At 42.5% G+C, this 72,089-nt stretch overlaps 3 protein-coding genes and 1 pseudogene across 3 annotated transcripts; all 4 read left to right on the top strand.

The window, feature by feature from the left end:
• Nucleotides 1–273: 273 nt before the first annotated feature.
• LOC135530454 (zinc finger protein OZF-like) lies at nt 274–5,298 on the top strand. Its single transcript, XM_064958773.1, has 2 exons — nt 274–826; nt 3,250–5,298. The coding sequence occupies exons 1-2, from the start codon at nt 448–450 to the stop codon at nt 4,128–4,130; spliced, it is 1,260 nt and encodes a 419-aa protein (XP_064814845.1). The 5' UTR covers nt 274–447; the 3' UTR covers nt 4,131–5,298.
• A 1,551-nt stretch (nt 5,299–6,849) lies between these two features.
• LOC135530465 (gastrula zinc finger protein XlCGF17.1-like) lies at nt 6,850–17,430 on the top strand. Its single transcript, XM_064958784.1, has 2 exons — nt 6,850–7,384; nt 14,824–17,430. The coding sequence occupies exons 1-2, from the start codon at nt 7,084–7,086 to the stop codon at nt 15,573–15,575; spliced, it is 1,053 nt and encodes a 350-aa protein (XP_064814856.1). The 5' UTR covers nt 6,850–7,083; the 3' UTR covers nt 15,576–17,430.
• A 2,295-nt stretch (nt 17,431–19,725) lies between these two features.
• On the top strand, nt 19,726–29,250 carry LOC135530445 (gastrula zinc finger protein XlCGF57.1-like; annotated as a pseudogene).
• A 16,168-nt stretch (nt 29,251–45,418) lies between these two features.
• On the top strand, nt 45,419–62,104 carry LOC135530434 (zinc finger protein 883-like). Its single transcript, XM_064958762.1, has 2 exons — nt 45,419–46,018; nt 60,248–62,104. Exons 1-2 carry the CDS (start codon nt 45,658–45,660, stop codon nt 61,729–61,731), a joined length of 1,845 nt encoding a protein of 614 aa, XP_064814834.1. The 5' UTR covers nt 45,419–45,657; the 3' UTR covers nt 61,732–62,104.
• Nucleotides 62,105–72,089: the final 9,985 nt, after the last annotated feature.

The raw sequence follows: 72,089 nt of genomic DNA, 5'->3' as shown, positions 1-72,089 counted from the left end.
ATCACTTTGTATTTGCATTAATCAATGCATGGTTCCCTTTATATACGTTTCATATAATGTTATAATATTATCATTTAAATATATAGATATATTTTTTAAACAAATCGTTAAAAGGTATTCACTTTTTGCATCTAAATAAAATAAAATGTTTCCCTCAACTGCATTACCCACTCCAGTCAGCAGATGGCTGCTGACTGTGACGTGTTATTTAGTGGACGGAACTCTTCTTTTTTTTACGCAACAACAGCTAGTCAGCCATCTCGAAACCAAAAATAGCTGAAACATTAAAGCCCTCTTGACGCTTTCTGGTATATTAGCCACGGTGTTTGGACACATTTATGTCATCTAGTTCGTTGTCACAATTAATGTAATATTTACGTTGTTGTTTTTGGTCAGCTAGCTGGCTGGTTAAGTTAGCACTAGCATAGCTAGCTAACATCTCCGACCATGAGGTCACTAAACTACTCTTCTGTTAAAGAAGTGAAAGAGGAGGAGGAAGAGGAGGCTGTTACAGTGAAACAAGAAGAGGAAGACGTTTCAGTGAAAGAAGAGGAAGACGCGTTCAGAGTGAAAGAGGAGGAGGATGTTAGTGTAAAAGAAGAGGAAGAAGAGAAAGAGGAGGATGATGTTAGTGTAAAAGAAGAGGAAGAAGAGATGGACATTTCAGTGAAAGAAGAGGAAGAAGCGTTCCGAGTGAAAATGGAGGAGGATGTTAAGGTGGAGGAGGAAGAGAAAGAGGAGGATACCGTTTTTGTAATGAAGGAGGAAGGAGAGATAACTGTCATATTGGAGGAGGAAGAGGAGATTGGAGAACTGATTAACACCAGTAAGTATTGTCCTAACAGTAGCGCACACTATGAATGCCTCATGAGCTTTAGTTCAACTGTCATAACCCATCAGAAACCCCAAATAGAAGCTTTGTTTACTCTGTAAACTAATTAAATGTAAACGAACACTGTATTGCCTCAACATAGTTAAAGCTATAATGTTGATATCATGGATGGTTTGCATCCATAGGTCTGTCTATGAATTTGAGAGCGGTTACTTAAGTGATAATGCCCACGAAGCTGGTGTTTGTTGTATATTGGCACGGGTGTTGTTCGTATGGGCCAGGCAAACCGTGCCAATATATCCAACAAAACACCGGCTTCAATTGGAATTATCAGGTTTATACAACGCGTTACCAACATATTCAAATAATGATTGACATATTTTCATTAAAAACGTAATTTTGATTAATTTATTCATACTATTTCATCCTTCCACAATTATAAGGTCCAGATACAAATCTAGGGTTGCTAGCTATTTTTGTTCTATATCGATAGACGCGAACCAGTCGTTCGTTCTTCTTGTTCTATATAGACGCGACTCAGTCGTTCGTTCTAAATGTTCCATTGCCATACTGACTGGTAACGTTCTTATCCCTCGCTTGCTATCAATCCAACTGCGGCTAATTTACAGTCACGTCAAACAGTACAGCTATGCAGAATCACAGCAAAGTAGCTGCATTTGTTTAAGCTGTTTTCTAGTAACATTTATTTGGATAAATCCATAACAATGAGATGAGGCACGATTTCGCCTGGAATAGAAATATTACGGAAATGTAAATTGAAAAAGGTCAAACGAAACGAAGTGCATTTTGTTTGCAGTCTTTCCAGCTTCAGTTAGCCATAGTTGACCATGCTATATATGATGCCAGCTGATTCATGATTTCGACTGGATGAGAAACGCTACCTGACTCTCTCTCTCGTCCAGACCCCTACACAAACAATGTTGCAAATGTCAGAGAGACAGACAGCAAGGTTTATACAAATCTCCATTGTTGAAAACTAAATGTTAGTCTAAAAGACGTGAGATAATGTCTAGATGCTTTTTATAGTGGAGATAAAGGTTATAAATTGCCTGGCTGGGCTGATGAGACAGTGGATTGTGCAGTCAGATGAAACAAAGTACATTTTCATTTTAATGTTGTAGATTTAGCCGGTGGTAGCTTGTGGAATAGACACCAGCTGGAATGCGGTTTTAACCAATCAGCATTCAGGATTAGACTCACCTGTTGTATACATTTCTCCACCCCCATTCTTCAGTTTATTAGCAAGACGCTTTATCGTTTCAGCTGCAGATTCCTATCCAAGATTTAATCAGCAACAGAATGACCACTCTGATGCAAGGAATGTCCAGAATATTTTGGTGTCTCGTTCCCTATGCTGGTGAAGACACTTATGTCGTGCTCCATGTTGGATCTAATATCTCTAGTAATAAGACGGTTATCCTTCATGTTGGATCTAATATCTTTAGCAATAAGACACTTATCCTCCATGTTGGATCTAATATCTCTAGTAATAAGACAGTTATCCTCCATGTTGGATCTAATATCTCTAGTAATAAGACGGTTATCCTTCATGTTGGATCTAATATCTTTAGCAATAAGACAGTTATCCTCCATGTTGGATCTAATATCTCTAGTAGTAAGACACTTATCCTCCATGTTGGATCTAATATCTTTAGCAATAAGACAGTTATCCTCCATGCTGGATCTAATATCCCTAGTAGTAAGACACTTATCCTCCATGTTGGATCTAATATCTCTAGTAGTAAGGCACTTATCCTCCATGTTGGATCTAATATATCTAGTAGTAAGGCACTTATCCTCCATGTTGGATCTAATATCTTTAGCAATAAGACACTTATCCTCCATGTTGGATCTAATATCTCTAGTAGTAAGACAGTTATCCTCCATGTTGGATCTAATATATCTAGTAGTAAGGCACTTATCCTCCATGTTGGATCTAATATCTTTAGCAATAAGTCAGTTATCCTCCATGTTGGATCTAATATCTTTAGTAATTAGACACTTATCCTCCATGTTGGATCTAATATCCCTAGTAGTAAGACAGTTATCCTCCATGTTGGATCTAATATATCTAGTAGTAAGACAGTTATCCTCCATGTTGGATCTAATATATCTAGTAGTAAGACACTTATCCTCCATGTTGGATCTAATATCTTTAGCAATAAGTCAGTTATCCTCTATGTTGGATCTAATATCTTTAGTAATTAGACACTTATCCTCCATGTTGGATCTAATATCCCTAGTAGTAAGACACTTATCCTCCATGTTGGATCTAATATCTTTAGCAATAAGACAGTTATGCTACTGTACGACTGGAGTTTAACAGCGGTGCCTAAAGACTCTTTCATGTTTTTTGAAGGTCACGAGTTAACCGTCTGACTCTGTCGTTCACACAGGAGAGACGCGTGACAACCGTGGATCCTCTGGGGAGCCTCAACAACAACATCATGATGCTGACGAGGCAGAGGAGAGTCTCTCCGCATCAGCACACCTCAAGAAACACCAGCAGAGACCCAAAACGAAAACTCACTGCTGCTCTGACTGTGGGAAAGGTTACAAATATTCATCAGCTCTTAAAAAACACCAGAGGTTCCACACCGGAGAGAAAGTATACCACTGCTCAGACTGTGGGAGGAGGTTTACTTCCTCAGTCGGAATGCAATTACACCAGAGAACCCACACTGGAGAGAAACCGTACCACTGCTCAGATTGCGGGATGGGTTTTACTACCTCATGTAGACTGATATCACATCAGAGAATCCACACTGGAGAGAAACCATACATCTGCTCTGACTGTGGGATGAGTTTTACAACCTCAGGTGGAATGATATCACACCAGAGAGTACACACTGAGAAGACTTTTGCTGCCCGGACAGCCCTGGCTACTCACAAACGAATCCACACTAGGGAGAAACCATTTCACTGCTCCGACTGTGGAATGAGCTATATTACCTTCAGCGGCCTGAAAACACACCAGTCTAAACATACCGGAGAGAAACCGTATAGCTGTGATGTATGTGGGGATAGTTTTTCTCTCTCCACAACCCTATCTATTCATAAACGAATACACACAGGTGAGAAACCTTACCACTGCCTTGACTGTGGAATTAGCTTTTCTGCCTCAAGTGGCCTGAGAAGACACCAGAGAAAACATACAGGAGAGAAGCCTTATAGCTGTGATCAGTGTGGGAAGGGTTTTCTTCGATCAGACTCCCTGGCAAAACACAAGGCAAGAGCCACAGAGTGTAGAATGATCTCCAACACCAGACCTGGGTAGTAGAACAGAGAGTGTAGAATGATCTCCAATACTAGACCTGGGTAGTAGAACAGAGTGTGGAATGATCTATTTGTGATAACTTTTGATGTGGTAGTGTGTGAGTGTGTGTGTGTTCAACTTGTATTTAAAAATCCTACCACTTTTGATTGATCTAATGTCAAATGATCACAATTTTAATTTTGTAAATGGTGGAACATTTATAGAAAATGTTATAGATGGAGCATCAGGACAATACATGTGATGTTTTGGTGTAGTTGGAGACCCTAGAAGTTTTCACATTCCAGATATTGCTGCATATAAACAGAAAAATGTATTTTTTAATATCATGTAGCCTCGACTCCAGGTTTCATTGACGTTGCTCTCCAAAAGCCTGAGCAAGTTCATTTTGGAAAAGTAGGTATGAAAGCATCCTGATTACCTGTGGCTGCTGGCTGATTGGCTGATTGGCTGATTGGCTGATTGGCTGAGAGTATACTCCATTTTTCCAAATCAACCATCATTTCCATCCCTCTTCAGAAACAGAGTAAGCTAAGAAAACTCATTTCAGTCTTCTATAAACCCTGGGACCCTGACCCTCGGACCCTAACCCTGGAACTCTGACCCTGGGACTCTAACCCTGGGACCCTGAACCCTTTCGCTGGGACCCTAACCTTGGGACCCTAACCCCTTTCCCTGACCCTGGGACTCTGACCCTGGGACCCTAACCCCTTTCCCTGGGACTCTGACCCTGGAACCCTGATCCTGGGACCCTAACCCTGGAAACCCTGACCCTGGGACCCTAACCCCTTTCCCTGGGTAAACTTGGAACATTGTTATACACGTAAGTAAATAAAGGAGTGGATGAGAGACTGGGTTTGTATGTCAGAGGTTAATGGTTCTCTGTAGAAAGACAGATGCTAGCCTAGCTGAGTAATGGCTGTGGAATGTGTTGGATGGACTGGAGGAGATCACAGGATTGCTATAGGGTAAGCGGATGGACATCTGTGGATTAGGCGAAAGAGGGGTTGAGGTCAGGAGGTCAGGTCAGATCCCCTGAAGGGGATAAGATGTAAGGATTGGAGAGGAGTGTCCCAAGTGGTGTGTATATACTGGTGATGGTGGAAACATGTTGTTGTCTGAATTACAGCTGTAACGACCCTTTGGGAAGAATTAAATTTGCTTAAGCTTCTCTAGTGTCCGTGAGTTATTTACTCTGAGAAATTAGAACCTAACAGATGGTAAGCCATCTATTCCATCAATGATTCCCAATCAAAACTGAGCTTCAGCAATTGTCACAAAAAAACAATGAATATATGAGTTGTGCAAGGTTGGTAGAGTCTTATTCAAAACCCAACCAACCAAATAAAAGAGACCCAGAAAACCTAAGCTTAGATTATTTTTCCCTTCACAACAAAACAGAAGATTCGTAACATTGGTTAGCTTGCTAGCCTAGCTGGGTAAATTAGCTAGCTAGCCTGGCTGGGTAAGTTAGCTAGCTAGCCTGGCTGGGTAAGTTAGCTTGCTAGCCTGGCTGGGTAAGTTAGCTTGCTAGCCTGGCTGGGTAAGTTAGCTTGCTAGCCTGGCTGGGTAAGTTAGCTTGCTAGCCTGGCTGGGTAAGTTAGCTTGCTAGCCTGGCTGGGTAAGTTAGCTTGCTAGACTGGCTGGGTAAGTTAGCTTGCTAGCCTGGCTGGGTAAGTTAGCTTGCTAGCCTGGCTGGGTAAGTTAGCTTGCTAGCCTGGCTGGTTCTGTATTAAACTCTGATTGTTAAATCAATTTCACTTACGCCACGGTACTGGTAGTCACTGCTAGACTGGTAGCTACCTTCAGCAGAGTAAACATGTTTGTTCATTCTATCTTCGACTGACCTTAGCTAACGTAAGCTAGCTACTGTTAGCCATCTATTCCACCCTCGTCTGGAAAACACTCCGTTACTAAAAATATAATTGTATAGCTACCTCACACTGTGTGTTGGTAGTGATGGGTTCTGACTTGAAAACTTGAAACATCTTTCATCATGTCACATGGTCGTCCCTACTGCCTCTGATCTGACAGACTCACTAAACACAAATGCTTTGTTTGTAAATTATGTCTGAGTGTTGGAGTGTGCCCCTGGCTAGCCGCCTGGCTATCGTTAATTAAAATGAAGATGGGGCCATCTGGTTTGTTTAATATAAGGAATTTTAAATGATTTATATTTTTTACTTTTGATTCTTAAGTATATTTAAAACCAAATACTAGACTTTATACTAGACTTTTACTCAAGTTAGTATTTTACTGGGTGACTTTCACTTTTACTAGTCATTTTCTAGTACTTTTTCCACCACTGTCCACTTCCAGTGGAACACAAACAACATTGTAAATACCACGTATATTTATTTGTTTATTTATTTACATACTATTCGTACTACAACTATTTGCACATTGCTAAAACACTGGTAATATAACACTTGAAATGTATTTGAGATGTTTCCATGTGTTGTTTGGGTTGTTTTGTCATCTCAATTTGTTTCCATGGCAATACAGCCAATTTGAAATTAATTCCCTTTATGTACCTTTCATATAATGCTATAATGATTGAAATCAAATAAAAACAATCGTTAAAAAGTGATTCACTTTTTGCATCAAATTTTAAATATACATTTTACTCAACTGCGTTACCACTCCAGTCAGCAGATGGCGGTCTGGGAATTTAAGGCGATGCTGCTGGTGTGACGTATAATGTAGTGGACGGAACGCTTCTTTCAACAGCAGCAACAGTTAGTCAGACACCTCGGTAGCTTGCAGGACAAAATAGACGAACCAATAAAGCTCTTTAGACGCTTTGGTGTATATTAGCCATTGTGTTTTAAACACACTTCTGTCGTCTAGTTAGTTATCTGATTTAATTTCATATTTACATTGTTATTGGACAGCTAGCTGACTGGTTAAGTTAGCTTTAGCCTAGCTAGCTAACTATTAGCTAACATCACCGACCATGAGCTCCCTGCGCTACTCTCCTCCTGTTGGAGACGAGGAGGTCTGCTGGACAGAGAAAGAGGGTCGGTGGCTGAACATTGTAGTGAAAGAGGAGGAGGAAGAGGAGGATGTCACAGTAACAAAAGTGGAGGATGTTACAGTAAAACAAGAAGTAGAGGGTGAGGATGTTGCAGTGAAAGAAGAGGAAGACGCGTTCAGAGTGAAAGAGGAGGATGTTACAGTAAAAGAAGAGGAAGGAGAGATAACTGTCATATTGGAAGAAGAAGAAGAAGAAGAGGTTGGGGAACTGATTAAAACCAGTAAGTAACGTCTTAATAACAGAAGCACACACTATGGCTGCCTCATGCTCCTGGTACCTACTACAATGCCCCGTTTGAAGGCACTTAAATCTTCACCCACCCTCTGAATAGGCACACATACACAATCCATGTCTCAGTGGTCTCGAGGCTTAAAAAGCAAACATTTATTTTAACCTGTCTCTTCCTTTTCATCGACACTGATTTTGAAGTGGATTTTAACAAGTGACATCAATGAGTGTCATGGTAAGAGACGGTGTTTCCTGATGTTTTGTAAACTCTGTGTATATGAGGCGTTTATCAGTTATATTCTTCAAGAATCAGTCGCGGAACTTTCTATAACGACGAGTTCCAGCGAGGATTTCCTGTGGTGGACATCTTGTTACAGCTGTTTAATAAGTAATTAATAATTATGTCCCATTTTGTCATGTCGTTATAATAAGATATAAAGTACAATATTATTAACTAAAAATGTCAACATCAGTATCGGCCCAATGTCTAGTTTAAAACTGATCAGTATGTACATGGAAAGCTGACGTGTAACGAAGGTTACATGACGTAATGACGCCGCGTAAAATGTACACGGTCAACACAGCATTCCTAAACTAGCCCACAATGTCTGCTGTGTGGATCTAGCGGTCATTTGAAAGAGTAAGCACATTTCAGCGAGACAACTCAAAGGCGAAATACATTAACGCCAAGATAATGGAATTCATTTCCCTTGACAATCAACCATTCTCCGTCGTGGAGGATGTTGGCTTTCGCCAACTGGTCGAGCACCGGTACACACAGATGTAAATTCCCTACCGGAGTTACACAGTATTTGCGTCACTGCTTCACAACATACTATGGAACACCGTTTGGGTCTTTGCGTCTCAAAAAAGATACGCGTCAAATAACACTATTTGACGTGTTTAATAAGCTTTTAATTTGACACGTCAAATAAGCTTCTATTCTCTCGCCCTTTATTTCATGTTTAAAAATCGGTATTCGAAAATACAGATTACCGATTTGTTATGAAAACTTGAAATCGGCCCTAATTAATTGGCCAATCGGTAGATCTCTACTCCAGTATCCCTGTCCCCTTATCCCTATACATATCTACCTCCATCACTCCAGTATTCCTGTCCCCTTACCCCTATACATATCTACCTCCATCACTCCAGTATCCCTGTCCCCTTATCCCTATACATATCTACCTCCATCACTCCAGTATCCCTGTCCCCTATACATATCTACCTCCATCACTCCAGTATCCCTGTCCCCTTCCCCCTATACATATCTACCTCCATCACTCCAGTATCCCTGTCCCCTATACATATCTACCTCCATCACTCCAGTATACCTGTACATTGTTAATATGGTACTGACCCTGTATATAGTCACCTTACCCCTATACATATCTACCTCCATCACTCCAGTATCCCTGTCACCTTCCCCCTATACATATCTACCTCCATCACTCCAGTATCCCTGTCCCCTTATCCCTATACATATCTACCTCCATCACTCCAGTATCCCTGTCACCTTCCCCCTATACATATCTACCTCCATCACTCCAGTATCCCTGTCACCTTCCCCCTATACATATCTACCTCCATCACTCCAGTATCCCTGTCCCCTTATCCCTATACATATCTACCTCCATCACTCCAGTATCCCTGTCCCCTTCCCCCTATACATATCTACCTCCATCACTCCAGTATTCCTGTACATTGTTAATATGGTACTGACCCTATATATAGTCACCTTACCCCTATACATATCTACCTCCATCACTCCAGTATCCCTGTCCCCTTATCCCTATACATATCTACCTCCATCACTCCAGTATTCCTGTACATTGTTAATATGGTACTGACCCTATATATAGTCACCTTACCCCTATACATATCTACCTCCATCACTCCAGTATCCCTGTCACCTTCCCCCTATACATATCTACCTCCATCACTCCAGTATCCCTGTCCCCTTATCCCTATACATATCTACCTCCATCACTCCAGTATTCCTGTCCCCTTCCCCCTATACATATCTACCTCCATCACTCCAGTATCCCTGTCACCTTCCCCCTATACATATCTACCTCCATCACTCCAGTATCCCTGTCCCCTTATCCCTATACATATCTACCTCCATCACTCCAGTATCCCTGTCCCCTTCCCCCTATACATATCTACCTCCATCACTCCAGTATTCCTGTACATTGTTAATATGGTACTGACCCTATATATAGTCACCTTACCCCTATACATATCTACCTCCATCACTCCAGTATCCCTGTCCCCTTATCCCTATACATATCTACCTCCATCACTCCAGTATTCCTGTCCCCTTCCCCCTATACATATCTACCTCCATCACTCCAGTATCCCTGTCCCCTTCTCCCTATACATATCTACCTCCATCACTCCAGTATTCCTGTCCCCTTCCCCCTATACATATCTACCTCCATCACTCCAGTATCCCTGTCACCTTCCCCCTATACATATCTACCTCCATCACTCCAGTATCCCTGTCCCCTTATCCCTATACATATCTATCTCCATCACTCCAGTATCCCTGTCCCCTTCCCCCTATACATATCTACCTCCATCACTCCAGTATTCCTGTACATTGTTAATATGGTACTGACCCTATATATAGTCACCTTACCCCTATACATATCTACCTCCATCACTCCAGTATCCCTGTCCCCTTATCCCTATACATATCTACCTCCATCACTCCAGTATTCCTGTCCCCTTCCCCCTATACATATCTACCTCCATCACTCCAGTATTCCTGTACATTGTTAATATGGTACTGACCCTATATATAGTCACCTTACCCCTATACATATCTACCTCCATCACTCCAGTATCCCTGTCCCCTTATCCCTATACATATCTACCTCCATCACTCCAGTATTCCTGTCCCCTTCCCCCTATACATATCTACCTCCATCACTCCAGTATCCCTGTCCCCTTCTCCCTATACATATCTACCTCCATCACCCCAGTATCCCTGTACATTGTTAATATGGTATTGACCCTGTATATAGTCACCTTCCCCCTCTACATATCTACCTCCATTACTCCAGTATACCTGTACATTGTTAATATGGTACTGACCCTGTATATAGTCACCTTACCCCTATACATATCTACCTCCATCACTCCAGTATCCCTGTCTCCTTCCCCCTATACATATCTACCTCCATCACTCCAGTATCCCTGTCTCCGTACCCCTATACATATCTACCTCCATCACTCCAGTATCCCTGTCTCCTTGCCCCTATACATATCTACCTCCATCACTCCAGTATCCCTGTCACCTTATCCCTATACATATCTACCTCCATCACTCCTACCACCTTCCCCCTATACATATCTACCTCCATCACTCCAGTATTCCTGTCACCTTCCCCCTATACATATCTACCTCCATCACTCCAGTATCCCTGTCACCTTCCCCCTATACATATCTACCTCCATCACTCCAGTATCCCTGTATATAGTCACCTTAACCCTCTACATATCTACCTCCATCACTCCAGTATCCCTGTCCCCTTCCCCCTCTACATATCTACCTCCATCACTCCAGTATCCCTGTCCCCTATACATATCTACCTCCATCACTCCAGTATCCCTGTCTCATTACCCCGATATATATCTACCTCCATCACTCCAGTATCACTGTCACCTTCCCCCTATACATATCTACCTCCATCACCCCAGTATCCCTGTACATTGTTAATATGGTACTGACCCTGTATATAGTCACCTTACCCTCTACATATCTACCTCCATCACTCCAGTATCCCTGTCTCCGTACCCCTATACATATCTACCTCCATCACTCCAGTATCACTGTCACCTTCCCCCTATACATATCTACCTCCATCACCCCAGTATCCCTGTACATTGTTAATATGGTATTGACCCCGTATATAGTCACCTTACCCTCTACATAACTACCTCCATCACCCCAGTATCCCTGTACATTGTTAACGGAGCTGTGAGGGGAACGGCACCGCAGTACCTCCAGGCTCTGATCAGGCCCTACACCCAAACAAGGGCACTGCGTTCATCCACCTCTGGCCTGCTCGCCTCCCTACCACTGAGGAAGTACAGTTCCCGCTCAGCCCAGTCAAAACTGTTCGCTGCTCTGGCCCCCCAATGGTGGAACAAACTCCCTCACGACGCCAGGACAGCGGAGTCAATCACCACCTTCCGGAGACACCTGAAACCCCACCTCTTTAAGGAATACCTAGGATAGGATAAAGTAATCCTTCTCACCCCCCCCTTAAATGATTTAGATGCACTATTGTAAAGTGGCTGTTCCACTGGATGTCATAAGGTGAATTCACCAATTTGTAAGTCGCTCTGGATAAGAGCGTCTGCCAAATGACTTAAATGTAAATGTAAATATGGTACTGACCCTGTATATAGTCACCTTACCCTCTACATATCTACCTCCATCACTCCAGTATCCCTGTATATAGTCACCTTACCCCTCTACATATCTACCTCCATCACTCCAGTATCCCTGTATATAGTCACCTTACCCCTCTACATATCTACCTCCATCACTCCAGTATCCCTGTATATAGTCACCTTACCCCTCTACATATCTACCTCCATCACTCCAGTATCCCTGTATATAGTCACCTTACCCCTCTACATATCTACCTCCATCACTCCAGTATCCCTGTCCCCTATACATATCTACCTCCATCACTCCAGTATCCCTGTACATTGTTAATATGGTACTGACCCTGTTTTGTTCTGTATTGTTATTGATTACATTATTGATTATTACATTGTTATTGATTATTACCCCTCTACATATCTACCTCCATCACTCCAGTATCCCTGTCCCCTATACATATCTACCTCCATCACTCCAGTATCCCTGTACATTGTTAATATGGTACTGACCCTGTTTTGTTCTGTATTGTTATTGATTACATTATTGATTATTACATTGTTATTGATTATTGTTATTGATTATTGCATTGTTATTGATTATTACATTGTTATTGATTATTGCTATTGATTATTACGTTGTTATTTATTATTGTTATTGATTATTACATTGTTGTTGATTATTACATTGTTGTTGAATATTGTTATTGATTATTGCATTGTTATTGATTATTGTTATTGATTATTGCATTGCTATTGATTATTGCATTGCTATTGATTATTGTTATTGATTACTACATTGTTGTTGATTATGCATTGATTTGCAACGATGACACAAACATTATATTAAGCAGGACATTCAAATAAGCCTTACAATTGGTGCGGCAGGTAGCCTCGTGGTTAGAGTGTTGGTCCAGTGACCGAAAGGTTGCTAGATCGAAATCCCCAAGCTGACAAGGTAAAAAAAATCTGTCGTTCTGCCTCTGAACAAGGCAGTTAACTCACTGTTCCCTGGTAGGCCGTCATTGTAAATAAGAATTTGTTGTTAACGGACTTGCCTAGTAAAATAAAGGTTAAATAAATACATCAAATATTATCCAAAAGTAATGTGAAATGCACTCATAAGCAACCTGTAAATGGAGGCTATTTTTGCTGTCAGCCTATGAGAACTCCCCTGAGTTTTCCCCCACGGTGGTGAATTAGTGAATAGACACAGAGCTTAATGTGAGTTTCCTTCAGTAGCATCCTGATCTTGCGCTGTAATATTCAGAATACATTGTGAATAAGTAGATAATGCACTGTGAATTAGCAGATAATGCACTGTGAATTAGCAGATAATGCACTGTGAATTAGCAGATAATGCACTGTGGATTAGCAGATAATGCACTGTGGATTAGCAGATAATGCACTGTGAATTAGCAGATAATACACTGTGAATTAGTAGATAATGCACTGTGAATTAATAGATAATGCACTGTGAATGAGCAGACGATGTACTGTGAATTAGTAGACAATGCACTGTGAATTAGCAGATAATGCACTGTGAATTAGCAGATAATGCACTGTGAATTAGCATGGAATGGCCCTAGCCCTCACCCTCCGATCCAACAGGTCCCAGGTGTGCTCAATGGGATTGCGATCCGGGCTCTTCGCTGGCCATGGCAGAACATTGACATTTCTGTCTTGCAGGAATTCACGCACAGAACAAGCAGTATGGCTGGCGGCATTGTCATGCTGGAGGGTCATGTCAGGATGAGCCTGCAGGAAGGATACCACATGAGGGAGGAGGATGTCTTCCCTGTAACGCACAGCGTTGAGATTGCCTGCAATAACAACAAGCTCAGTCCAATAATGCTGTGACACACCGCCCCAGACCATGACGGACCCTCTACCTCCAAATTGATCTTGCTCCAGAGTACAGGCCTCATTCCTTCGACAATAAACGCGACTCGTCACTGGCAAAAAGTGGGTGTGTTTGTGCCCATAGGTCGATGTCGTTGCCGGTGATGTCTGGCGAGGACCTGCCTTACAACAGGCCTACAAGACCTCAGTCCAGCCTCTCTCAGACTATTACGGACAGTCTGAGCACCGATGGAGGGATTGTGTGTTCCTGGTGTAACTCGGGCAGTTGTTGTTGCCATCCTGTACCTGTCCCGCAGGTGTGATGTTCGGATGTACCGATCCTGTGCAGGTGTTGTTACACATGGTCTGCCACTGCGAGGACGATCAGCTGTCCGTCCTGTCTCCCTGTAGTGCTGTCTTAGGCTACGGACATTGCAATTTATTGCCTTGGCCACATCTGCAGTCCTCATGCCCCCTTGCAGCATGCCTAAGGCACAATCATGCAGATGAGCAGGGACCCTGGGAATCTTTCTTTTGGTGTTTTTTAGAGTCAGTAGAAAGGCCTCTTTGGTGTCCTAAGTTTTCATAACTGTGATCTTACTTGCCTGCTGTTAGTGTCTTAATTAATGACCGTTCCACAGGTGCATGTTCATTTATTGTTTATGGTTCATTGAACAAGCATGGGAAACGGTGTTTAAACCCTTTACAATGAAGATCTGTGAAGTTATTTCTTATCTTTGAAAGACGGTGTCCTGAAAAAGGGACGTTTCTTTTTTTTTTGCTGCGTTTACTACATCCGTAACTAGCGGTTACCTTCGGGGAGGGAGGAGTTTCTATAACGGAATTGTACATCGTGACGCAATTTTAGCTTAACACAGAAAGGAGCCTACATTGGTGACCAAAAGTCATCTGGCACACTGCTTAGGATTTCAACAACTTTAATAACTTTTTTCTCAATTTCTAGTCACCACTAACTACAATCATCAACTTTACTACGAAGCGGTATTTTTTTCTAAAAAATATATATATTATTGCTCGACTCATATTAAGATAACTGTCAAATAAGTTTGTAAAAGCATTTAAACATTATTTTCAGATAATGCTCTGGGCATAAACTTTTACCTCAAATAAACAGTGGATTTCTGCTGTTGTGGGCCATTAACCATCTGTCTGACTTTGTTGTTCACACAGGAGAGAGACAAGACTATCGTGGATCCTCTGGGGAGCCTCAACAACATCATGATGCTGACGAGGCAGAGAAGAGTCTCTCCAGAGCAGAAAACTTCAAGAAACCCCAGCAGAGACCCACAGGGAAGAAATATCACCACTGCCCGGACTGTGGGAAGAGTTACTCAAGATCAGATTCACTAAAAGTACACTTGAGAATTCACACAGGAGAGAAACCTCACTGCTGCTCTGACTGTGGGAAGAGATTTACCTCTTCAGCAGACCTGAAAAGACATGAGAGAATCCATACAGGTGAAAAACCTTATAGCTGTAATCAATGTGGGAAGAGTTTCACAACATCTAGCCAGCTGACTATACACCAGAGAACACACACAGGAGAGAAGCCTTACCACTGCTCTGACTGTGGAAAGCGTTTTCTTAAGTCAGGACATTTAAAATCACACCAGAGAACACACACAGTAGAGAAACCTTATAGCTGTGATCAATGTGGGAAGAGTTTTACTCACTCAAGCTGCCTGATAGTACACCAGAGAACACACACAGGAGAGAAACCTTATAGCTGTGATCAGTGTGAGAAGAGTTTTGTTACTTCGAGCCGTCTGACTATACACCGGAGAACACACACAGGAGAGAAACCTTATGGCTGTGTTCAATGTGGGAAGAATTTTGTTACATCTAGCAGTTTGATTACACACCAGCGGACACACAGGAGAGAAATCAATGTGGCAAGAGATACTCTGATAAAAAATCTCTGATTTAACTATCAGAAAATACAGCCTTCCCGAGTGGCGCAGTGGTCTAAGGCATCGTAGTGCGAGCTGTGCCACTAGAGATCCTGGTTCAAGGCTCTGGGCTGATGGATTCCCAGTTTGGAAAGAGGGTTCAGTCAGTTTGGGAACCTAATTGTGGAAAGACATTTTCTTGGACACAGGACCTAAAATAAGACAATATAGATGCTGTGTTCTAACAAGTTTTTGGCTGAGAATGTTGTTGATGCCTGAAAACACATGAGAGGGAACACACAGTAGAAAAGCCTTTCCAATGTTCCACTATGTTGTTGATGCCATGTGATGTCATGTTTGTATGAAAATCTTACAAACTAAAAAAAAATAGGCCGAGTTGAGTTTTTTCCTCTCGAGACATGATCATGTCTGAAATCAGATTAATATTTTAAAAATGTGTATTTTATTTTATCTTGATTATGGATTTGATTGAATACAAGTATGAACACTTTAGATGTTAATGATATGATTTGGAAAGTTGTAGATTTTATTAAATAGATTTAATAAAATGTGTATTTCTTGATACACCCCCAAAGGGCCATGTCGTGACAGTGTACTCGTCACGATATACACCCCAAAGGGCCACGTCGTTACAGTGCACTCGTCTTCAAACTAAAGGTGTATGAAAATGTGATGACGTTGTTCTGATAACATTGATAAGAGTTGTTGACATGAAGAACATATTAATAAGAGTTGATAAGAGTTGTTGACATGAAGAACATATTAATGACGTTGATAAGAGTTGTTGACATGAAGTACATATTAATAAGAGTTGATAAGAGTTGTTGACATGAAGAACATATTAATAAGAGTTGATAAGAGTTGTTGACATGAAGTACATATTGATAAGAGTTGTTGACATGAAGTACATATTGATAAGAGTTGTTGACATGAAGAACATATTAATAAGAGTTGATAAGAGTTGTTGACATGAAGAACATATTAATAAGAGTTGATAAGAGTTGTTGACATCAAGAACATATTAATGACGTTGATAAGAGTTGTTGACATGAAGAACATATTAATGACGTTGATAAGAGTTGTTGACATGAAGAACATATTAATGACGTTGATAAGAGTTGTTGACATGAAGAACATACAATGCCTTGCGAAAGTTTTCGGCCCCCTTGAACTTTGCGACCTTTTGCCACATTTCAGTTGCAAAATTATTCAGCCCCTTTACTTTCATTGCAGCAAACTCTCTCCAGAAGTTCAGTGAGGATCTCTGAATGATCCAATGTTGACCTAAATGACTAATGGTGATAAATACAATCCACCTGTGTGTAATCAAGTCTCCGTATAAATGCACCTGCACTGTGATAGTCTCAGAGGTCCGTTAAAAGCGCAGAGAGCATCATGAAGAACAAGGAACACACCAGGCAGGTCCGAGATACTGTTGTGAAGAAGTTTAAAGCCGGGTTTGGATACAAAAAGATTTCCCAAGCTTTAAACATCCCAAGGAGCACTGTGCAAGCGATAATATTGAAATGGAAGGAGTATCAGACCACTGCAAATCTACCAAGACCTGGCCGGCCCTCTAAACTTTCAGCTCATACAAGGAGAAGACTGGTCAGAGATGCAGCCAAGAGGCCCATGATCACTCTGGATGAACTGCAGAGATCTACAGCTGAGGTGGGAGACTCTGTCCATGGGACAACAATCAGTCATATATTGCACAAATCTGGCCTTTATGGAAGTGGCAAAAAGAAAGCCATTTCTTAAAGATATCCATAAATAGTGTCGTTTAAAGTTTGCCACAAGCCACCTGGGAGACACACCAAACATGTGGAAGAAGGTGCTCTGGTCAGATGAAACCAAAATTGAACTTTTTGGCAACAATGCAAAACGTTATGTTTGGCGTAAAAGCAACACAGCCCATCACCCTGAACACACCATACCCACTGTCAAACATGGTGGTGGCAGCATCATGGTTTGGGCCTGCTTTTCTTCAGCAGGGACAGGGAAGATGGTTAAAATTGATGGGAAGATGGATGGAGCCAAATACAGGACCATTCTGGAAGAAAACCTGATGGAGTCTGCAAAAGACCTGAGACTGGGACGGAGATTTGTCTTCCAACAAGACAATGATCCAAAACATAAAGCAAAATCTACAATGGAATGTTTCAAAAATAAACATATCCAGTTGTTAGAATGGCCAAGTCAAAGTCCAGACCTGAATCCAATCGAGAATCTGTGGAAAGAACTGAAAACTGCTGTTCACAAATGCTCTCCATCCAACCTCACTGAGCTCGAGCTGTTTTGCAAGGAGGAATGGGAAAAATTTCAGTCTCTCGATGTGCAAAACTGATAGAGGCATACCCCAAGCGACTTACAGCTGTAATCGCAGCAAAAGGTGGCGCTACAAAGTATTAACTTAAGGGGGCTGAATAATTTTGCACGCCCAATTTTTCAGTTTTTGATTTGTTAAAAAAGTTTGAAATATCCAATAAATGTCGTTCCACTTCATGATTGTGTCCCACGTTGTTGATTCTTCACAAAAAAATACAGTTTTATATCTTTATGTTTGAAGCCTGAAATGTGGCAAAAGGTCGCAAAGTTCAAGGGGGCCGAATACTTTCGCAAGGCACTGCACCAGGGCCTGGGGATGCAGTTAGGTTTGAACAGTCTGGTGATATACCAGGACCTGGAGATGCAGTTAGGTTTGTATGCAGTCTGGTGATATACCAGGGCCTGGGGATGCAGTTAGGTTTGAACAGTCTGATGATATACCAGGACCTGGGGATGCAGTTAGGTTTGTATGCAGTCTGGTGATATACCAGGACCTGGAGATGCAGTTAGGTTTGAACAGTCTGGTGATATACCAGGGCCTGGGGATGCAGTTAGGTTTGAACAGTCTGGTGATATACCAGGACCTGGGGATGCAGTTAGGTTTGAACAGTCTGGTGATATACCAGGACCTGGGGATACAGTTAGGTTTGTATGCAGTCTGTTGATATACCAGGGCCTGGGGATACAGTTAGGTTTGAACAGTCTGATGATATACCAGGACCTGGGGATGCAGTTAGGTTTGAACAGTCTGGTGATATACCAGGGCCTGGGGATGCAGTTAGGTTTGAACAGTCTGTTGATATACCAGGGCCTGGGGATGCAGTTAGGTTTGAACAGTCTGTTGATATACCAGGGCCTGGAGATGCAGTTAGGTTTGAACAGTCTGGTGATATACCAGGACCTGGGGATACAGTTAGGTTTGAACAGTCTGGTGATATACCAGGGCCTGGGGATGCAGTTAGGTTTGAACAGTCTGGTGATATACCAGGACCTGGGGATGCAGTTAGGTTTGTATGCAGTCTGGTGATATACCAGGGCCTGGGGATGCAGTTAGGTTTGAACAGTCTGGTGATATACCAGGACCTGGGGATGCAGTTAGGTTTGAACAGTCTGGTGATATACCAGGACCTGGGGATGCAGTTAGGTTTGAACAGTCTGGTGATATACCAGGACCTGGGGATGCAGTTAGGTTTGTATGCAGTCTGATGATATACCAGGGCCTGGGGATGCAGTTAGGTTTGTATGCAGTCTGATGATATACCAGGACCTGGGGATGCAGTTAGGTTTGTATGCAGTCTGTTGATATACCAGGACCTGGGGATGCAGTTAGGTTTGTATGCAGTCTGATGATATACCAGGGCCTGGGGATGCAGTTAGGTTTGAACAGTCTGATGATATACCAGGACCTGGGGATGCAGTTAGGTTTGTATGCAGTCTGATGATATACCAGGACCTGGGGATGCAGTTAGGTTTGTATGCAGTCTGGTGATATACCAGGGCCTGGAGATGCAGTTAGGTTTGTATGCAGTCTGGTGATATACCAGGGACTGTGCATGCAGTTAGGTTTGTTTTCCTCCATCATCATTCACCACTAATTTTAAATGATCACCAATCAATCATCACATGCTTTCCTTTGTACGTCTCAATACAATAATATATTAATGAATTAAATTAAATGAACCACGTTTTGTATGAATTTCTTTTTTCTTATCTCAACTGCGTTGACCACTCCAATCAGCAGATGGCGATGTGCGTCTTTTATGTTCAGGCGACGCTGCCAGAGTGTGACGTATAATATAGTGGACGGATCGCGTCATCAACATGAACAGTTCAGCCACCTCGGTAGCTTACTAGCCACTAGAGCCGAAATATTGGAGCTCTTTAGAAGCCTTCAGAGGGTAGTGCGAACGGCTTGCTGGCGTTTATATGTGTTTTAAACACATTTATGTCGTCTAGCTGTTACCCCGTTTAATTTCATATTGACGTGGTTAGACATCTAGCTAGCTGGCTAAGTTAGCAATAAGACTAAGCTAGTCGCTGATGCTAGTAAGGTACCAAGCTAACACCCCATGACAGGAGGTCACGAAGTTAATAACTCTCCTCCTGTTAAAGAAGAGGGGGTCTGCTGGACGGAGAAAGACACTCGAGAAAGAAGAGGAGGCTGTCACAGTAATTACAAGTAGAGGGTGAGGATGTTACAATAAAAGAGGAAGAGGTTACAGTGAAAGAAGAGGAAGACGTTTTCAGAGTAAAGAGGAGGATGTTGGCTACCTTGAAAGAAGAAGAGGAGGAAGAGAAAGAGGAGGATGCAGTTTTTGGAATGAAGGAGGAAGGAGACATGACTGTTACAGTGAAAGAAGAGGAAGACGTTTTTGGAGTGAAGGAGAAAGAGGAGGAGGAGATTACTGTCACATTGGAGGACGAAGAAGAGAAGACTGGAGAACTGATTAACACCAGTAAATACAGTGAGTACTATCTTTATAAAACAGGGACATTGATCTGATTAACACCAGTAAATACAGTGAGTACTATCTAATAAAACAGGGACATTGATCTGATTAACACCAGTAAATACAGTGAGTACTGTCTTATAAAACAGGGACATTGATCTGATTAACACCAGTGTGATTTTACATTCTACACTTGGATATGTAGGAATTGGAAAAAGCTAACGTTAATGGTTCAAATGCTTAATTTAATTTTTAAACAACATTTTAAAACTTTGCTTAATACCTCTCTGTAGTGCTTTGCTCAGTCTCTATACTCGACATCACATGACAGCAAATTCATTATATATATTTTAAATATGATTATATATCAATGGTGTTATTATTAGCCCCTTCGTTTGTTGTTGTTGTAAGTTAGACAGACTGATCTGACTGAAATTGTCACGTTCGTCATATTGATGAGACCAAGGCGCAGCGTGATAAGCATACATTCTTCTTTTAATGAAGGAAAAACACTAAACGAACTAACAAAGAAAGAAAACGAACGTGAAGCTATATAACACGAGTGCTGACAGGCAACTACACATAGACAATAACAACCCAAAAAATAACCAAGGAATATGGCTACCTAAATATCGTTCCCAATCAGAGACAACCATAGACATATAATCACCAGACTAGCAAAACCCCTAGACAATACAAAACCACTAGACATACAAAACCACTAGACATACAAAACCACTAGACATACAAAACCACTAGACATACAAAACCACTAGACATACAAAACCACTAGACATACAAAACCACTAGACAATACAAAACCACTAGACAATACAAAACCACTAGACAATACAAAACCACTAGACAATACAAAACCACTAGACAATACAAAACCACTAGACAATACAAAAACTAAACAAACCACCCTTGTCATACCCTGACCTAACCAAATAATAAAGAAAACAAAGATAACTAAGGTCAGGGCGTGGCAGAAATATCTAATATATCATGTATTACAGTCAACTCTGATTTCAAATGATGAAGAGGACAGAATCAAGACAAGGAAGGATCATTTTGATCTGGAATGTTCTAAAATAAAAAAAGGCAGGAGAACAGGTTGGAATTGATATTGATATTAAACAGGTTGTAATTGATATTGATGGTAGAAGTGGAGATCAGTTGATGAATTGCCTAGCAGGGCTGCGGGACAGTGGAGATTAGGGATAATTCAAATGGAACTCTTAACAGCCATTACCCAGGGATCATCATGAAGAACTAACAGCCATTACCCAGGGATCATCATGAAGAACTAACAGCTATTACCCAGGGATCATCATGAAGAACTAACAGCCATTACCCAGGGATCATCATGAAGAACTAACAGCCATTACCCAGGGATCATCATGAAGAACTAACAGCCATTACCCAGGGATCATCATGAAGAACTAACAGCCATTACCCAGGGATCATGAAGAACTAACAGCTATTACCCAGGGATCATCATGAAGAACTAACAGCCATTACCCAGGGATCATCATGAAGAACTAACAGCCATTACCCAGGGATCATCATGAAGATCTAACAGCCATTACCCAGGGATCATCATGAAGATCTAACAGCCATTACCCAGGGATCATCATGAAGAACTAACAGCCATTACCCAGGGATCATGAAGAACTAACAGCTATTACCCAGGGATCATCATGAAGAACTAACAGCCATTACCCAGGGATCATCATGAAGATCTAACAGCCATTACCCAGGGATCATCATGAAGAACTAACAGCCATTACCCAGGGATCATCATGAAGAACTAACAGCCATTACCCAGGGATCATCATGTGCAAGTGCTTGTTAAGGAGTTCAGTTTCAATATTTTTTTAGGGGGGGTCGAGGTGAGGAGGAGGATTATTTAAGATGCTGTTTAAGATGTTTCTGATGTTTTTCGGAAGATGGGCGAGGCCTCTGTTGTCCTAGCTTCAGGGGGAAGCATGTCTCATCATTGGGGTGCCATGACAGAGAAGTGCTTGGACTGGGCAGAGCGGGATCCACACTCCCGTTAGGGTGGGAGGGCCAAGAGACTTTAGGTTGCAGAGCAGAGTGCTCCGGTTGGGGTGTAGGGTTTGAGCATAGCCTGAAAGTAGGGAGGGGCAGTTCCTCTTGCTGCTCTGTAGGCAAGTATTATTACCTGCGCTACTTCCTGTGTGAGGTAAGGTCGTAATCTACAGATGTTGTAGACCACGACCCTGCAGGAGTGAGTCACTGATTTGACGTTTGCAGAGAACGTCAGGGTGTTGTCAAAGGGTCACGCCAACGTTCTTTGCACTCTGGGAGGAAGACAGCGTGTCAACCGTGATGGAGAAAGAGCAGCTCTGACTTCTCGAGGTTGAGTTTGAGGTGGCCGACATCCAAGTTTCAGGCACACAGAGATACATGTCTTCATCTGGGTTTCAGAAGGGGGGAAGGAGAAAAGTAGTTGAGTTTCATCCTCATAGCAGTGATAGGAGAGACCATGTGAGGATATGACAGAGCTGAGTGACTTGGTGTATAGATCGAAGAAGAAAGGGCCTAGAACCAAGCCTTGGGGGACACCAGTAGCAAGAGTGCGTAGTGCAGACACAGATCCTCTGAACGTCACCTGGTATGAGTGGCCTGTCAGTTAGGATTCAAGAGTGTTTCAGAGCCTGAGACGCCCAGTCCTGAGAGAATAGAGAGGAGGATCTGATAGAGCCTGAAACACCCAGTCCTGAGAGGATGGGGAGGAGGATCTGATAGAGACTGAGACGCCCAATCCTGAGAGGACGGAGAGGAGGATCTGATGATTCATAGTGTTGAAAGCAGCAGATAGATCTAGGAGGATGAGAACAGAGAGAGAGAGAGAGTCAACTGCTTTGGTAGTCTCCAGGACACAGAGATGAGCAGTCTCGGTTGATTGACCCGCCTTGCCGTCTGACTGGTTAGAGTCAAAAGATCGTTCTCGGAGAGAGGATAACGAAAAAGTTGATCAGTGACAGAACGCTCAAGTGCTTTGGAAAGGAAAGAAAGAAGGGAAAGAAAGAAGGGATAGCTGTAGTTTTTTAACATCAGATGACTCGAGTTTTTGGTTTCTTGAGGAGGGGGAGCGACTAGGGCCATTTTGAAGGCAGAGGGGACGCGGCCAGTGGTCAGAGATGAGTTGAGGAGGGAAGTGAGGAATGGGAGAAGGTCTCCAGAGATGGTCAAGAGGAGGGAGGAGAGGATGGAGGAGGGAGGAGGGGACGCGGCCAGTGGTCAGGGATGAGTTGAGGAGGGAAGTGAGGAATGGGAGAAGGTCTCCAGAGATGGTCAGGAGGAGAGGAGAGAGGGGACGCGGCCAGTGGTCAGGGATGAGTTGAGGGAAGTGAGGAATGGGAGAAGGTCTCCAGAGATGGTCTGTAGAAGGGAGGAGGGGATGGGGTCAAGCGGGCAGGTTTTTGGGCAGCCAGACCTCACTAGTCGTAGGATTTAATCTGTAGAGAAAGGGGAGAAAGAGGTCAAGGCGTAGGGTAGTTCTGTGTGGATGAGACCAGTAAACTCAATAGGCTGAGTGGATGAGACCAGTAAACTCAATAGGCTGAGTGGATGAGACCAGTGGATGAGACCAGTGGATGAGACCAGTGGACTCAATAGGCTGAGTGGATGAGACCAGTGGACTCAATAGGCTGAGTGGATGAGACCAGTGGACTCAATAGGCTGAGTGGATGAGACCAGTAAACTCAATAGGCTGAGTGGAGGAGACCAGTAAACTCAATAGGCTGAGTGGATGAGACCAGTAAACTCAATAGGCTGAGTGGACGAGACCAGTAAACTCAATAGGCTGAGTGGACGAGACCAGTAAACTCAATAGGCTGAGTGGATGAGACCAGTAAACTCAATAGGCTGAGTGGACGAGACCAGTAAACTCAATAGGCTGAGTGGATGAGACCAGTGGACTCAATAGGCTGAGTGGATGAGACCAGTGGACTCAATAGGCTGAGTGGATGAGACCAGTAAACTCAATAGGCTGAGTGAATGAGACCAGTGGACTCAATAGGCTGAGTGGATGAGACCAGTAAACTCAATAGGCTGAGTGGATGAGACCAGTGGACTCAATAGGCTGAGTGGATGAGACCAGTAAACTCAATAGGCTGAGTGGATGAGACCAGTGGACTCAATAGGCTGAGTGGATGAGACCAGTGGACTCAATAGGCTGAGTGGATGAGACCAGTGGACTCAATAGGCTGAGTGGATGAGACCAGTAAACTCAATAGGCTGAGTGGATGAGACCAGTAAACTCAATAGGCTGAGTGGATGAGACCAGTGGACTCAATAGGCTGAGTGGATGAGACCAGTAAACTCAATAGGCTGAGTGGATGAGACCAGTGGACTCAATAGGCTGAGTGGATGAGACCAGTGGACTCAATAGGCTGAGTGGATGAGACCAGTGGACTCAATAGGCTGAGTGGATGAGACCAGTAAACTCAATAGGCTGAGTGGATGAGACCAGTAAACTCAATAGGCTGAGTGGATGAGACCAGTGGACTCAATAGGCTGAGTGGATGAGACCAGTAAACTCAATAGGCTGAGTGGATGAGACCAGTAAACTCAATAGGCTGAGTGGATGAGACCAGTAAACTCAATAGGCTGAGTGGATGAGACCAGTGGACTCAATAGGCTGAGTGGATGAGACCAGTAAACTCAATAGGCTGAGTGGATGAGACCAGTGGACTCAATAGGCTGAGTGGATGAGACCAGTAAACTCAATAGGCTGAGTGGATGAGACCAGTAAACTCAATAGGCTGAGTGGATGAGACCAGTAAACTCAATAGGCTGAGTGGATGAGATCAGTAAACTCAATAGGCTGAGTGGATGAGACCAGTAAACTCAATAGGCTGAGTGGATGAGACCAGTAAACTCAATAGGCTGAGTGGATGAGACCAGTGGACTCAATAGGCTGAGTGGATGAGACCAGTGGACTCAATAGGCTGAGTGGATGAGACCAGTAGACTCAATAGGCTGAGTGGATGAGACCAGTGGACTCAATAGGCTGAGTGGATGAGACCAGTAAACTCAATAGGCTGAGTGGATGAGACCAGTAAACTCAATAGGCTGAGTGGATGAGACCAGTAAACTCAATAGGCTGAGTGGATGAGACCAGTAAACTCAATAGGCTGTGGATGAGACCAGTAAACTCAATAGGCTGAGTGGATGAGACCAGTGGACTCAATAGGCTGAGTGGATGAGACCAGTGGACTCAATAGGCTGAGTGGATGAGACCAGTAAACTCAATAGGCTGAGTGGATGAGACCAGTGGACTCAATAGGCTGAGTGGATGAGACCAGTAAACTCAATAGGCTGAGTGGATGAGACCAGTGGACTCAATAGGCTGAGTGGATGAGACCAGTAAACTCAATAGGCTGAGTGGATGAGACCAGTAAACTCAATAGGCTGAGTGGATGAGACCAGTAAACTCAATAGGCTGAGTGGATGAGACCAGTAAACTCAATAGGCTGAGTGGATGAGACCAGTAAACTCAATAGGCTGAGTGGATGAGACCAGTGGACTCAATAGGCTGAGTGGATGAGACCAGTGGACTCAATAGGCTGAGTGGATGAGACCAGTAAACTCAATAGGCTGAGTGGATGAGACCAGTGGACTCAATAGGCTGAGTGGATGAGACCAGTGGACGAGACCAGTAAACTCAATAGGCTGAGTGGATGAGACCAGTGGACTCAATAGGCTGAGCGGATGAGTAGTGGATGTCGTCAAAGTGGTTGAGAGAGAGAGAGAGAGAGTTTGCGGTGGTGCATGACCATCTGGGTACGGTCTGAGTGGTTAGGGGTTGGAGGAAAGCGAGACCGAAAAGGAAACAAAGTTGTGATTAGAGACCTGGAGGGGGGATGCAGTGAGATTAGTAGGAGAACAGCCTCTAGTAAAGATGAGGTCCAGCATATTGCCTGTCTTGTGAAGTGGGAGGTGACTGGGAAAGTGGGAGGGGACTGGGAAAGTGGGAGGTGATTGGGAATGAGAGAGTTGGAAATAAATTACTTGAAGGCAGACGTCGGGAGGTTGAAGTCGCCAAGTACAAAGAGCGGTGAGCCATCGACAGGAAATTAGCTTATCAAGGTCTCAAGATCATTGAGGAACTCTCCAAGGGCACCTGGTAGATGACAATGTTAAGCTTGAGTGGAAAAGTGACAGCATGGAATTCAAATGTGGAGATGGACAGGTGAGGGAGAAAAGAGAAAATCTCCACTTAGGAGAAATGTGTAGCCCTGTACCACCACCGCGATGACCAGTAGCAGTGTTCTCTAGGGTCATCCATGTCTCCATCAGGGCCAAAATGTCAAGGGACTGTAGGGCAGCATATAGGCTAAGATTAACTCGGTGTTCTTGAACAGCAGATCCGCAGTTCCAAACAATACCAGAAATCCGGAATTCCACGCAGGGAACACTAAACCAGAGATCCGGAATTCCACGCAGGGAACACTAAACCAGAGATCTGGAATTCCACACAGGGAACACCAATCAACTACCGGCAATCAACAGAATCAATCAATCAACTACCGGCAATCAACAAAATCAATCAATCAACTACCGGCAATCAACAAAATCAATCAATCAACTACCGGCAATCAACAAAATCAATCAACTACCGGCAATCAACAAAATCAATCAATCAACTACCGGCAATCAACAGAATCAATCAATCAACTACCGGCAATCAACAGAATCCAAATGTACAGTTGAGACAATGTTGAGACAATCTAGTCCAGAGTAAACAGTTTTATGTTGAGACAATCTAGTCCAGAGTAAACAGTTTTATAATTTGGAGCTTTAATTTAGGTCTCTCTGTTTAACCAAATACTCTGTCTTTGGCAGGAGAGAGACCAGACTCTCACTCTGACAGCAGGAAGAGTCCTTCAGAGGAACCAGACCCAGAGACGCCCAAACCAGCGAGACGACACCCCTGCTCGCAGTGTAATAAGAGTTTTAAGTGGTTATGGAAGCTGAAAGAGCATGACAGAACACACACAGGAGAAAAGCCTTACCACTGCTCTCAGTGTGGAAAAGGTTTTACCAACTTAGGGAACCTAAAAAACATGCAAAATTACACACAGGAGAGAAGCCTTTCCAATGCTCCCAGTGTGGAAAGGGTTTTACACGGTTAGGGAACCTGAAGGACCATAAAAGAGTACACACAGGAGAGAAGCCTTTCCAATGCTCCCAGTGTGGAAATGGTTTTACTCAGTTAGGGAACCTGAAAAGGCATGAGAGAATGCACACAGGAGAGAGAACTTTCCAATGTTCCCAGTGTGGAAAGAGTTTCACACGGTTGTGGAGCCTGAAAGAACATAAAATAGTTCACACAGGAGAGAAGCCTTTCCAATGTTCCCAGTGTGGAAAGGGTTTTATTCTGTTAGGGAACTTGAAAAAGCATGAGCGAACACATACAGGAGAGAAGCCTTTCCAATGTTCCCAGTGTGGAAAGAGTTTTACACGGCTAGGGAGCCTGAAAGCTCATGAAAGCATACACACAGGGGAGACATCTTACCATTGCTCTCTGTGTGAAAAGAAATTTACCAAGTTAAAGAACCTAAAAAAACATATAAAATTACACACAGGAGAGAAACCTTTCCAATGCACCCAATGTGGAAAGAGTTTTACACGGTTAGGAAACCTGAAGGATCATAAAAGAATACACACAGGCGAGAAGCCTTTCCAATGTTCCCAGTGTGGAAAGAGTTTTACACGGTTAGGGAACCTGAAGGACCATCAAATAATGCACACAGGAGAGAAGCCTTTCCAATGTTCCCAGTGTGGAAGTGGTTTTACCCAGTTAGGGAACCTGAAAAGGCATGAGAGAATGCACACAGGAGAGAGAACTTTCCAATGTTCCCAGTGTGGAAAGAGTTTTGCACAGTTAGGGAGCCTGAAAGAACATAAAATAGTTCACACAGGAGAGAAGCCTTTCCAATGCTCCCAGTGTGGAAAGGTTTTTACCCTGTTAGGGAACTTGAAAAAGCATGAGAGAATACACACAGGAGAGAAGCTGTTCCAATGTTCCCAGTGTGGAAATAGTTTTAAAAGTTTAGGGAGCCTGAAGGAGCATGAAAGAACACACACAGGGGAGACATCTTACCATTGCTCTATGTGTGGAAAAGATTTTACCAAGTTAGGGAACCTAAAAAAACATATAAAATTACACACAGGAGAGAAACCTTTCCAATGCTCCCAATGTGGAAAGGGTTTTACACGGTTAGGGAATCTGAAGGACCATAAATTAATACACACAGGCGAGAAGCCTTTCCAATGTTCCCAGTGTGGAAAGGGTTTTACCCAGATAGGGAACCTGAAAAGGCATGAGAGAACCCACACAGTCTTAACAATGACCCCAGGAGTTGGAACCAGTTCAGAAAACAGAACAGAAAACCGCAAAAAAATGTGTTTTATTGAGGAACAGAAACAGAACCGGGAAAGAAAGTGATCTCTAGCGTACTGGAACAGAAGCATTATTTTAATAGTATGGTAACCGGTTAATAACGTTCTTTTAAAGTAACTGTCCTGTGAAAATCTAACTTTTTAAAGTTAATCCTTTCCGAGCTCATATCCAAATAATGTTGTTGACTCGTCCGATTCTAGTATTTGAGGCCAAAGCATAAATTACAGATGGAATTTAAAAATTACTATTTCCCAATAGAACATCTCCCTGAGGAGGATGAACTGGCCAATCAACGGTCTTGAGGACAATGAGCTGGCCAATCCACGGTCTACTCGTGTTATTTTTTTGTGACCAGTATACACCCACACCATTCTATTAGGAAGGCGTTCTTAATGTTTTGTCCACTCTGTGTTCCTCTGCATGATATATTGTTACACCTTGTAGGAGCAGTATAGACCTAGTCTGTTCATTATATTTGTTAATCTTATCTGTTTGTTTGACTGAATTAATTATATTTATTATTATTATTAATTATATATCAAATTAATAAGACGTATCTCTTATCTCTGATAAGCAGGAAAGTGCTAAGAATAGATATATATATATTAATTTGTTAATTATTAATATATGTAGCCTTAGAAATAAGGTTCATGAAATCAATAACTTGTTAACATCGGATAACGTTCATATACTGGCCACCTCTGAAACTCACTTAGATATTTCCTTTGATACAGCAGGAGCAATACAGGTATATAACATCTACAGAAAAGACAGGAATGCCAATGGGGGAGGTGTTGCTGTATATAATGGGGGAGGTGTTGCTGTTTACAATGGGGGAGGTGTTGCTGTTTACAATGGGGGAGGTGTTGCTGTTTACAATGGGGGAGGTGTTGCTGTTTACAATGGGGGAGGTGTTGCTGTTTACAATGGGGGAGGTGTTGCTGTATATAATGGGGGAGGTGTTGCTGTTTACAATGGGGGAGGTGTTGCTGTTTACAATGGGGGAGGTGTTGCTGTATACAATGGGGGAGGTGTTGCTGTTTACAATGGGGGAGGTGTTGCTGTTTACAATGGGGGAGGTGTTGCTGTTTACAATGGGGGAGGTGTTGCTGTTTACAATGGGGGAGGTGTTGCTGTTTACAATGGGGGAGGTGTTGCTGTATACAATGGGGGAGGTGTTGCTGTATACAATGGGGGAGGTGTTGCTGTATGTTCAGAGCCATATTCCTGCTTAGAGAAGATCTCACATTAAATACTGTTGAAGTAATATGACTAGAGTTTAATCTGTTTAGAGAAGATCTCACATTAAATACTGTTGAATTGCTGCTGTTGCAAGTTCACCTGCCTCATATAAAGCCTCTTTTGCTAAAGGTCTATATGGGATATATATAGATATATAGATATATAGATATATACGGCTATAGGCCTCCAAGTGCTGAAGGTCTATATGGGATATATATGGGATATATATGGATATATAGATATATATATATACGGCTATAGTCCACCAAGTGCTAAAGGTCTATATGGATATATATTGAAATATACACGGCTATAGGCCACTGAGTTCTAAAGGTCTATATGGATATATAGATATATATATACAGCTATAGGCCACTGAGTTCTAAAGGTCTATATGGGATATATATGAGATATATATACGGCTATAGGCCACTGAGTGCTAAAGGTCTATATGGGATATATATAGATATATAGATACGTCTATAGGCCACCAAGTGCTAAAGGTCTTTATGGGATATATATAGATATATAGATACGTCTATAGGCCACCAAGTGCTAAAGGTCTATATGGGATATATATGGATATATAGATATATAGATACGGCTATAGTCCACCAAGTGCTAAAGGTCTATATGGGATATATATGGATATATTGTCATGTCTTATTATGTCTGTTCCTGTCCTTTCTCTTCACTCTGTCTCTCTCTGCTGGTCTTATTAGGTTACCTTCTCTTTCTCTCCTTCTCCAGCTGTTCCTCATCTCCCCTAACTAGCTCGTTCACCCTTTCCCCACCTGTTCCCTTTTTTCCCTCTGATTAGGTCTCTATTTCTCTCTCTGTTCCTGCTACTTTCGGTGTCAGATTCTCGTTTGTGTTTCTCATGCCAGAAGCAAGCTATCGTCTCGTTTGCTTCCTCCTAGTCCTATCCTGTCGGAGTCTGCCTGGCAGGTGCATCCTGTACACTACTAACTATCTTTTGTTTGCACCGTGTCCAGTTCATCATATGCTACGTGTGATCAGCTACCACCGTTCCTCTGTGACCCGCACCGACCCAGAGCGACCTGCAGCCTGTCGCCGCTACCCAGCTATTCATCAGAGGGACTTTATGTTTCATTTGTCGCCCTCTCTGCGGGTATTCTATTGTGCCATTGACAACGTCGGAAGAGGATCTATGCCATTCCTGTTTTTTCATTAAAAGAACTCTGTTTCTGTTAAACCGCTTTTGGGTCTTCACTCAAGTACATAACAGAAGAATCTGACCAAGAATGGACCCAGCGGCTCCGGACCCTTTTCACTCCGCCGTCGAGATCCAGGGAGCGATGCTAGGCAGACACGAGGAGGAATTGTCTGCTGCTCGACATGCCGTTGAGACCCTGGCCGCCCAAGTCTCCGACCTCACAAGACAGGTTCACCAACTCCACCTCGATCCACCGCCCACTTCCAGGGTTTCCGAGTCTCCGGAGCCCAGGATCAATAACCTGCCGTGTTACTCTGGGGAGCCCACTGAGTGCCGCTCATTCCTCACTCAGTGTGATGTGGTGTTTTCTCTCCAGCCCAACACTTACTCCAGGAGCACAGCTCGCATCGCCTACGTCATTTCTCTCCTTTCCGGACGGGCGCGTGAGTGGGGCACGGCAATCTGGGAGGCGAGGGCTGAGTGTATTAACCAGTATCAGGACTTTAAGGAGGAGATGATACGGGTTTTTGACCGTTCTGTTTTTGGGGAAGAGGCTTCCAGGGCCCTGTCTTCCCTATGTCAGGGGAATCGATCCATAACGGATTATTCTATTGAGTTTCGCACTCTCGCTGCCTCTAGTGACTGGAACGAGCCGGCTTTGCTCGCTCGTTTTCTGGAGGGTCTCCTCGCCGAGGTTAAGGATGAGATTCTCTCCCGGGAGGTTCCTTCCAGCCTGGACTCCTTAATAGCTCTCGCTATTCGCATAGAGCGACGGTTTGATCTTCGTCGCCGAGCTCGTGGAAAGGAGCTCGCGTTTTCCGTTGCCCCCATCTCCGCATCACTGCCACCTGCCGCATCACTGCCACCCTCCTCCGCCGGCTCGGATGCTGAGCCTATGCAGCTGGGGGGTATCCGCATCTCGGCCAAAGAGAAGGAACGGAGAATCACCAACCGCCTCTGTCTCTACTGCGGCTCCGCTGGTCATTTTGTCACCTCATGCCCAGTAAAAGCCAGAGCTCATCAGTAAGAGGAGGGCTACTGGTGAGCGCAACTACTCAGGTCTCTCCTTCAAGATCCTGCACTACCTTTCCGGTCCATCTCCGCTGGACCGGTTCATCTGCTTCCTGCAGTGCCTTGATAGACTCTGGGGCGGAGGGCTGTTTTATGGACGAGACCTGGGCTCGGGAACATGACATTCCTCTCAGACAGTTAAGGGATCCCACGGCCTTGTTCGCTTTAGATGGTAGTTCTCTCCCCAAGATTCAGCGTGAAACGCTGCCTTTAACCCTCACTGTCTCTGGTAATCATAGCGAAACCATTTCTTTTTTAATTTTTCGTTCACCTTTTACACCTGTTGTTTTGGGTCATCCCTGGCTAGTTCGCCATAACCCTTCTATTAATTGGTCTAGTAATACTATCCTATCCTGGAATGTTTCTTGTCATGTGACCTGTTTAATGTCTGCTATCCCTCCTGTTTCCTCTGTCTCTTCTTCACAGGAGGAGCCTGGTGATTTGACAGGGGTGCCGGAGGAGTATCACGATCTGCGCACGGTGTTCAGTCGTTCCAAGGCCACTTCTCTCCCTCCACACCGGTCGTATGACTGTAGTATTGATCTCCTTCCGGGAACTACTCCCCCCCCCGGGGTAGATTATACTCTCTGTCGGCTCCCGAACGTAAGGCTCTCGAGGATTATTTGTCTGTATCGCTCGACGCCGGTACCATAGTCTCCTCCTCCTCTCCCGCCGGAGCGAGGTTTTTTTTTGTTCAGAAGAAGGACGGGTCCCTGCGCCCATGCGTGGATTATCGAGGGCTGAATGACATAACAGTTAAGAATCGTTATCCGCTTCCTCTTATGTCTTCAGCCTTCGAGATCCTGCAGGGAGCCAGGTTTTTCACCAAATTGGACCTTCGTAACGCCTACCATCTCGTGCGCATCAGGGAGGGGGACGAGTGGAAGACGGCGTTTAACACTCCGTTAGGGCACTTTGAATACCGGGTTCTTCCTTTCGGCCTCGTTAACGCTCCAGCTGTCTTTCAGGCACTAGTTAACGACGTCCTGAGAGACATGCTGAACATTTTTGTTTTCGTTTACATGGACGATATCCTGATTTTTTCACCGTCTCTCCCGATTCATGTTCAGCACGTGCGGCCGCGTCCTCCAGCGCCTTTTAGAGAACTGTCTTTATGTGAAGGCTGAGAAGTGCACTTTTCATGCCCCCTCTGTCCCTTTTCTCGGTTCCGTTATTTCCGCTGAGGGCATTAAGATGGATCCCGCTAAGGTCCAGGCTGTCATTGATTGGCCCGTTCCTAAGTCACGCGTCGAGCTGCAGCGCTTTCTTGGCTTCGCGAATTTCTATCGTCGTTTCATCCGTAATTTCGGTCAGGTGGCAGCTCCCCTCACAGCCCTTACTTCTGTTAAGACGTGCTTTAAGTGGTCCGTTTCCGCCCAGGGAGCTTTTGATCTTCTCAAGAATCGTTTTACATCCGCACCTATTCTTGTTACACCTGACATCTCTAGACAGTTTGTTGTTGAGGTTGACGCGTCAGAGGTGGGCGTGGGAGCCATTCTTTCTCAGCGCTCCCTCTCTGACGGCAAGGTCCATCCTTGCGCGTTTTTTTCTCATCGCTTATCGCCGTCGGAACGTAACTATGATGTTGGTAATCGCGAACTGCTCGCCATCCGCTTAGCCCTAGGCGAATGGCGACAGTGGTTGGAGGGGGCGACCGTTCCTTTTGTCGTTTGGACTGACCATAGGAACCTTGAGTACATCCGTTCAGCCAAACGACTTAATGCGCGTCAGGCTCATTGGGCTCTGTTTTTCGCTCGTTTCGAGTTCGTTATTTCTTATCGTCCGGGCTCTAAGAACACCAAGCCTGATGCTTTATCTCGTCTCTTCAGTTCTTCTGAGGTCTCCACCGACCCCGAGGGGATTCTCCCTGAGGGGCGTGTTGTCGGGTTGACTGTCTGGGGAATTGAGAGGCAGGTAAAGCAAGCACTCACTCACACTCCGTCGCCGCGAGCTTGTCCTAGGAACCTTCTGTTCGTTCCCGTTCCTACTCGTCTGGCCGTTCTTCAGTGGGCCCACTCTGCCAAGTTAGCCGGCCACCCCGGCGTTCGGGGTACGCTCGCTTCCATTCGCCAGCGTTTCTGGTGGCCCACTCGGGAACGTGACACGCGTCGATTTGTCGCTGCTTGTTCGGTCTGCGCGCAGACTAAATCTGGGAACTCTCCTCCTGCCGGCCGTCTCAGACCGCTTCCCATTCCCTCTCGACCGTGGTCTCACATCGCTTTAGATTTTATCACCGGACTGCCTTCATCAGCGGGGAAGACAGTTATTCTTACGGTTGTCGATAGATTCTCTAATGCGGCTCATTTCATTCCTCTCGCTAAGCTCCCTTCTGCTAAGGAGACGGCTCAGATCATTATCGAGAATGTTTTCCGAATTCATGGCCTTCCGTCAGACGTCGTTTCGGACAGAGGCCCGCAGTTCACGTCTCAATTTTGGAGGGAGTTTTGCCGTTTGATTGGGGCTTCCGTCAGTCTCTCGTCCGGCTTCCATCCCCAGTCTAACGGTCAAGCCGAACGGGCCAATCAGACTGTTGGTCGCATCTTACGCAGTCTTTCTTTTCGTAACCCTGCGTCTTGGTCAGAACAGCTCCCCTGGGCAGAGTACGCCCACAACTCGCTTCCTTCGTCTGCTACCGGTCTATCTCCTTTTCAGAGTAGCCTCGGGTACCAACCACCGCTGTTCTCTTCTCAGCTCGCCGAGTCCTGCGTCCCCTCCGCTCAGGCTTTTGTCCAGCGTTGCGAGCGCACCTGGAAGGGGGTCAGGTCGGCACTTTGCCGTTATAGGGCGCAGACTGTGAGGGCCGCTAATAAGCGTAGAACCAAGAGTCCTAGATATTGTTGCGGTCAGAGAGTATGGCTCTCCACTCAGAACCTTCCCCTTAAGACAGCTTCTCGCAAGTTGACCCCGCGGTTCATTGGTCCGTTCCGTATTTCTCAAGTCATTAATCCTGTCGCAGTGCAACTTCTTCTCCCGCGATATCTTCGTCGCGTTCACCCGGTCTTCCATGTCTCCTGTGTTAAGCCCGTTCTTCGCGCCCCCGCTCCCCCCCCCCCATCCTTGTCGAGGGCGCACCTATCTACAGGGTTCGTAAGATTTTGGACATGCGTCCTCGGGGCCGTGGTCATCAGTACCTAGTGGATTGGGAGGGGTACGGTCCTGAGGAGAGGAGTTGGGTTCCCTCTCGGGACGTGCTGGACCGTTCGCTGATCGATGATTTCCTCCGTTGCCGCCAGGTTTCCTCCTCAAGTGCGCCAGGAGGCGCTCGGTGAGTGGGGGGGGGACTGTCATGTCTTATTATGTCTGTTCCTGTCCTTTCTCTTCACTCTGTCTTTCTCTGCTGGTCTTATTAGGTTACCTTCTCTTTCTCTCCTTCCCCAGCTGTTCCTCATCTCCCCTAACTAGCTCGTTCACCCTTTCCCCACCTGTTCCCTTTTTTCCCTCTGATTAGGTCTCTATTTCTCTCTCTGTTCCTGCTACTTTCGGTGTCAGATTCTCGTTTGTGTTTCTCATGCCAGAAGCAAGCTATCGTCTCGTTTGCTTCCTCCTAGTCCTATCCTGTCGGAGTCTGCCTGGCAGGTGCATCCTGTACACTACTAACTATCTTTTGTTTGCACCGTGTCCAGTTCATCATATGCTACGTGTGATCAGCTACCACCGTTCCTCTGTGACCCGCACCAACCCAGAGCGACCTGCAGCCTGTCGCCGCTACCCAGCTATTCATCAGAGGGACTTTATGTTTCATTTGTCGCCCTCTCTGCGGGTATTCTATTGTGCCATTGACAACGTCGGAAGAGGATCTATGCCATTCCTGTTTTTTCATTAAAAGAACTCTGTTTCTGTTAAACCGCTTTTGGGTCTTCACTCAAGTACATAACATATATAGATATATAGATACGGCTATAGTCCACCAAGTGCTAAAGGTCTATATGGGATATTGTTCGTGGAATTCTAAATTCCTCTGTATTGTTTCCCAATCAGAATTAAATACTCTATCAATGCATTTAAGGGTTTGTAAGACCCTATATATATTTTATAAGAATGGACAGAGCCCCGGTCTTAAAAGTCAGGTAACAGCGTTTAATTCAAGAGCGTACTGGTATATACACATTTTTCCACAGGTTATAAACTGAAAATAACATCAGCGTTTTCTAAATGTTCTATCTCTTCATGACACCGGTAGAGAGGCCCTATAGTTCTCGAGCCTTCCCTCCTTGCCTGTAGCCAAGGTCAGTCCGTGTAGATAGCATTCTAGACAGTCTAGAGATAGTCCGTCCCTGCCATCTGGAAATAGTTCATCCATTTCTACCAAGGCACTGTTCTAAACTCCTGACTATATTATATACAATTGGGAATGGGAGCAAGAGAGAAAATGTATATGTACAGTACATAATAGCATTTGGACTAGTCAGTCCTGATTGAAATGTATACATAATTAGTCATCATTGATAAAAATTCCCTTAACAGATATATTGATATATATACGGCTATAGGCCACCAAGTGCTAAAGGTCTATATGGATATATAGATATATATATATACAGCTATAGGCCACCAAGTGCTTAAGGTCTATATGGGATATATATGTATATATAGATATATATATATATATATATATACGGCTATAGGCCACTGAGTGCTAAAGGTCTATATGGGATATATATATATATATATATATATATATATATATATATATATATATATATATATATATACAGCTATAGGCCACTGAATGCTAAAGGTCTATATGGAATATATAGATATACAGTGGGGCAAAAAAAGTATTTAGTCAGCCACCAATTGTGCAAGTTCTCCAACTTAAAAATATGAGAGAGGCCTGTAATTTTGTAAGGTAAGGTATGTAAGGCCTGTAAGGTACACTTCAACTATGACAGACAAAATGCTAAAAAACTCATCCAGAAAATCACATTGTAGGATTTTTAATGAATTTATTTGCAAATTATGGTGGGAAATAAGTATTTGGTCACCTACAAACAAGCAAGATTGCTGGCTCACACAGACCTGTAACTTCTTCTTTAAGAGGGTCCTCTGTCCTCCACTCATTACCTGTATTCATGGCACCTGTTTGAACTTGTTATCAGTATAAAAGACACCGGTCCACAACCTCAAACAGTCACACTCCAAACTCCACTATGGCCAAGACCAAAGAGCTGTCAAAGGACACCAGAAACAAAATTGTAGACCTGCACCAGGCTGGGAAGACTGAATCTGCAATAGGTAAGCAGCTTGGTTTGAAGAAATCAACTGTGGAAGCAATTATTAGGAAATGGAAGACATACAAGACCACTGATAATCTCCCTTGATCTGGGGCTCCTCGCAAGATCTCACTCCGTGGGGTCAAAATGATCACAAGAACGGTGAGCAAAAATCCTAAAACCACACGGGGGGACCTAGTGAATGACCTGCAGAGAGCTGGGACCAAAGTAACAAAGCCTACTACCAGTAACACACTACGCCGCCAGGGACTCAAATCCTGCAGTGCCAGACGTGTCCCCCTGCTTAAACCAGTACATGTCCAGGCCCGTCTGAAGTTTGCTAGAGAGCATTTGGATGATCCAGAAGAAGATTGGGAGAATGTCATATGGTCAGATGAAACCAAAATATAACTTTTTGGTAAAAACGCAACTCGTCGTGTTTGGAGGACAAAGAATGCTGAGTTGCATCCAAAGAACACCATACCTACTGTGAAGCATGGGAGTGGAAACATCAAGCTTTGAGGCTGTTTTTCTTCAAAGGCACCAGGACGACTGATCCGTGTAAAGGAAAGAATGAATGGAGCCATGTATCGTGAGATTTGAGTGAAAACCTCCTTCCATCAGCAAGGGCATTGGATGAAACGTGGCTGGGTCTTTCAGCATGACAATGATCCCAAACACACCACCCGGGCAATGAAGGAGTGGCTTCGTAAGAAGCATTTCAAGGTCCTGGAGTGGCCTAGCCAGTCTCCAGATCTCAACCCCATAGAAAATCTTTGGAGGGAGTTGAAAGTCTGTGTTGCCCAGTAACAGCCACAAAACATAATTGCTCTAGAGGAGATCTGCATGGAGGAATGGGCCAAAATACCAGCAACAGTGTGTGAAAACCTTGTGAAGACTTACAGAAAACGTTTGACCTCTGTCATTGCCAACAAAGGGTATAAAAAAAGTATTGAGATAAACTTTTGTTATTGACCAAATACTTATTTTCCACCATAATTTGCAAATAAATTTGTTAAAAATCCTACAATGTGATTTTCTGGATTTTTTTTTCTCATTTGGTCTGTCATAGTTGAAGTGTACCTATGATGAAAATTTAAGGCCTCTCTCATCTTTTTAAGTGGGAGAACTTGCACAATTGGTGGCTGACTAAATACTTTTTTTGACCCACTGTATATATACTCCTGCGTTGTCTTGGCTCTGCGTTTAGGTCATTGTCCTGTTGGAAGGTGAACCTTCGCCTCCAGTCTGAGGTCCTGAGTTCTCTGGAGCAGGTTTTCATCAAGGATCTCTCTGTACTTTGCTTCGTTCATCTTTCCCTCGATCCTGACAAGTATCCTAGTCCCTGCCGCTGAAAAACATCCCAACAGCATGATGCTGCCACCACCATGCTTCACCGTAGGGATGGTGCCAGGTTTCCTCAAGATGTGAAGCTTAGCATTCAGGCCAAAGAGTTGGTTTCATCAGACCAGAGAATCTTATTTTTCATGGTCTGAGAATCCTTTAGTTTCTTTTGGCAAACTTCAAGTGGGCTGTCATGTGCCTTTTACTGAGGAGTGGCTTTTGTCTGGCCACTCTACCAAAAACGCCCTGATTGGTGGAGTGCTGCAGAGATGATTGTACTTCTGGAAGGTTCTCCTGTCTCCACAGAGGAACTCTGGAGCTCTGTCAGAGTGACCTTCGGGGTCTTGGTCACCTCCCTGACCAAGGCCCTTCTCCCCCGATTTCTCAGTTTGGCCGAGCGGCCATCTCTAGGAAGAGTCTTGGTTTGTTCCAAACTTCTTCCCTTTAAGAATGACAGGGACCGACCATCAGTGCTACAAAAATGTTTTGGCACCCTTCCCCAGATCCTCAACAAAATCCTGTCTCTGAGCTCTACGGACAATTCCTTGGACCTCATGGCTTGGTTTTTGCTCTGACATGCACTGTCAACTGTGGGACCTTATATAGACAGGTGTGTGTCTTACCAGTCCACTCCTTTGCATGGCCTGATGCCCCTAATCTGGGTAACAGTCTCTTTAGATAACAGTCCACTCCTTGTCATTACCAAAGAGACTGGCCTTTCACCGATCTCAACTATGAGAGTATACGTGCCTACATACAGATTGTAACATGTAATAATCAACTAACAACTGATAAGTCAATTCCGCAATAGAGTGAATATTGGAAGAACAGACTGTTACAGAAGGTTGGGTGAAAGCTTGGATGTAGCTACAACACAGACTGTTATTAAAGATTGAGTGACAGCTATGATGTAGTTACAACACAGACTGTTTTGGAAGGTTGAGTGAAAGCCAGGATGTAGCTACAACAGACTGTTATTTAAGAAAGGTTGAGTGAAAGCTAGGATGTAGCTACAACAGACTGCTATGGAAGGTTGAGTGGAAGCTTGGATGTAGCTACAACACAGAATGTTATGGAAGGTTGAGTGGAAGCTAGGATGTAGCTACAACAGACTGCTATGGAAGGTTGAGTGGAAGCTTGGATGTAGCTACAACACAGAATGTTATGGAAGGTTGAGTGGAAGCTAGGATGTAGCTGCAACACAGAATGTTATGGAAGGTTGAGTGAAAGCTAGGATGTAGCTACAACACAGACTGTTATGGAAGGTTGAGTGGAAGCTAGGATGTAGCTACAACACAGACTGTTATGGAAGGTTGAGTGGAAGCTAGGATGTAGCTACCTGTAGAATGACTAGCTAGTGTCGTCCAGGGGACGGATTGGAATGGAAAGTAATAGGTTGGATATTGTGATGGCATGCTGCTAAATTGCTTAATTGTTTAGTTGGTTAGTTCAGCATTGTAATTTGTTGATATTGCTACATAACTATCTAATGAACTAAGTGTAGCTAGCTATATGGTTACAGCATCTAGCTAAACTAGCTAGCTAGATTACATTCAAGTTGGCTCCATTTTGGCTAGCTAACTCTGTCTCACTAACCTTAGCTAGCTAGATCGCTGTTTAAGATGCTAACCAGACAGGCCATATTTTCTTTTCTAGCTAACCTAGGTAGGTTGAGTTAAATGTTATAGAATGTAGCTACAACACAGACTGCTATGGAAGGTTGAGTTAAAAGCTATAGCATGTAGTTACAACACAAACCTCTGTGGAAGGTTGCATTAAAAGCTATAGCATGTAGCTACAACACAGACCTCTATGGAAGGTTGCATTAAAAGCTATAGCATGTAGCTACAACACAGACTGCTATGGAAGGTTGAGTTAATGCTAGCATGTAGCTACAACACAGACTGCTATGGAAGGTTGAGTTAATGCTAGCATGTAGCTACACAACAGACTGCTATGGAAGATTGAGTTAAAAGCTATTGAATGTGTAGCTACAACAGACTGCTATGGAAGGTTGAGTGAAATCTAGGATGTAGCTACAACACAGAATGTTATGGAAGGTTGAGTGAAATCTAGGATGTAGCTACCACACAGACTGTTATGGAAGGTTGAGTGGAAGCTAGGATGTAGCTACAACACAGACTGTTATGGAAGGTTGAGTGGAAGCTAGGATGTAGCTACCTGTAGAATGACTAGCTAGTGTCGTCCAGGGGACGGAATGGAATGGAAAGTAAGAGGTTGGATATTGTGATGGCATGCTGTTAAAATTGCTTAATTGTTTAGTTGGTTGGTTCAGCGTAACTGTAGCTCGCTATATGGTAACAGCAGCTAGCTAAACTACATTCAATTTGGCTCCATTGTGGCTATTTAACTCTCTTACTAACACTAGCTAGCTAGCTGTTTTAGATGCTAACCAGACGGGCCATCTTTTCTTTTCTAGCTAAACTAGGTAGCTAGCTATTTAGTGTTTGTGTGGCCCAGTGTATTTCCCAGCCCATTCTTGTGACCAGCGTCCTCTGGAATCAGCCATGGGTATACATATCACTGGGACATTGTTATTACATTATCATTAACAGAGCAGCAGGTAGCCTAGTGGTTAGAGCAGCTAGCCTAGTGGTTAGAGCAGGTAGCCTCGTGGTTAGAGTAGGTAGCCTTGTGGTTAGAGCAGGTAGCCTAGTGGTTAGAGCAGGTAGCCTAGCGGTTAGAGCAGGTAGCCTAGCGGTTAGAGCAGGTAGCCTAGCGGTTAGAGCAGGTAGCCTAGCGGTTAGAGCAGGTAGCCTAGCGGTTAGAGCAGGTAGCCTAGCGGTTAGAGCAGGTAGCCTAGCGGTTAGAGCAGGTAGCCTAGCGGTTAGAGCAGGTAGCCTAGCGGTTAGAGCAGGTAGCCTAGCGGTTAGAGCAGGTAGCCTAGCGGTTAGAGCAGGTAGCCTAGCGGTTAGAGCAGGTAGACTAGCGGTTAGAAAATTGGACTGGTAAACCCGAAAGGTTGGATATTGTGATGGCATGTCGTTCTAACGTTAGCTAATCTCCCTAGAAAGGCCAAAACATAGGAAGAAACCTAGAGAGGAACCAGGCTCTGAGGGGTGGCTAGGAATAACTCCCTAGAAAGTCTGGAACCTGGAAGAAACCTTGAGAGGAACCAGGCTCTGAGGGGTGGCGAGGAAAAACTCCCTAGAAAGTCTGGAACCTAGGAAGAAACCTTGAGAGGAACCAGGCTCTGAGGGGTGAGAGGAACCCGGCTCGGAGGGGTGGCTAGGAAAAACTCCCTAGAAAGTCTGGAACCTAGGAAGAAACCTTGAGAGGAACCAGGCTCTGAGGGGTGAGAGGAACCCGGCTCGGAGGGGTGGCTAGGAAAAACTCCCTAGAAAGTCTGGAACCTAGGAAGAAACCTTGAGAGGAACCAGGCTCTGAGGGGTGGCTAGGAAAAACTCCCTAGAAAGTCTGGAACCTAGGAAGAAACCTTGAGAGGAACCAGGCTCTGAGGGGTGAGAGGAACCCGGCTCTGAGGGGTGGCTAGGAAAAACTCCCTAGAAAGTCTGGAACCTCGGAAGAAACCTTGAGAGGAACCAGGCTCTGAGGGGTGGCTAGGAAAAACTCCCTAGAAAGTCTGGAACCTAGGAAGAAACCTTGAGAGGAACCAGGCTCTGAGGGGTGAGAGGAACCCGGCTCTGAGGGGTGGCCAGTCCACTTCTGGCCGAGCCGGGTGGAGATTATAACAGAACGTGGCCAAGATGTTCAAATGTTCATAAATGACCAGCATTGTCCGATAATAATAATCACAGTCGTTGTCGAGGGTGTAACAGGTCAGCACCTCAGGAGTAAATGTCAGTTGGCTTTTCATAGCCGGATTAACTGACTTGACAAGTTAAATAAAGGTTTTTAAAAAAACTACAAAAAACAGACATTACAGAATGTTTGCTGTTCCTGCATCGACTGACCACATCCGATATTATTGTGTGTGAACCTCGATTATCGTCTTTCAAGTGAAATCAACCGTGTCTTTCCAACCTCCAATAACAGACGTTTGTTTCTCCTGTGGAAAAATGGCCGTCATGTCGAACTCAGGGGGGGGGGGGATTTTCCTTCTTTGAAGCCACCTGTTCTTATGATGTCATCCTCACATTTTTTTTTCACCTTTAGTTAACCAGGTAGGCAAGGTGAGAACAAGATCTCATTTACAATTGCGACCTGGCCAAGATAAAGCAAAGCAGTTTGACACATACAACGACACAGAGTTACACATGGAGTAAAACAAACATACAGTCAATAATACAGTATAAACAAGTCTATATACGATGTGAGCAAATGAGGTGAGATAAGGGAGGTAAAGGCAAAAAAAGGCCATGGTGGCAAAGTAAATACAATATAGCAAGTAAAACACTGGAATGGTAGATTTGCAATGGAAGAATGTGCAAAGTAGAAATAAAAATAATGGGGTGCAAAGGAGCAAAATAAATAAATAAAATAAATACAGTAGGGAAAGAGGTAGGGAAAGAGGTAGTTGTTTGGGTTAAATTATAGGTGGGCTATGTACAGGTGCAATAATCTGTGAGCTGCTCTGATAGTTGGTGCTTAAAGCTAGTGAGGGAGATAAGTGTTTCCAGTTTCAGAGATTTTTGTAGTTCGTTCCAGTCATTGGCAGCAGAGAACTGGAAGGAGAGGCGGCCAAAGAAAGAATTGGTTTTGGGGTTAACCAGAGAGATATACCTGCTGGAGCGCGTGCTACAGGTGGGTGATGCTATGGTGACCAGCGAGCTGAGATAAGGGGGGACTTTACCTAGCAGGGTCTTGTAGATGACATGGAGCCAGTGGGTTTGGCGACGAGTATGAAGCGAGGGCCAGCCAACGAGAGCGTACAGGTCGCAGTGGTGGGTCGTATATGGGGCTTTGGTGACAAAACCGATTGCACTGTGATAGACATCAGATGGCAGCGTATTAATTTGCTGCTACACAGATTACAGACACACAATCAGTCTGTTCATTCAGATGGAACATCTAAAGGTTTTGTACTGAATAATCAGATGTGATCAAATCAACATTTTATTGGGTCACATGTGCAGGATATAGGTTGAAGGCTAAAACGGTGTCGTGAAATGTTTACTCACGGGCTCTTCTTAACAGTACACCTCCACTATGTGCCGTGATGTGTAAACCTGTCTATTAATTGATAATGTAATTACAATGTCTCATTGATGTGTAAACCTGTCTGTTAATTGATAATGTAATTACAATGTCTCAGTGATGTGTAAACCTGTCTATTAATTGATAATGTAATTACAATGTCTTAGTGATGTGTAAACCTGTCTGTTAATTGATAATGTAATTACAATGTCTTAGTGATGTGTAAACCTGTCTGTTAATTGATAATGTAATTACAATGTCTCAGTGATGTGTAAACCTGTCTATTAATTGATAATGTAATTACAATGTCTCAGTGATGTGTAAACCTGTCTGTTAATTGATAATGTAATTACAATGTCTCAGTGATGTGTAAACCTGTCTGTTAATTGATAATGTAATTACAATGTCTTAGTGATGTGTAAACCTGTCTGTTAATTGATAATGTAATTACAATGTCTCAGTGATGTGTAAACCTGTCTGTTAATTGATGATGTAATTACAATGTCTCAGTGATGTGTAAACCTGTCTGTTAATTGATGATGTAATTACAATGTCTCAGTGATGTGTAAACCTGTCTGTTAATTGATAATGTAATTACAATGTCTCAGTGATGTGTAAACCTGTCTGTTAATTGATAATGTAATTACAATGTCTCAGTGATGTGTAAACCTGTCTGTTAATTGATAATGTAATTACAATGTCTCAGTGATGTGTAAACCTGTCTGTTAATTGATAATGTAATTACAATGTCTCAGTGATGTGTAAACCTGTCTGTTAATTGATAATGTAATTACAACGTCTCAGTGATGTGTAAACCTGTCTGTTAATTGATAATGTAATTACAATGTCTCAGTGATGTGTAAACAGGGGCGGCAGGGTAGCCTAGTGGTTAGAGTGTAGAGGTGGCAGGGTAGCCTAGTGGTTAGAGTGTAGAGATGGCAGGGTAGCCTAGTGGTTAGAGCGTTGGACTAGTAACCGGAAGGTTGCAAGTTCAAACCCCCGAGCTGAACAAGGTACACATCTGTCGTTCTGGCCCCTGAACAGGCAGTTAACCCACTGTTCCCAGGCCGTCATTGAAAATAAGAATTTGTTCTTAACTGACTTGCCTAGTTAAATAAAGGTAAAATAAAAAAATAAAAAACCTGTCTGTTAATGTAATTACAATGACGGAGTGATGTGTCATCCTGTCTGTTAATTGATCACGTAATTACAATCTCTCAGTGATGATGCAATCTCTATTGCACTCCACACTGCCCTTTCTCACCTGAATGCTGTTCATTGACTACAACTCAGGCTCAGCGTTCAACACCATAGTGCCCTCAAAGCTCATCACGAAGTTAATAAGGACCCCGGAACTAAACACCTCCCTCGACAACTGGATCCTGGACTTCCTGACGGGCCGCCTCCGGTACAGTAGGGGGCGGTGTTTCCACCTCTCGGTCCGTTGCGATCCGCCGATAAAAACTAAAAGAAGAACAACAACAGCCATCTCAGCCATCTCGGTAGCTTGCTCGTCAACATAGCGGAAACATTTAAGCTCTTAAAGGCTCTTTCTGGTATTTTAGGCACTGTGTTTTGATCACATTTCTGTCGTTTAGCTAATTATCTAATTTCATTTCCTATTTACGTTTTTGTTGTTATTATTTAGCTAACGTGGCTGGTTAAGTTAGCATTAGCATAGTTAGCTAACTGTTAGCTATCATCCTTGACCATGAGTTCACCAAGCTACTCTCCTCCTGGTGAAGAAGAGGAGGAGGTCTGCTGGACGGAGAAAGAGGGTCTGTGGCTGAACGTTGTCGTGAAAGAGGAAGAGGAAGAAGAAGATGTCACAGTAACAAAAGTAGAGGAAGAGGAGGTTGTTACAGTAAAACAAGAAGTAGAGGGTGAGGCTGTTACAGTGAAAGAAGAGAAAGATGTTTTCAGAGTGAAAGAGGAGGAGGAAGAGGAAAAGGAGGATGTGACTGTGAAAGAAGAGGAGGAAGAGGATGATGCAGTTTTTGGAGTGAAGGAGGAGGAGGGGGAGATGACTGTCACATTGAAAGACGAGGAGACAGGAGATCTGATTAACACCAGTAAGTACTGTCTTAAAAACAGGGGCATTTACTCCGCAGTTGTTGAACTCATGTGACAAAAGCTATGAAAGTACCCAGATTTTTAATTGATAAGAAAGTAATTTCATATCCACAAAATATGCTATCAAATCAAACTATTTGTCACATGCGCCAAATACAACAATACCACGAAATGCTTACTTACAAGCCCTTAACCAACATTGAATTTGACCTTAATTTAACTTGGCAAGTCAGTTAAGAACACATTCTTATTTACAATTACGGCCTAGGAACGTGGACTAACTGCCTTGTTCAGAACGACAGCCTACTGGATGGTGGACTAACTGCCTTGTTCAGAACGACAGCCTACTGGATGGTGGACTAACTGCCTTGTTCAGTGGCAGAACGACAGACTACTGGACAGTGGACTAACTGCCTTGTTCAGGGGCAGAACGACAGACTACTGGATGGTGGACTAACTGCCTTGTTCAGAACGACAGCCTACTGGATGGTGGACGAACTGCCTTGTTCAGGGGCAGAACGACAGACTACTGGACAGTGGACTAACTGCCTTGTTCAGGGGCAGAACGACAGACTACTGGATGGTGGACTAACTGCCTTGTTCAGAACGACAGCCTACTGGATGGTGGACGAACTGCCTTGTTCAGGGGCAGAACGACAGATTACTGGACAGTGGACTAACTACCTTGTTCAGGGGCAGAATGACAGACTACTGGATGGTGGACTAACTGCCTTGTTCAGAACGACAGCCTACTGGATGGTGGACGAACTGCCTTGTTCAGGGGCAGAACGACAGACTACTGGACAGTGGACTAACTGCCTTGTTCAAGGGCAGAACGACAGACTACTGGATGGTGGACTAACTGCCTTGTTCAGGGGCAGAACGACAGACTACTGGACAGTGGACTAACTGCCTTGTTCAGGGGCAGAACGACAGACTACTGGATGGTGGACTAATTGCCTTGTTCAGAACGACAGACTTTTAACTTGTCAGCTCAGGGATTCGATCCACCAACTCTTTGATTACTAGTCTGACGCTCTAACCACTAGGCTACCTGCTCTAACCACTAGGCTACCTGCTCTAACCACTAGGCTCCCTTCTCTAACCACTAAGCTCCCTGCTCTAACCGCTAGGCTACCTGCTCTAACCGCTAGGCTACCTGCTCTAACCGCTAGGCTACCTGCTCTAACCGCTAGGCTACCTGCTCTGACCGCTAGGCTACCTGCTGCTCTGTTAATGATAATGTAATTACAATGTCGCAGTGATGTGTAAACCTGTGGAGGCTATATACAGGGGGTACCGGTACAGAGTCAATGTGGAGGCTATATACAGGGGGTACCGGTACAGAGTCAATGTGGAGGCTATATACAGGGGGTACCGGTACAGAGTCAATGTGGAGGCTATATACAGGGGGTACCGGTACAGAGTCAATGTGGAGGCTATATACAGGGTGTACCGGTACAGAGTCGATGTGGAGGCTATATACAGGGGGTACCGGTACAGAGTCAATGTGGAGACTATATACAGGGGGTTCCGCTACCGAGTCAGTGTGGAGGCTATATACAGGGGCTACCGAGTCAATGTGGAGGCTATATACAGGGGCTACCGGTATCGAGTCAGTGTGGAGGCTATATACAGGGGGTACCGGTACAGAGTCAATGTGGAGGCTATATACAGGGGGTACCGCTACCGAGTCAATGTGGAGGCTATATACAGGGGCTACCGAGTCAATGTGGAGGCTATATACAGGGGCTACCGGTATCGAGTCAGTGTGGAGGCTATATACAGGGGGTACCGGTACAGAGTCAATGTGGAGGCTATATACAGGTGGTACCGCTGTCGAGTCAATGTGGAGACTATATACAGGGGGTACCGGTACAGAGTCAATGTGGAGGCTATTTACAGGGGGTACCGCTATCGAGTCAGTGTGGAGGCTATATACAGGGGCTACCGAGTCAATGTGGAGGCTATATACAGGGGCTACCGAGTCAATGTGGAGATTATATACAGGGGGTACCGCTATCGAGTCAGTGTGGAGGCTATATACAGGGGCTACCGAGTCAATGTGGAGGCTATATACAGGGGCTACCGGTATCGAGTCAGTGTGGAGGCTATATACAGGGGGTACCGTTACAGAGTCAATGTGGAGGCTATATACAGTGGGTACCGCTATCGAGTCAATGTGGAGACTATATACAGGGGGTACCGGTACAGAGTCAATGTGGAGGCTATATACAGGGGGTACCGGTACAGAGTCAATGTGGAGGCTATATACAGGGTGTACAGGTTAGTTGAGGTAATATGTACATGTAGGTAGTGGTGAAGTGACTATGCATAGATAGATAATAAACAACGAGTAGCAGCAGTGTACAAAACAAATGGAGGAAGGGGGGGGCATGTAAATAGTCCGGTGGCCATTTGATTCATTGTTCAGGAGTGTTATGGGTTGGGGGTGGAAGCTGTTGAGGAGCCTTTTGGACCTTCACATTGATTCATTGTTCAGGAGTGTTATGGGTTGGAAGCTGTTGAGGAACCTTTTGGACCTTCACTTGGCGCTCCAGCACAGCTTGCCATGCGGTAGCAGAGAGAAATCAGTCTATGACCTGGGTGACTGGAGTTTCTTTAAAAACTGTTGGGGCTTCCTCTGACACCTCCTGGTATATTGTTCCATTTTACATTTTAGAACGATCCCACATCAAGAAAAGGCACTGAAAACATTTGAAAAAAGGTTGTTTTATCTTGACGGTAAAACCTCAACACCAAAGTTTTTTTTTGTCAGCTTTGAAATAGTTCCCTCTAAAGAGGACAATCACAACTCTATCAATAACCTTATAATAGAACAACTGATTGGCTGGTTGCCGGGGCACAGGGGAGCCTAGTGGTTAGAGTGTTGGGCTAGTAACCAAATGGTTGCAAGTTCAAATCCCATAGCTGACAAGGTACAAATCTGTCATTCTGCACCTGAACAAGGCAGAACGACAGATTTGTTTCAAGGCCGTCATTGAAAATAAGAATTTGTTCTTAACTGACTTGCCTCGTTAAATAAAGGTTAAATAAAACCTATTATGTGGAAGACAACCAGATATGCTTAATTTGACTCCAAAGAGGTAAGTGGCCATAATGGGCTTCTTACGTTACACTGTTTTCACATTTATGAATTAGCACAATAGAATCGCTTCGAACAGAGAGTCACCTTGAATTGATTCAGAACACCAAGTCAGTTCTCTCATTGAACCTGGCTCTTCAATAAAGAGTCATTTTGAAATGATTCTGAACACCAACATCAATAAAGAAGTTATTTTGAATTGATTCAGAACACTAACAGCAATACTGTCATTAACCTGACTCTTTAATAAAGAGTCATTTTGAATTGATTCAGAACACTAACATCAATACTGTCATTAACCTGACTCTTTAATAAAGAGTCATTTTGAATTGATTCAGAACACTAACATCAATACTGTCATTAACCTGACTCTTCAATAAAGAGTCACCTTGAATTGATTCAGAACACTAACTTCAATAAAGAGTCATTTTGAATTGATTCAGAACACCAAGTCAGTACCCTCATTAACCTGGCTCTTCAATAAAGAGTCACCATGAATTGATTCAGAACACCAAGTCAGTACCCTCATTAACCTGGCTCTTCAATAAAGAGTCACCATGAATTGATTCAGAACACCAAGCCAGTTCTCTCATTAACCTGGCTCTTCAATAAAGAGTCATTTTGAATTGATTCAGAACACCAAGTCAGTTCTCTCATTAACCTGGCTCTTCAATAGAGTCATTTTGAATTGATTCAGAACACTAACATCAATACTGTCATTAACCTGACTCTTTAATAAAGAGTCATTTTGAATTGATTCAGAACACTAACATCAATACTGTCATTAACCTGACTCTTCAATAAAGAGTCACCTTGAATTGATTCAGAACACTAACTTCAATAAAGAGTCATTTTGAATTGATTCAGAACACCAAGTCAGTACCCTCATTAACCTGGCTCTTCAATAAAGAGTCACCATGAATTGATTCAGAACACCAAGCCAGTTCTCTCATTAACCTGGCTCTTCAATAAAGAGTCATTTTGAATTGATTCAGAACACCAAGTCAGTTCTCTCATTAACCTGGCTCTTCAATAAAGAATCATCATGAATTGATTTAGAACACCAAGTCAGTTCTCTTATTAACCTGGCTCTTCAATAAAGAATCACCATGAATTGATTTAGAAAACCAAGTCAGTTCTCTCATTAACCTGGCTCTTCAATAAAGAATCATCATGAATTGATTTAGAAAACCAAGTCAGTTCTCTCATTAACCTGGCTCTTCAATAAAGAATCATCATGAATTGATTCAGAACACCAAGTCAGTTCTCTCATTAACCTGGCTCTTCAATAAAGAATCACCATGAATTGATTTAGAAAACCAAGTCAGTTCTCTCATTAACCTGGCTCTTCAATAAAGAGTCATTTTGAATTGATTCAGAACACCAAGTCAGTTCCCTCATTAACACCAAGTCAGTTCTCTCATTAACCTGGCTCTTCAATAAAGGGTCACCTTGAATTGATTCAGAACACTAACTTCAATAAAGTGTCATTTTGAATTGATTCAGAACACCAAGTCAGTTCTCTCATTAACCTGGCTCTTCAATAAAGAATCACCATGAATTGATTCAGAACACCAAGTCAGTTCTCTCATTAACCTGGCTCTTCAATAAAGAGTCACCATGAATTGATTCAGAACACCAAGTCAGTTCTCTCATTAACCTGGCTCTTCAATAAAGAGTCACCATGAATTGATTCAGAACACCAAGTCAGTTCTCTCATTAACCTGGCTCTTCAATAAAGAGTCACCTTGAATTGATTCAGAACACCAAGTCAGTTCCCTCATTAAACTGGCTCTTCAATAATTATGACTTAGTTTAAAATATCATCAGCTGAAAGTAATTTTCTGAATGACATTTAAGTGATGTTGTGATACAGCACGACATGCAACAACAGCCAAAGTGCTGGAAGAACTGTGTTCACAAAGACTGTCATTCGCTACGCTGGTGAAGACAGTTGGTTGTGTGCTCCACGTTGGCCCTAATATCCCTACATTGATGTTCCTCATCTGTTATTGTGTGATTGATTTACAGGAGGTTCTGATTGATTTACAGTAGGGTCTAGTCTGATTGATTTACAGTAGGGTCTAGTCTGATTGATTTACAGTAGGGTCTAGTCTGATTGATTTACAGTAGGGTCTAGTCTGGTTGATTTACAGTAGAGTCTGGTTGATTTATAGTAGGGTCTGGGTGATTTACAGTAGAGTCTGGTTGATTTATAGTAGGGTCTAGTCTGGTTGATTTACAGTAGGGTCTAGTCTGATTGATTTACAGTAGGGTCTAGTCTGGTTGATTTACAGTAGAGTCTGGTTGATTTATAGTAGGGTCTGGGTGATTTACAGTAGAGTCTGGTTGATTTATAGTAGGGTCTAGTCTGGTTGATTTACAGTAGAGTCTGGTTGATTTATAGTAGGGTCTAGTCTGGTTGATTTACAGTAGGGTCTAGTCTGGTTGATTTACAGTAGGGTCTAGCCTGGTTGATTTACAGTAGGGTCTAGTCTGATTGATTTACAGTAGGGTCTAGTCTGGTTGATTTACAGTAGAGTCTGGTTGATTTATAGTAGGGTCTAGTCTGGTTGATTTACAGTAGGGTCTAGTCTGGTTGATTTACAGTAGGGTCTGGTTGATTTACAGGAGGTTCTGATTGATTTACAGTAGGGTCTAGTCTGGTTGATTTACAGTAGGGTCTAGTCTGGTTGATTTACAGTAGAGTCTGGTTGATTTACAGTAGGGTCTAGTCTGGTTGATTTACAGTAGGGTCTAGTCTGGTTGATTTACAGTAGGGTCTGGTTGATTTACAGTAGGGTCTAGTCTGGTTGATTTACAGTAGGGTCTAGTCTGGTTGATTTACAGCAGAGTCTGGTTGATTTACAGTAGGGTCTAGTCTGGTTGATTTACAGTAGGGTCTAGTCTGGTTGATTTACAGTAGGGTCTAGTCTGGTTGATTTACAGCAGAGTCTGGTTGATTTACAGTAGGGTCTAGTCTGGTTGATTTACAGTAGGGTCCGGTTGATTTACAGTAGGGTCTAGTCTGGTTGATTTACAGCAGAGTCTGGTTGATTTACAGTAGGGTCTAGTCTTGTTGATTTACAGTAGGGTCTAGTCTGGTTGATTTACAGCAGAGTCTGGTTGATTTACAGCAGAGTCTGGTTGATTTACAGCAGAGTCTGGTTGATTTACAGTAGGGTCTAGTCTGGTTGATTTACAGCAGAGTCTGGTTGATTTACAGTAGGGTCTAGTCTGGTTGATTTACAGCAGGGTCTGATTGATTTACAGCAGGGTCTGATTGATTTACAGCAGGGTCTGATTGATTTACAGCAGAGTCTGGTTGATTTACAGCAGAGTCTGGTTGATTTACAGTAGGGTCTAGTCTGGTTGATTTACAGTAGGGTCTAGTCTGGTTGATTTACAGCAGGGTCTAGTCTGGTTGATTTACAGTAGGGTCTAGTCTGGTTGATTTACAGCTGGGTCTAGTATGGTTGATTTACAGTAGGGTCTGGTTTATTTACAGTAGGGTCTAGTCTGGTTGATTTACAGTAGGGTCTAGTCTGGTTGATTTACAGTAGGGTCTAGTCTGGTTGATTTACAGCAGGGTCTAGTCTGGTTGATTTACAGTAGGGTCTGGTCTGATTGATTTACAGCGGGATCTAGTCTGGTTGATTTACAGCGGGATCTAGTCTGGTTGATTTACAGTAGGGTCTGGTCTGATTGATTTACAGCGGGGTCTAGTCTGGTTGATTTACAGCGGGGTCTAGTATGGTTGATTTACAGTAGGGTCTGGTTGATTTACAGTAGGATCTAGTCTGGTTGATGTACAGTAGGGTCTAGTCTGGTTGATTTACAGCAGGGTCTAGTCTGGTTGATTTTTGCATCAGAGTCTGGTTGATTTACAGCAGAGTCTGGTTGATTTACAGCAGGGTCTAGTCTGGTTGATTTACCGCAGGGTCTAGTCTGGTTGATTTACAGTAAGGTCTGGTTGATTTACAGCAGGGTCTAGTCTGGTTGATTTACAGCGGGGTCTAGTCTGGTTGATTTACAGTAGGGTCTAGTCTGGTTGATTTACAGTAGGGTCTGGTCGATTTACAGCAGGGTCTAGTCTGGTTGATTTACAGTAGTGTCTGGTTGATTTACAGCAGGGTCTCGTCTGGTTGATTTGCTAAGCGACTAATCTGTACCTCCGTATATTGACTCTGTACCGGTACCCCCTGTATATAGCCTCAACATTGACTCTGTACCGGTACCCCCTGTATATAGCCTCAACATTGACTCTGTACTGGTACCCCCTGTATATAGCCTCCACATTGACTCTGTACCGGTACCCCCTGTATATAGCCTCCACATTGACTCTGTACCGGTACCCCCTGTATATAGCCTCCACATTGACTCTGTACCGGTACCCCCTGTATATAGCCTCCACATTGACTCTGTACCGGTACCCCCTGTATATAGCCCCCACATTGACTCTGTACCGGTACCCCCTGTATATCGCCTCGTTATTGTTAGGTAATCTTATTGTGTATATTTTATTTTATATTTTTGTAAATATTTTCTTAACTCTGCATTGTTGGTTAAGGGCTGGTCAGTCAGCATTTCACTGTAAGGTCTACACCTGTTGTATTCAGCATTTCACTGTGAGGTCTACTACACCTGTTGTATTCAGCATTTCACTGTGAGGTCTACTACACCTGTTGTATTCAGCATCTCACTGTGAGGTCTACTACACCTGTTGTATTCAGCATTTCACTGTAAGGTCTACTACACCTGTTGTATTCAGCATTTCACTGTAAGGTCTACTACACCTGTTGTATTCAGCATTTCACTGTGAGGTCTACTACACCTGTTGTATTCAGCATTTCACTGTGATGTCTACACCTGTTGTATTCAGCATTTCACTGTAAGGTCTACTACACCTGTTGTATTCAGCATTTCACTGTGAGGTCTACTACACCTGTTGTATTCTGCATTTCACTGTGAGGTCTACTACACCTGTTGTATTCAGCATTTCACTGTGAGGTCTACTACACCTGTTGTATTCAGCATTTCACTGTGAGGTCTACTACACCTGTTGTATTCAGCATTTCACTGTGAGGTCTACTACACCTGTTGTATTCAGCATTTCACTGTGAGGGCTACTACACCTGTTGTATTCAGCATTTCACTGTAAGGTCTACTACACCTGTTGTATTCAGCATTTCACTGTGAGGTCTACTACACCTGTTGTATTCAGCATTTCACTGTGAGGTCTACTACACCTGTTGTATTCAGCATTTCACTGTGAGGTCTACTACACCTGTTGTATTCAGCATTTCACTGTGAGGTCTACTACACCTGTTGTATTCAGCATTTCACTGTGAGGTCTACTACACCTGTTGTATTCAGCATTTCACTGTGAGGTCTACTACACCTGTTGTATTCAGCATTTCACTGTGAGGTCTACTACACCTGTTGTATTCAGCATTTCACTGTAAGGTCTACTACACCTGTTGTATTCAGCATTTCACTGTAAGGTCTACTACACCTGTTGTATTCAGCATTTCACTGTGAGGTCTACTACACCTGTTGTATTCAGCATTTCACTGTGAGGTCTACTACACCTGTTGTATTCAGCATTTCACTGTGAGGTCTACTACACCTGTTGTATTCAGCATTTCACTGTGAGGTCTACTACACCTGTTGTATTCAGCATTTCACTGTGAGGTCTACTACACCTGTTGTATTCAGCATTTCACTGTGAGGTCTACTACACCTGTTGTATTCAGCATTTCACTGTAAGGTCTACTACACCTGTTATATTCAGCATTTCACCCTAAGGTCTACTACACCTGTTGTATTCATCATTTCACTGTGAGGTCTACTACACCTGTTGTATTCAGCATTTCACTGTGAGGTCTACTACACCTGTTGTATTCAGCATTTCACTGTGAGGTCTACTACACCTGTTGTATTCAGCATTTCACTGTGAGGTCTACTACACCTGTTGTATTCAGCATTTCACTGTAAGGTCTACTACACCTGTTGTATTCAGCATTTCACTGTGAGGTCTACTACACCTGTTGTATTCAGCATTTCACTGTGAGGTCTACTACACCTGTTGTATTCAGCATTTCACTGTGAGGTCTACTACACCTGTTGTATTCAGCATTTCACTGTGAGGTCAACTACACCTGTTGTATTCAGCATTTCACTGTGAGGTCTACTACACCTGTTGTATTCAGCATTTCACTGTGAGGTCTACTACACCTGTTGTATTCATCATGTGACAAATAATATTTGATTTGATTTACAGCAGGTCTAGCATCAAAGTAATCTGTTTTCAAACACACAGATACTTAGCTCATAATGTGTAGAGAACTGTCCCTTGATGGACAGGCTATTGTACAACACACAGATACTTAGCTCATAATGTGTAGAGAACTGTCCCTTGATGGACAGGCTATTGTACAACACACAGATACTTAGCTCATAATGTGTAGAGAACTGTCCCTTGATGGACAGGCTATTGTACAACACACAGATACTTAGCTCATAATGTGTAGAGAACTGTCCCTTGATGGACAGGCTATTGTACAACACACAGATACTTAGCTCATAATGTGTAGAGAACTGTCCCTTGATGGACAGGCTATTGTACAACACACAGATACTTAGCTCATAATGTGTAGAGAACTGTTCCTATTGTACAACACACAGATACTTAGCTCATAATGTGTAGAGAACTGTCCCTTGATGGACAGGCTATTGTACAACACACAGATACTTAGCTCATAATGTGTAGAGAACTGTTCCTATTGTACAACACACAGATACTTAGCTCATAATGTGTAGAGAACTGTCCCTTGATGGACAGGCTATTGTACAACACACAGATACTTAGCTCATAATGTGTAGAGAACTGTCCCTTGATGGACAGGTTATTGTACAACACACAGATACTCAGCTCATAATGTGTAGAGAACTGTTCCTTGATGGACAGGCTATTGTACAACACACAGATACTCAGCTCATAATGTGTAGAGAACTGTTCCTTGATGGACAGGCTATTGTACAACACACAGATACTTAGCTCATAATGTGTAGAGAACTGTTCCTTGATGGACAGGCTATTGTACAACACACAGATACTTAGCTCATAATGTGTAGAGAACTGTCCCTTGATGGACAGGCTATTGTACAACACACAGATACTTAGCTCATAATGTGTAGAGAACTGTTCCTTGATGGACAGGCTATTGTACAACACACAGATACTTAGCTCATAATGTGTAGAGAACTGTCCCTTGATGGACAGGCTATTGTACAACACACAGATACTTAGCTCATAATGTGTAGAGAACTGTCCCTTGATGGACAGGCTATTGTACAACACACAGATACTTAGCTCATAATGTGTAGAGAACTGTCCCTTGATGGACAGGCTATTGTACAACACACAGATACTTAGCTCATAATGTGTAGAGAACTGTCCCTTGATGGACAGGCTATTGTACAACACACAGATACTTAGCTCATAATGTGTAGAGAACTGTTCCTTGATGGACAGGCTATTGTACAACACACAGATACTTAGCTCATAATGTGTAGAGAACTGCTCCTTGATGGACAGGCTATTGTACAACACACAGATACTTAGCTCATAATGTGTAGAGAACTGTCCCTTGATGGACAGGCTATTGAACAACACACAGATACTCAGCTCATAATGTGTAGAGAACTGTTCCTATTGTACAACACACAGATACTTAGCTCATAATGTGTAGAGAACTGTTCCTTGATGGACAGGCTATTGTACAACACACAGATACTCAGCTCATAATGTGTAGAGAACTGTTCCTATTGTACAACACACAGATACTCAGCTCATAATGTGTAGAGAACTGTCCCTTGATGGACAGGCTATTGTACAACACACAGATACTTAGCTCATAATGTGTAGAGAACTGTTCCTTGATGGACAGGCTATTGTACAACACACAGATACTTAGCTCATAATGTGTAGAGAACTGTTCCTATTGTACAACACACAGATACTCAGCTCATAATGTGTAGAGAACTGTCCCTTGATGGACAGGCTATTGTACAACACACAGATACTCAGCTCATAATGTGTAGAGAACTGTTCCTATTGTACAACACACAGATACTTAGCTCATAATGTGTAGAGAACTGCTCCTTGATGGACAGGCTATTGTACAACACACAGATACTTAGCTCATAATGTGTAGAGAACTGTTCCTATTGTACAACACACAGATACTCAGCTCATAATGTGTAGAGAACTGTCCCTTGATGGACAGGCTATTGTACAACACACAGATACTTAGCTCATAATGTGTAGAGAACTGTTCCTTGATGGACAGGCTATTGTACAACACACAGATACTTAGCTCATAATGTGTAGAGAACTGTTCCTTGATGGACAGGCTATTGTACAACACACAGATACTTAGCTCATAATGTGTAGAGAACTGTCCCTTGATGGACAGGCTATTGTACAACACACAGATACTTAGCTCATAATGTGTAGAGATCTGTTCCTTGATGGACAGGCTATTGTACAACACACAGAGCTACTTTTCCATTTTCAGGACATTTAGAATGACAGCACATTACAGAGGAGCCTAATGGGATTATTCACAAAATTATCTGGTGATCTGGTTATGAAATGTCATGACAAAGATATTTTAGTTTCCATGTTTCACCTGAAATATTACATTATTTATAGTCCTAGGTCTGTTGTAAGGGTCCTACAGTAGGTCTGTGTTGTAAGGGTCCTACAGTAGGTCTGTGTTGTAAGGGTCCTACAGTAGGTCTGTGTTGTAAGGGTCCTACAGTAGGTCTGTGTTGTAAGGGTCCTACAGTAGGTCTGTGTTGTAAGTTATGGGTCCTACAGTAGGTCTGTGTTGTAAGGGTCCTACAGTAGGTCTGTGTTGTAAGTTATGGGTCCTACAGTAGGTCTGTGTTGTAAGGGTCCTACAGTAGGTCTGTGTTGTAAGGTAGGGATCCTACAGTAGGTCTATGTTGTAAGTTATGGGTCCTACAGTAGGTCTGTGTTGTAAGGGTCCTACAGTAGGTCTGTGTTGTAAGGTAGGGATCCTACAGTAGGTCTATGTTGTAAGTTATGGGTCCTACAGTAGGTCTGTGTTGTAAGTTATGGGTCCTACAGTAGGTCTGTGTTGTAAGGTAGGGATCCTACAGTAGGTCTATGTTGTAAGTTAGGGATCCTACAGTAGGTCTGTGTTGTAAGTTATGGGTCCTACAGTAGGTCTGTTGTAAGGGTCCTACACTAGGTCTGTGTTGTAAGGTAGGGATCCTACAGTAGGTCTGTGTTGTAAGTTATGGGTCCTACAGTAGGTCTGTGTTGTAAGGTAGGGATCCTACAGTAGGTCTGTGTTGTAAGGTAGGGATCCTACAGTAGGTCTGTGTTGTAAGTTATGGGTCCTACAGTAGGTCTGTGTTGTAAGGTAGGGATCCTACAGTAGGTCTGTGTTGTAAGGTAGGGATCCTACAGTAGGTCTGTGTTGTAAGGTAGGGATCCTACAGTAGGTCTGTGTTGTAAGTTATGGGTCCTACAGTAGGTCTGTGTTGTAAGGTAGGGATCCTACAGTAGGTATGTGTTGTAAGTTAGGGATCCTACAGTAGGTCTGTGTTGTAAGTTAGGGATCCTACAGTAGGTCTATGTTGTAAGTTATGGGTCCTACAGTAGGTCTATGTTGTTGTTAGGTGAAGTTATGGGTCCTACAGTAGGTCTATGTTGTAAGTTATGGGTCCTACAGTAGGTCTATGTTGTAAGTTTTGGGTCCTACAGTAGGTCTATGTTGTTGTTAGGTGAAGTTATGGGTCCTACAGTAGGTCTATGTTGTTAGGTGAAGTTATGAGTCCTACAGTAGGTATATGTTGTCATCAGAGACCATTCAACATTCTAGATTTACCAGGTTATTACTGCTAAACAATAAACAGTTTTTGGGGTTGTCATAGACTTACAATTGTTGTTTTGATTATTTCTTACTTTCTCTAGGAGACTATTTGGTTGTGATAATTGCAAAATATGTATTTTGGATGCAGCAGTTGTTAGCTTAAATGCTAATGCTCGGCTGGAAGCAAAGCTGTTAGCTAGAATGCTAAAGCTTATTGACATAGGCTGGTAGCAAAGCTGTTAGCTTGAATGCTAATGCTAGGCTGGTAGCAAAGCCGTTAGCTAGAATGCTAACGCTTATTGACATAGGCTGGTAGCAAAGCTGTTAGCGAGAATGCTAACGCTTATTGACATAGACTTGTAGCAAAGCTGTTAGCTAGAATGCTAATGCTAGGCTGGTGGCAAAGCTGTTAGCTGAAATGCTAACGCTTATTGACATAGACTGGTAGCTAGAATGCTAATGCTAGGCTGGTAGCAAAGCTGTTAGCTGGAATGCTAGCGCTTATTGACATAGACTGGTTGCAAAGCTAGCCAAAGAGCTTTTTACTGGTTGAAATTAAAGTTGTTGTTTTTTTAAGTATAAAGCAGTTGATTTTGAAACAATGGCACAAACGAGCCTTTACAATTATAATCAATCACAAAAGTAGTGTGAAATGCACTCATAAGCAACCTGTAAATGGAGGCTATTTTTGCTGTCAGTCTATGAGAACTCCCCTGGGTTTTCCCCCACGGTGGTGAATTAGTGAATAGGGTTTTTATAGCTGTATTAAATACTATCATCCACTAGAAGGGGAGGCAGGGTAGCCTAGTGGTTGGAGTGTTGGACTAGTAACTGGAAGGTTGAAAGTTCAAACCCACGAGCTGACAAGGTACAAATCTATTGTTCTGCCCCTGAACAGGCAGTTAACCCACTGTTCCCAGGCCGTCATTGAAAATAAGAATTTGTTCTTAACTGACTTGCCTAGTTAAATAAAGGTAAAATAACAAAATAAAAATACTACTGTGAGATAAAAATCAAGACAATATGGCTGTTTTTGCTTGAATGTCCTTAAGACAGTTTTCAAATAAGTTTGTAAAAGCATTTTTAAACATTTCATTACAGACTTAAATTGTTATAAAACATCACGGGCAATCACCTTTTACCTCAAATAAACAGTGGATTACCGTTTTTGTGGGCCTTTAATCATCTGTCTGACTTTGTTGTTCACACAGGAGAGAGACGGGACTATAGTGGATCCTCTGGGGAGCCTCAACAACCTCATGATGCTGACGAGGCAGAGAAGAGTCTCTCCGCATCAGAACAACCCAAGAAACACCAGCGGAGAATCACAGGAAAGAAACCTCACTGCTGCGCTGACTGTGGGAAGAGTTACTCAAGATCAGATTCACTAAAACTACACCAGAGAATTCACACAGATGATAAATCTCACTGCTGCTCTGACTGTGGGAAGAGACTTACCTCTTCGGCAGACCTTATAAGACACCAGAGAATCCATACAGGAGAGAAACCGTATAGCTGTGATCAGTGTGGGAAGAGTTTTAATGTTCCAAGCAGCCTGAAAACACACCAGAGAACACACACAGGAGAGAAACCTTATAACTGTGATCAATGTGGGAAGAGTTTTTCTTCGTCAAGCCGTCTGACAACACACCAGAGAACACACACAGGAGAGAATCCTTATATCTGTGATCAGTGTGGGATGAATTTTACTACATCTAGCCAGCTGACTTTACACCAGAGAACACACACAGGAGATAAGCCTTATAGCTGTAATCAATGTGGGAAGAGTTTTGCTCACTCACGCAGCATGACAGCACACCTGAGAATACACACTGGAGTGAAACCTCACTGTTGCTCTGACTGTGGGAAGGGATTCCACTCTTCAGCAGACCTTAAAATACATCAGAGAATCCATACAGGAGAGAAACCTTATAGCTGCTCTGACTGTGGGAAGAGCTTTTCAAAATCATCTACATTACAATCACACCAGAGAATTCACACCGGAGAGAAACCTTATAGCTGCTCTGACTGTGGGAAGACCTTTTCAAAATCATCTACATTACAATCACACCAGAGAATTCACACTGGAGAGAAACCTTATAGCTGTTATCAGTGTGGGAAGAGTTTTACTGAATCTAGACGGCTAACGACACACCAGAGAACACACACCGGGGTGAAACCTTACCACTGCTCTGACTGTGGAAAGAGATTTGTTTCGTCAGGACATTTAAAATCACACCAGAGAACACACACAGGAGAGAAGCCTTATAGCTGTGATCAATGTGGGAAGAGCTTTACTCACTCAAGCAGCCTGACTATACACCAGAGAAAACACACAGGAGAGAAACCTTATAGCTGTGATCAATGTGGGAAGAGTTTTGTTACATCTAGCCAGCTGACTATACACCGGAGAACACACTCAGGAGAGAAATCTCATAGCTGTGATCAATGTGGGAAGAGTTTTGTTACATCTAGCCGTTTGACAATACACCAGAGAACACACACAGGAGAGAAACCTTACAGCTGTGATCAATGTGGGAAGAGTTTTGTTACATCTAGCAGTCTGACCATACACCAGAGAACACACACAGGAGAGAAACCTTATAGATGTGCTCAATGTGGGAAGTGTTTTACTACATCGAGCCATCTGACTATACACCAGAGAACACACACAGGAGAGAATCCTTATAGTTGAAATCAATCTGGGAAGAATTTTACTCAGCCAAACTAGCTGATATCACACCAGAGAAAACACACAGGAAATGAATATTGTAGCTGTGATCAATGTGACAAGAGATACTCTGGTAAAAAGATATCTGATTAAACATCAGAAAATACATGAAGGAGTTGTTTCATGATATCAATGAATTAATTTCACAATGTAGAACTTTGTAGAAGGGGTATTTTAATGATGTCATAATGTAGAATGTTGTAGATGGGGTATTTTAATGATGTCATAATGTAGAATGTTGTAGAATGTGTATTTTAATGATGTCATAATGTAGAATGTTGTAATAGGAGTATTTTAGTTAATCATGTCACAATGTAAAATATATAATTGAGTGAGAGATCCTACCTTCCGGGTCTTTGTTCACTACTTAGTACACAAAACCTACAGACAAGAACAGTATCCTACACGCTTCAAGTGCGCATCCCACATTTCTGAGGGATTTCCGTTCACACAATTTCTGAGACTGAAGCTCTTGTGTGTTGTAGTAAAACAGAGGCTGAAAATGAAGAGGAAGTTTGAGGCTCATCGCCCCCTCCCCTAAAGAATGGCTTGATGATGTTCTCAGTAGAAATGTAGAAGGAGTTTGAGGCTCATCGCCCCCTCCCCTAAAGAATGGCTTGATGATGTTCTCAGTAGAAATGTTGATGCCATTTGTCCTCCCTCTCTTGTCTTGATGCCATGTCATCCCTCTAGTCTTGATGCCATGTCCTCCCTCTAGTCTTGATGCCATGTCATCCCTCTAGTCTTGATGTCCTCCCTCTAGTCTTGATGCCATGTCCTCCCTCTAGTCTTGATGCCATGTCCTCCCTCTAATGTTAGTTGACAGATAAGAACACAAGACTTTAAGGAGAAATTACCCAACATCCCCTATTGCATGTAATTTCTCAGAGGCCCGTCTCCTCCATGTCCTGTTCTATACTGTAGATTAACCTTCAGGTAGGGGTGGTTCTCCTCCATGTCCTTCTGCTCTATACAGTAGATAAACCTTCAGGTAGGGGTGGTTCTCCTCCATGTCCTTCTGCTCTATACAGTAGGTTAACCTTCACGTAGTGGTGGTTCTCAGCGGCCCGTCTCCTCCATGTCCTTCTGTTCAGCAGATAAACCTTCACGTAGGGTTGGTCATCTTGAACTTAGACTTCTCCAGACAGAATGCAGGTGGATGTTCTATTTAAAAACTCTCCACCCATCAGCCGTGAATGAAGAATTGTTATTTGAGTGTTTTCTGTAACTGATATTGAGCCTGTTATTGGTGTTCCATACCTCCCTCTAGTGGTGCCTCTCTGCTCCCTACTCCTACCATCCTGTTTTATTTATTCTGAGGTAAACGTTCCCATGTATAAGCAATAAATGTTTCTCTGTCCTTTTATGCTTGGTATATAATGCAGAGCATTCTGTTGTGCTAGGTACTGATTTATAGATGTTCTGATGCATTTTCTTGGCACCATCATGTGACATGTAATTATCATTGAAATAGAAGCCTGGGGCCTATTCACACTGATGATGGCATGAGATCATGTGACATGTAATTATCACTGAAATAGAAGCCTGGGGCCTATTCACACTGACAGATGGCCTGAGTCATGTAATTATCATTGAAATAGAAGCCTGGGTTCTATTCACACCCATCAGCCTGAGATCATGTAATTATCATTGAAATAGAAGCCTTTCTATTCAACTGACTATGGCCTGAGATCATGTTATTATCATTGAAATAGAAGCCTGGGGCCTATTCACACTGATGATGGCCTGAGATCCCTACTATCATTGAAATCCTGTTTATTCATTCTGATGATGGCCTGAGATCATGTATATCAGCAATAAATGTTTCTATTCACACTTTTATTTGGCCTGAGATCATGTAAGTATCATTGAAATAGAAGCCTGGGTTCTATTCACACTGATGATGGCATGAGATCATGTGACATGTAATTATCATTGAAATAGAAGCCTGGGTTCTATTCACACTGACTATGGCCTGAGATCATGTAATTATCATTGAAATAGAAGCCTGGGGCCTATTCACACTGACGATGGCCTGAGATCATGTAATTATCATTGAAATAGAAGCCTGGGTTCTATTCACACTGACGATGGCCTGAGATCATGTAATTATCATTGAAATAGAAGCCTGGGTTCTATTCACACTGACTATGGCCTGAGATCATGTAATTATCATTGAAATAGAAGCCTGGGGCCTATTCACACTGATGATGGCCTGAGATCATGTAAGTATCATTGAAATAGAAGCCTGGGGCCTATTCACACTGATGATGGCCTGAGATCATGTAAGTATCATTGAAATAGAAGCCTGGGTTCTATTCACACTGACGATGGCCTGAGATCATGTAAGTATCATTGAAATAGAAGCCTGGGTTCTATTCACACTGATGATGGCATGAGATCATGTGACATGTAATTATCATTGAAATAGAAGCCTGGGTTCTATTCACACTGACGATGGCCTGAGGACCAAACTGTTCTTTTGTTTTCACCTTTTATTTAGGCACTTTCTTGTATTATTATATATTATTTGGGCAGTTTCAATAAACATCTCTGGTGCAAAGTCAGATGGCTAAATCTTTATTAGACCGTTTAGCATCTTTGTTGAGACAGGGTCTCTATCTCTTCCAACAATGTCGAATTAAAGAATTACTATTGATGTGATTTTTTTTTAAGTGTTACGTTCCACTTACCGCGTTGGTGACCCACTTGAAACAAAAATGCAACACTTCAAAATGTAGCGATCTGTTTTCTACGAGTTGTCCTCTAACCAGTGATGTACACATTATTCCCAGGTTCCGTGTGGTTTTTGAGCTGTTAGTTTTAACAGGACGTTCAACCTCATCTCCCTCCTCTGGGCACAATTGATTTCAACACGATATTGATGTGAGTGATGACAAATAAGTGTTCCGTTCCATTATTTTAGCGACCCGTATCAGTGAGTTATTGCCTCTTGTCAAAACAACAGCGTTTTTGGTGCTAGGGCAGATAAAAAAATAAAAATACAAGCAATATGAATCCTTTTGTGTTTGTGTAGATAGTACATTTTATATTTATATTTTCAATATATCACAAACTGTTTCTGCATATTGGTTATTGATTTGGACACGTTAAAACTGTTTTGACGTTGGGGCTATCCCATCGAGCACAATGTCATTGGACAGAAGACTTTGCCCGACGTCCAAAATACGTCCGTTTTTGGTTGAAAATACTTAATTTTCAGGTTGTTTCAACGACTTGAAAACAACTTGATTTAAATGTACAGTCTATGAACCATTTGGTTAACAATCTCACATCACTCCAGTATTTCTTGACAACATTCAAGTGCGAATTGTCTTTATTCCACTACTGAAGAAGCATGACTCAAATCACCTCATATTTCAAACATTCAGCCTGACAAAATATACATGTTTTATTATTCCATGCCTCACCATTAAGTGAAGTATTGCCAATACATATTAAGGGGTGAACATTTGGTTTTGTTTTCCATATTTACAATTCATGTAACATTTAGTAATAATTATTATTTATGAAACAAACTGACTTTTTTTGTTGCTGTTCAACTGTATTGTTTACAAAAAAAAATGTTTGGAGGGGGGGGGGTAAAATAAACTGGTATTATAAATACAGAGTTCTGGTCAGTATCAGAATGGGGGGTATAATAAACTGGTATTATAAATACAGAGTTCTGGTCAGTATCAGAATGGGGGGTATAATAAACTGGTATTATAAATACAGAGTTCTGGTCAGTATCAGAATGGGGGGGGGGTATAATAAACTGGTATTATAAATACAGAGTTCTGGTCAGTATCAGAATGGGGGGGTATAATAAACTGGTATTATAAATACAGAGTTCTGGTCAGTATCAGAATGGGGGGGGGTAGGGTAAACTGGTATTATAAATACAGAGTTCTGGTCAGTATCAGAATGGGGGGGGTATAATAAACTGGTATTATAAATACAGAGTTCTGGTCAGTATCAGAATGGGGGGGGTATAATAAACTGGTATTATAAATACAGAGTTCTGGTCAGTATCAGAATGGGGGGTATAATAAACTGGTATTATAAATACAGAGTTCTGGTCAGTATCAGAATGGGGGGGTATAATAAACTGGTATTATAAATACAGAGTTCTGGTCAGTATCAGAATGGGGGGTATAATAAACTGGTATTATAAATACAGAGTTCTGGTCAGTATCAGAATGGGGGTATAATAAACTGGTATTATAAATACAGAGTTCTGGTCAGTATCAGAATGGGGGGGGGGTATAATAAACTGGTATTATAAATACAGAGTTCTGGTCAGTATCAGAATGGGGGGGGGGTAATAAACTGGTATTATAAATACAGAGTTCTGGTCAGTATCAGAATGGGGGGGGGTATAATAAACTGGTATTATAAATACAGAGTTCTGGTCAGTATCAGAATGGGGGGGGTATAATAAACTGGTATTATAAATACAGAGTTCTGGTCAGTATCAGAATGGGGGGTATAATAAACTGGTATTATAAATACAGAGTTCTGGTCAGTATCAGAATGGGGGGTATAATAAACTGGTATTATAAATACAGAGTTCTGGTCAGTATCAGAATGGGGGGGTATAATAAACTGGTATTATAAATACAGAGTTCTGGTCAGTATCAGAATGGGGGGGTATAATAAACTGGTATTATAAATACAGAGTTCTGGTCAGTATCAGAATGGGGGGGGGTTCTGGGGTATAATAAACTGGTATTATAAATACAGAGTTCTGGTCAGTATCAGAATGGGGGGTATAATAAACTGGTATTATAAATACAGAGTTCTGGTCAGTATCAGAATGGGGGGTATAATAAACTGGTATTATAAATACAGAGTTCTGGTCAGTATCAGAATGGGGGGGGTATAATAAACTGGTATTATAAATACAGAGTTCTGGTCAGTATCAGAATGGGGGGGGGGGGGGGTATAATAAACTGGTATTATAAATACAGAGTTCTGGTCAGTATCAGAATGGGGGGGGTATAATAAACTGGTATTATAAATACAGAGTTCTGGTCAGTATCAGAATGGGGGGGGTATAATAAACTGGTATTATAAATACAGAGTTCTGGTCAGTATCAGAATGGGGGGGTATAATAAACTGGTATTATAAATACAGAGTTCTGGTCAGTATCAGAATGGGGGGTATAATAAACTGGTATTATAAATACAGAGTTCTGGTCAGTATCAGAATGGGGGGGGGTATAATAAACTGGTATTATAAATACAGAGTTCTGGTCAGTATCAGAATGGGGGGTATAATAAACTGGTATTATAAATACAGAGTTCTGGTCAGTATCAGAATGGGGGGGTATAATAAACTGGTATTATAAATACAGAGTTCTGGTCAGTATCAGAATGGGGGGGTATAATAAACTGGTATTATAAATACAGAGTTCTGGTCAGTATCAGAATGGGGGGTATAATAAACTGGTATTATAAATACAGAGTTCTGGTCAGTATCAGAATGGGGGGGGTATAATAAACTGGTATTATAAATACAGAGTTCTGGTCAGTATCAGAATGGGGGTATCATATAATAAACTGGTATTATAAATACAGAGTTCTGGTCAGTATCAGAATGGGGGGGTATAATAAACTGGTATTATAAATACAGAGTTCTGGTCAGTATCAGAATGGGGGGGTATAATAAACTGGTATTATAAATACAGAGTTCTGGTCAGTATCAGAATGGGGGGGGTATAATAAACTGGTATTATAAATACAGAGTTCTGGTCAGTATCAGAATGGGGGGTATAATAAACTGGTATTATAAATACAGAGTTCTGGTCAGTATCAGAATGGGGGGTATAATAAACTGGTATTATAAATACAGAGTTCTGGTCAGTATCAGAATGGGGGGGGGGGGTATAATAAACTGGTATTATAAATACAGAGTTCTGGTCAGTATCAGAATGGGGGGTATAATAAACTGGTATTATAAATACAGAGTTCTGGTCAGTATCAGAATGGGGGGGGGGGTATAATAAACTGGTATTATAAATACAGAGTTCTGGTCAGTATCAGAATGGGGGGTATAATAAACTGGTATTATAAATACAGAGTTCTGGTCAGTATCAGAATGGGGGGTATAATAAACTGGTATTATAAATACAGAGTTCTGGTCAGTATCAGAATGGGGGGTATAATAAACTGGTATTATAAATACAGAGTTCTGGTCAGTATCAGAATGGGGGGTATAATAAACTGGTATTATAAATACAGAGTTCTGGTCAGTATCAGAATGGGGGGTATAATAAACTGGTATTATAAATACAGAGTTCTGGTCAGTATCAGAATGGGGGGTATAATAAACTGGTATTATAAATACAGAGTTCTGGTCAGTATCAGAATGGGGGGGGGTATAATAAAGTTCTGGTCAGTATCAGAATGGTATTATAAATACAGAGTTCTGGTCAGTATCAGAATGGGGGGGGTATAATAAACTGGTATTATAAATACAGAGTTCTGGTCAGTATCAGAATGGGGGGGGTATAATAAACTGGTATTATAAATACAGAGTTCTGGTCAGTATCAGAATGGGGGTATAATAAACTGGTATTATAAATACAGAGTTCTGGTCAGTATCAGAATGGGGGGAGTTCTGGTCAGGGGGGTATAATAAACTGGTATTATAAATACAGAGTTCTGGTCAGTATCAGAATGGGGGGGGGGGTATAATAAACTGGTATTATAAATACAGAGTTCTGGTCAGTATCAGAATGGGGGGTATAATAAACTGGTATTATAAATACAGAGTTCTGGTCAGTATCAGAATGGGGGGGGGGTATAATAAACTGGTATTATAAATACAGAGTTCTGGTCAGTATCAGAATGGGGGGTATAATAAACTGGTATTATAAATACAGAGTTCTGGTCAGTATCAGAATGGGGGGGGGTATAATAAACTGGTATTATAAATACAGAGTTCTGGTCAGTATCAGAATGGGGGGGTAAATAAACTGGTATTATAAATACAGAGTTCTGGTCAGTATCAGAATGGGGGGGTATAATAAACTGGTATTATAAATACAGAGTTCTGGTCAGTATCAGAATGGGGGGGTATAATAAACTGGTATTATAAATACAGAGTTCTGGTCAGTATCAGAATGGGGGTATAATAAACTGGTATTATAAATACAGAGTTCTGGTCAATAAACTGGTATTATAAATACAGAGTTCTGGTCAGTATCAGAATGGGGGGGGTATAATAAACTGGTATTATAAATACAGAGTTCTGGTCAGTATCAGAATGGGGGGTATAATAAACTGGTATTATAAATACAGAGTTCTGGTCAGTATCAGAATGGGGGGGGGTATAATAAACTGGTATTATAAATACAGAGTTCTGGTCAGTATCAGAATGGGGGGTATAATAAACTGGTATTATAAATACAGAGTTCTGGTCAGTATCAGAATGGGGGGGTATAATAAACTGGTATTATAAATACAGAGTTCTGGTCAGTATCAGAATGGGGGGGGGGTATAATAAACTGGTATTATAAATACAGAGTTCTGGTCAGTATCAGAATGGGGGTATAATAAACTGGTATTATAAATACAGAGTTCTGGTCAGTATCAGAATGGGGGGGGGGTATAATAAACTGGTATTATAAATACAGAGTTCTGGTCAGTATCAGAATGGGGGGGGTATAATAAACTGGTATTATAAATACAGAGTTCTGGTCAGTATCAGAATGGGGGGGGTATAATAAACTGGTATTATAAATACAGAGTTCTGGTCAGTATCAGAATGGGGGGTATAATAAACTGGTATTATAAATACAGAGTTCTGGTCAGAATGGGGGGGTATAATATCAGAATGGGGGGGGTATAATAAACTGGTATTATAAATACAGAGTTCTGGTCAGTATCAGAATGGGGGGGTATAATAAACTGGTATTATAAATACAGAGTTCTGGTCAGTATCAGAATGGGGGGGGTATAATAAACTGGTATTATAAATACAGAGTTCTGGTCAGTATCAGAATGGGGGTATAATAAACTGGTATTATAAATACAGAGTTCTGGTCAGTATCAGAATAAATAAACTGGTATTATAAATACAGAGTTCTGGTCAGTATCAGAATGGGGGGGGTATAATAAACTGGTATTATAAATACAGAGTTCTGGTCAGTATCAGAATGGGGGGGGTATAATAAACTGGTATTATAAATACAGAGTTCTGGTCAGTATCAGAATGGGGGGGTATAATAAACTGGTATTATAAATACAGAGTTCTGGTCAGTATCAGAATGGGGGGGGGGTATAATAAACTGGTATTATAAATACAGAGTTCTGGTCAGTATCAGAATGGGGGGGGTATAATAAACTGGTATTATAAATACAGAGTTCTGGTCAGTATCAGAATGGGGGGTATAATAAACTGGTATTATAAATACAGAGTTCTGGTCAGTATCAGAATGGGGGGTATAATAAACTGGTATTATAAATACAGAGTTCTGGTCAGTATCAGAATGGGGGTATAATAAACTGGTATTATAAATACAGAGTTCTGGTCAGTATCAGAATGGGGGGGGGTATAATAAACTGGTATTATAAATACAGAGTTCTGGTCAGTATCAGAATGGGGGGGGTATAATAAACTGGTATTATAAATACAGAGTTCTGGTCAGTATCAGAATGGGGGGGGTATAATAAACTGGTATTATAAATACAGAGTTCTGGTCAGTATCAGAATGGGGGGTAAACTATTATAAATAAGAGTTCTGGTCATTATAAAAATACAGAGTTCTGGTCAGTATCAGAATGGGGGGTATAATAAACTGGTATTATAAATACAGAGTTCTGGTCAGTATCAGAATGGGGGGTATAATAAACTGGTATTATAAATACAGAGTTCTGGTCAGTATCAGAATGGGGGGGGTATAATAAACTGGTATTATAAATACAGAGTTCTGGTCAGTATCAGAATGGGGGGGGGGGTATAATAAACTGGTATTATAAATACAGAGTTCTGGTCAGTATCAGAATGGGGGGGGTATAATAAACTGGTATTATAAATACAGAGTTCTGGTCAGTATCAGAATGGGGGGGGGTATAATAAGAGTTCTGGTATTATAATAAATACAGAGTTCTGGTCAGTATCAGAATGGGGGTATAATAAACTGGTATTATAAATACAGAGTTCTGGTCAGTATCAGAATGGGGGGGGGGTATAATAAACTGGTATTATAAATACAGAGTTCTGGTCAGTATCAGAATGGGGGTATAATAAACTGGTATTATAAATACAGAGTTCTGGTCAGTATCAGAATGGGGGGGGGTATAATAAACTGGTATTATAAATACAGAGTTCTGGTCAGTATCAGAATGGGGGGGTATAATAAACTGGTATTATAAATACAGAGTTCTGGTCAGTATCAGAATGGGGGGTATAATAAACTGGTATTATAAATACAGAGTTCTGGTCAGTATCAGAATGGGGGGGGGGGGGTATAATAAACTGGTATTATAAATACAGAGTTCTGGTCAGTATCAGAATGGGGGGGGGGGGGTATAATAAACTGGTATTATAAATACAGAGTTCTGGTCAGTATCAGAATGGGGGGTATAATAAACTGGTATTATAAATACAGAGTTCTGGTCAGTATCAGAATGGGGGGGGTATAATAAACTGGTATTATAAATACAGAGTTCTGGTCAGTATCAGAATGGGGGGGGGTATAATAAACTGGTATTATAAATACAGAGTTCTGGTCAGTATCAGAATGGGGGGGTAAATAAACTGGTATTATAAATACAGAGTTCTGGTCAGTATCAGAATGGGGGGTATAATAAACTGGTATTATAAATACAGAGTTCTGGTCAGTATCAGAATGGGGGGGGGTATAATAAACTGGTATTATAAATACAGAGTTCTGGTCAGTATCAGAATGGGGGGGTATAATAAACTGGTATTATAAATACAGAGTTCTGGTCAGTATCAGAATGGGGGGTATAATAAACTGGTATTATAAATACAGAGTTCTGGTCAGTATCAGAATGGGGGGGTATAATAAACTGGTATTATAAATACAGAGTTCTGGTCAGTATCAGAATGGGGGGGGGGGGTATAATTATAAATACAGAGTTCTGGTCAGTATCAGAATGGGGGGGGGGGGTAGTATTATAAATACAGAGTTCTGGTCAGTATCAGAATGGGGGGGTATAATAAACTGGTATTATAAATACAGAGTTCTGGTCAGTATCAGAATGGGGGGTATAATAAACTGGTATTATAAATACAGAGTTCTGGTCAGTATCAGAATGGGGGGGGGGGTATAATAAACTGGTATTAT

This window comes from Oncorhynchus masou, chromosome 5, assembly GCF_036934945.1.
Source record: "Oncorhynchus masou masou isolate Uvic2021 chromosome 5, UVic_Omas_1.1, whole genome shotgun sequence".
Taxonomy (NCBI): Eukaryota; Metazoa; Chordata; class Actinopteri; order Salmoniformes; family Salmonidae; genus Oncorhynchus; species Oncorhynchus masou.
This window is presented reverse-complemented; position numbering and strand designations above follow the sequence as displayed.

What these genes read in the sequence shown, in the direction of transcription:
- LOC135530465 (XM_064958784.1), top strand. Translation starts at nt 7,084, where the DNA reads ATGAGCTCCCTGCGCTACTCTCCTCCTGTTGGAGACGAGGAGGTCTGC. An exon ending in TGGGGAACTGATTAAAACCA is followed by an intron (nt 7,385 to 14,823) that starts GTAAGTAACGTC and finishes TTGTTCACACAG; the next exon opens with GAGAGAGACAAGACTATCGT.
- LOC135530434 (XM_064958762.1), top strand. Translation starts at nt 45,658, where the DNA reads ATGAGTTCACCAAGCTACTCTCCTCCTGGTGAAGAAGAGGAGGAGGTC. An exon ending in AGGAGATCTGATTAACACCA is followed by an intron (nt 46,019 to 60,247) that starts GTAAGTACTGTC and finishes TTGTTCACACAG; the next exon opens with GAGAGAGACGGGACTATAGT.
- LOC135530454 (XM_064958773.1), top strand. Translation starts at nt 448, where the DNA reads ATGAGGTCACTAAACTACTCTTCTGTTAAAGAAGTGAAAGAGGAGGAG. An exon ending in TGGAGAACTGATTAACACCA is followed by an intron (nt 827 to 3,249) that starts GTAAGTATTGTC and finishes TCGTTCACACAG; the next exon opens with GAGAGACGCGTGACAACCGT.